This window comes from Oryzias latipes, chromosome 24 (genome assembly GCF_053564925.1).
Source record: "Oryzias latipes strain Hd-rR chromosome 24, Olatipes_Hd-rR_3.1".
Classification (NCBI taxonomy): domain Eukaryota; kingdom Metazoa; phylum Chordata; class Actinopteri; order Beloniformes; family Adrianichthyidae; genus Oryzias; species Oryzias latipes.
This window is the reverse complement of record NC_136260.1, coordinates 5,339,843-5,411,931: the sequence shown is the minus strand read 5'-3', so window position 1 is coordinate 5,411,931 and position 72,089 is coordinate 5,339,843. Positions and strand designations below refer to the sequence as shown.

Here is a 72,089-nt window from a genome sequence, read left to right as displayed (position 1 = left end):
TTACTGTTATGATTATTATTATGGGCCTGCTCGCACATAATTTTTTTAATCCGTGCGGTCAGTGCTCAGGTCCGCGCAAGGCGGAAATGCTGCTACACAGTCCTGAGAACGTCTACGTTTGATAGTTTCAGCATTGTATAGTGTAAATGCAAATATCGGATACGGGTCACTTTTAAAAGATGATGTAAGCGGGTCGTCAAAAAAATCGGTTATCTTCAGAAAATCGGATTTGGGCATCAAGACCCGCAGTGTAAATGCGGCCTATTTGTCAAACTTAAAAAAGACCAAACTTTCATCAAAACATGGCAGTTTGGGTATTTAAGAGGGAATTAAGCATCCACTGTTCCCATGCAGTTTGTTAGTTTTTAACTAAAAGATCACTCCGGCAGGAAGTTGGTTGTTCCTCAACCAGTCTGAAAGAATGTTACCAAACCACGAGGAGGTTGAGGTTTGGTGCACAGTTTTAATAATATACAGTGCACAGTGAGATGAACTAGATCTTAAATAAACCAAAAGCTCCAGGATTTGTGGGCATGTGTGATTGCAGTTCACTTAGACTCTGATCATCCCCAATTTAAACCAGGATCTGCAATAGGAACAAAGATCTGGCCCTAATCAGGCAGAACACCATTCCTGCAGTCATTACGGAAGGAATTGGTGATTATTTGACTGTTAAAGCTATCAAAAGGAAACGGGTTCCCAAACAATCATAAACCCTTCATCTTTGAGTTTATGTTTGGCTTCCAAGTTCAATCTCACAAAATCTCAATGTCAAAATCACAAACAGGATGCCTGATTAAACTAGCAGAGTTTCTGCGGTAGTCTTAAAGATTTTTTCTACCAAAGCACGTGGGACAGAGAAAGACGGAAAAGCAGAAGGAAAGATCTTGAGCATCAGGGTAAAGAAGAGCTGCAATAAACCTACATTTGCTGTAAATCTACCAAAATTCTCATGATGTAGTCTCATGACCTTTTAAAAGTGTTTTGTTGAAACGCGACTTTTCCTCCTTCTTAGAGATACGCTGCTTTGGGGACTTTGTACCAGGAAGCACTTGCTTTAGGGAACGTCTGGGGCCTCTTTTATGGAGTTTTTGTACATTGAAGCAAAAATGCGCACCTGCATTCTTGTCAGACTAAAGCAGGCCACACATGCCTTTTTGGTCATAAATCATTTTTATATGAGTGTCTGCACATGCAAAGAACAGATTTCCCCTTATTTGTAAACAGGAATTGTTGCCGACACTCCTTTACCCAGTTACAAAAAAGAAACCCTAGAAAATAACACATTTTTACATCTCCAGTTTTCTGTCCATGCAATGACTGACAAACAGAACAAAAACTGTGTTATCAACATTTTGAGATTTGAAAAAAATGACATTTAGTTTTTGCCTTGGAGTTTCACCTTGTAAACTTCTGAAACAAGGCAATCCAATTAATGGATCTGTGTTTCATCTTCACCTTTATGCTGTTTTTGTACGAAAGGGAAAATTTTAACTGAATAAAATTATTTAACCACATGTGGTGAAATATAGTTTTGAAGTCCTTGTTAACCCCACAGATCCGATTGAGATAGCCAGGTTTACATTTTGGAGGCAGACGATAGAAACAGAGGATGGAAAGAACCATGACTGTAGAAAATAAATCTCAGAAAATGTGACAAACATTTAGCATTTTGTCTTCATTTTACTTCATTTATAGAGCACCTTCCACCACCATTCCAGGAGGCCCAAAGTGCCGTACACCATATTGTCTTAAATGACATCCAGAACTCAGAGGCCAAACAGGTCCAGTGAAACCGTAGTGCGGCATACTGGAAGCTCTTCAAGTCGCTTCATTCAGCATTTATTAATCTAACATAAAAAGGCAAACATAAGATTATAGCCTTCTACGCAAATTTTCATCTTTACTCCCAAGATTAGAAAGGTTGATGTTTGTTTTTGTTTATTAACATATATAATGGCATCGTCAACATACACTATAGTACCAAAAGTATTTGCTCACCTGCATTGACTCAAATATGAACTGAAGCGCCATCCCATTTCCATCCCATACAATGTCCTTAGAGTCCTGGACCACAGTGTTTTTGATCTGCAAGTCTTTGAGTTCTGTTTGTGGTGCTGTTACTTGTCTATTTTAAAAAATAGATAATTTAGTTAATGTTTGTCCAGGTCAGGAACTAATACCTGTGGGACCCCAAAAGAAAGACAAACAAAGCACAATGGGCTGAAGCATTTTTTAATATTATTTTGGCAGTATTTTTTCTTTAAAATTATATTTTCCAATTTTGCAGAATAACACACAGTTGTTTTATATTAGCGGTAAAGATTTGAACATTTCTGAGAAGAATATGGTGTCATTCTGCCATTTGCATGACTCAACTTCAAACGCATCCAGTTATTTGGAGGATGGAGTCCACATGTTATTCCTTAGCTATATGCTTTATCTGAAAAGACAGGCTGGTAAAAGGTCTGACACAATTTTTAGAAGAGTTGCAACTGTTTCTACCTTTATTTAGAAAAATCTGCTCTGTTATGCACCGGCATCCATTTTCCAAACCTCCTCAATCCCTGTTGGGGTCACTGGGTTGCTGGAGCCTATCCCAGTAAGTGTTGGTCAAAGGCAGTTTCAGCCTGGAGAGGTTGCCAGTCCATCACAGGGCCACGCAGCAACACACTCCCACATTCACACAAAGGGACAGCTTACTGTAGATTCACTATTTGTCCTTCGATGCATGCTTTTGGACAGTGAGAAAAAGTTGGAGTGGCCAGAGAAAATGTTCCAGTTTTTCATCTGATTGACCCTGATTGACAGATATAAAGCCCCAGAAAGTTCAAAACGGGTTGTAGCGTGAAGACATAAGAATTAGGAAGCATACTTTTTTTTGCTTGCTATTGGATTTGTTAAGGAAGTTGTTTTGGGTACTTGTATAAATGATGGAAAGAAGTGGCCATAGAAGTGAAAACCAAATTTGCTTAGTGCTCATGCCTGAACAGATGTCTTCACAGCAGACAGACAGAAGAAATTGTCCTCAAATATTGACAAAGTTCCGTTTTTTTTTAGGGTCAGTCCTCCTAACACTCTCAAAGACACCACCTTTCTGTCTTACTCCTAAAACACAAAAATGTAGACACAACAGAGGCTTAGCTGTTCTGAGAAAAAGACCTGACATGTCTTTTTGTCATGTCTTTCTTTAGAATGATGTGACCAGGTGCAACCATTACACTGTTTCAATAAACGAGCAACACTGAGAAAATATTTGATGTGATAAAACCAGTTCTCTTTTATGTTCTCTGTGTCGTCTGTTATGTTACCAAAGGGGAATCCCATGTACATTACATGGGATTTCTTAAATTGTGTTTTTCTTCTGCCTAAACCAACAGAAATCTGTCAACAAGACAAAAACAAGGAAATGCATTGTGATCCAAAATCCCCATATTTTCCTCTTTTAGTCACTTGAAACAACAGATTTTAAAGACAGGGGAGATAACAAATACCCATTGTTCATTATTGTTATAAATACAAAATGCACTAGCAGTGACTTTTTTGAAAAAACGTGTGCTGATGGTTTGACTGCAGCAATCGTAAAACATTTGACCATGCCGTAGTCACACGCACTCATAGGGGGGTTGATCCATTCTGGTGCTGCATGTTTTTGGGTTGTCTGGGTCATAGAGAGGGTCATACAGTGGTGGTCAAAATTGTTGGTACCCCTCAGTTAAAGACAGAAAGTCCACAATGCTCACTGAAATGACTTGAAACGTTCAAAAGTAACAATGAATAAAAATGTATTGAAAATTTACTAATCAAAAACAGCCATTACTTTTGAGTTGCTGATGAACGGAATTATTTAAAAAAACAAACTAATGAAATAGGGCTGGAAAAAAAAAAGGTACCTCCATAAAAGACTGAGAACTAATTGCCCAGAGGGTCATGATGAACTTTAAATGACATCACTGCATCAACCCATAATCAGTCAGTCTGCCTATTTAAAGGGAGACAAATAGTCACGTTGCTGTTTGGTGAAAAGGTGTGAACCACACTGAACATGGACAACAGAGAGCGAAGGAGAGAATTGTCCCAGGACATGAGAAACAAAATTATATACACACATCATAAAGGTAAAGGCTATAAAACCATCTCTAAGTAGCTTGAAGTTCCTGTGATGACAGTGGCACATATTATTCAGAAGTTTAAGACCCACGGGACAGTAGCCAACCTCCCTGGACGTGGCCGGAAGAGGAAAATTGATGACAAATTGAGGAGACGGATAGTTGGAACTGTATCCAAAGAGCCCAGAACAACCTCCAAAGACATTAAAGGTGAATCAGTGTCAGATCGCACCATTCGTGGTTGTTTGAGCCAGAGTGGACTTCATGGGAGACAACCAAGGAGGACACCACTGTTGAAAGGAAATCATAAAAAAGCCAGACTGGAATATGCAGAAATGTATGTTGACAAGTGTTACATGCAGGGGGTTTTTCATGTGTCTTTCTTTTGTTTTCTTACTCTGCATGTGCTTAAAGAGCTGAGTGAAGACACCTGGTGGAGACCTGACCAGCTGCACAATCAGGCCCAGAGCCAGCCACCAGGCCTGCATATAAGCTCCTGTGAATCCCTGGAGAAGAGGGCTCCTTCTAGATCACAGACCCAGATGAATTTGAACAGCTCTTTGTGTTGGAGATTGGGGGAGGTTTGTGAACAGGTAAGACAGGGTACCCTGTACACCTCATGCAGCTTACTATCTTTTAGACACACCAGGTAAGTTGGTTGGTTCCACCTAGGGATGGGAATCGAAGCCCCATGAAGCTCTCATGGGGCTTCGTGTAAATGTGCCAGAAAAATGAATGAAGCATTTGGGGCTTCGAAACCACACAGAACAGCGGCATCTGGTGGCAGACAGGACATATATCATCTACTCCACTAAGTCCCTTGCCCTTGTAACACTTCAGTGTGGAAATAAAACAAAGACAATGTTTGAAGATTTGTGAGGAAGTGCTTGTGTTACATTGTGAATGCCATGTGTAAAGTGAGAATGAGTGATTGTGAACCAGGGTCTAACATGACTGGGTGGGATACATGTTATAGATTTTTATTTAAAAACAGAATTTTCTCCACTGTGCTGGGCTTCAGCCTGTTTCGTCTTTGGCTGACGATTTCGCCAGCCTTGGAGAAGATCCTCTCACAAGGCACAGATGAAGCTGGTGTGCATAAAAACTTCATTGCCAGCTTGTAGAGATGTGGGTATAAAACCTTGTGGGTAACCCAGTATCTCAGTGGGTCCTGAGTCCTTGGGATGTGAGGTTCCTTTAAGTACCTAGAAGGACATTAATAGCCTATTGTCATGCACCAGTCTAAAATGAGCAGAAGTTATGATGAGGATTCTAATCTTTACTGTACCTCTGAACCTCCACTGTTGCACTGGCAGTTGTGCTGGTCACCTGCTGTTGAACCCCCACATGCCTGTCCAGCAGGGCCCAGAGACCACCATCTTCCTGCTGACTTGAAGGACCTTCTCTAGGTGGCGACTGTGGCTGTGCCTCTGGAAGTAGCGCCTGCATTGTTGCAGCACACTCTTTAGTGAGTCGCTCTATGGCCGTGTGGGCAGAGCCTTGGCTGCAGAACCCCAGCTCTTTAAACCTTGGGTCCAACAAGGTTGCCATTGACAGAGCAGTGACCTTCTCCAGAGCTGAAAACCTCTCATGGAGATTGTTCTTCAAGTTAGTGGCCAGTTTTTCACCAAGTGGGTGTGTGATCTGACCACACCTGCTTGAGATGTAATGTTTCAGCATTTTGACCATGGGAATGACTTTGGATGCTGACACTTGTTTTTCTGTCGAAAGCTCAACTGTGGCCTCTTGAAACGGTGAAAGAATGCTCAAGCAGTGGTGTATGGCCTGGTAGTCCTCTGAGGTGAGTGGATGAGGGTCCGTATGGAGGGTGGCCAGAGCTGCCCCCAGTGGCTCTCTCTTTCCAACATATTAAATGTGCTGTTCCATCTTGTTTCCACCTAAGATAAGACAGCAAGCACGTTTTAAAGGAGAGAAGAAAGTAACACAATAAACAACTGCAAAAACATGTGAAATCTTAGATAAAAAAAAAAGAAAATGTTTCACCTCTTGTATTAATTTGTGCTCTGGCCTGGCCAGCTGTCTCTGCATCTCTGACAGCTTCTCCTTTGCTGTGGTGCTGGATTTAAAAAGACCGACAATCCTACGCCCCTTACTTCGGATATCCTCTAGTTCAGGGGTTTGGGCAAGGGACTTTTTCACCACCAAATTAAGCATATGTGCAAAACACATTATGTGCCAAAGCAGTAATGTATTAGCATATGCAACCATGTTGGGAGCACAGTCTGTAACCAGGCCTGTCACCTGGAAGAAAGATTACAACATGTTCACAAATCATGTATATTAGGTAGTGGGAGGCCATATTGATGAATGAAACTTCAGAACCCCCAAGACCACAGAGGCCAGCTCCACTTAGAATGAACAAAATCAAACTAAGATACATAAACCAAAGCATTGCACAAAGCAGGGGATACCTACCTCCTCGGTGATAAAATGGCATGTTACAGCCAAGTAAGCGTCCATGTTAATGGATGTCCACATGTCTGCTGTAAGGCTGACAGCAGAGGCCCTGGTAACTACATCTAAAGCCTTCTCCTTTTTGGCTTTGTACTTCTCCTCCACCATTGTCCTCAAGGCCTTCCTATTAGGAATTATGTAGGATGGGTCCAAAAGGTTGACAAAAGCCTAATAGTGACAAATAAAATACAGCTTATTATGTACACAAAAACATAAATAATGTAAATGCTATATAATATTAGCCACCTTACCTTGAAGCCTTTCTCTTCAACAATTGAAAATGGTTGTGCATCCATTACAATCATATCCACCAATGCAGAATCAAGTTCTTGCTTTCTTGACACTGCAAAATATACATATGAAGAAAAAAAAATATTAATTGTAGAAGCTGAGCCTCGAACCCAGAACCTCAGCATTCTCATGTCACTGATCTTTCCACTGAGCTATCTGTTTTAGTTCTTATTTACAGTGCCATTAGTTGGATATATTCATATTACCAATATGAGGTGGATTGAAGGCTTGATTTGCCGACTGCGGAGTTTCAACATGATGAACGGAGCTGAGATGTCGCATCATGGAGGATGTACTATCATTAAATGCAAATTCATGTTTGCAAATCAAACATTGCACCTAAAAAAGGAATGGAAAGAATAAAAATGATTCTTTTCAACTGACAGACATACCTATAAAACTGACATAATCAGCAATGGCTACTAATAAAATAACGTTAATAGTGTATTACCTTATTTGGAGAAATCAAGTTGAAATGATCCCAAGCCACAGAACGTTTTTTACCGGGTGCCATGACGTTGATTCTTACGATACACGGGAAACAACAGAACTGGTCGGGAAACGTTGTTTGGGATTCATCTGTATTTATAGACAACAGCGCGCCCTTCTGATCAAACACACCTGAGATCTGAAACCTGGTTCAGGTGAGTGATGCATTTGGCGCGTCATACGTCATCAATCACGTGATCTGCGCTGGTTGACACACGCTTCGAAACATTGTGCCGAAACACTCTGTTTTATGAAGGTGAACCGCGCGCCGAAGCCCCGTGTCAAACGGGCCATCCTTAGTTCCACCCCTTGTATGTTTTATCACCACTTTCTAGATAAGACAGTGAGTCTTTTGTTTTCGTTCTAGAGCTTCGATAGCCAGGCTGGGTTCTGTTATATTTTTTCATTCATTTGGTCCAACTTTAGTCCCTACCTCCCCTCCTCCTTGTTCAATAAAACTCTTAAGCATTCATTGTGTGTGTTTGTTACGTACACCTCCGCCCTAGACCTGTACGTTTGTGGACGTAACAACAAGCCACAAAGCTTCTGGGAAAATGTCCTTTGGACAGATGAGCCAAAACTGGAGCTGTTTGGTAAGGCAAATCAGCTCTATGTTGGTAGACTCAACAATGAAGCATCCAACCAAAAGAACACTGTCCCTATTGTGAAACATGGAGGAGGCTCAGTTCTGTTTTGGGGCTGCTTTACTGCATCTGCCACAGGGTGTCTTGAAGTTGTGCAAGGTAAAATGAAATCTCCAGATTATCAAGGCATTCTGGGTAGAAATGTGCTGCCTAGTGTCAGAAATGCTTTGTCTCAGTCGCAGGTCAGGGGTCTTTCAACAGGACAACGATCCAAAACACACAGCCAAAAACCCCCAAGAATGGCTGAGAGAAAAGCGTTGGACTATTCTGAAGTGGCCTTCTATGAGCCCAGATCTGAATCCCATTGAACGTCAGTGGAAGGAGCTGAAACATGCCATTTGGAGAAGACACCCGTCAAACCTGAGACAACTGGAGCAGTTTGCTCATGAGGAGTGGACCAAAATACCTGTGGACAGGTGGAGAAGGCTCATTGACAAATACAGAAACCGTTTCATTGCAGTGATTGCCTCAAACGGTTGTGCAACAAAATGTGAAGTCATGGGTATCATTTTTGTCCAGCCCTTTTTTCTTTTTCTTTTTCTTTTTTCTTTTTTTATAAATTTTAATGTTAATTTGGAACGTTTAAAGTCATTTCAGTGAACATTGTGGACTTTCTTTTTTTTAACTTCAATTAAATTAAATGCAAAACCCCCATTGGAACAGTAAAATATGTCCAACACAAGAGGCCTTCAATTCTCACCTTACAACTATCTCAACAGATCTAATCAATCATCATGCGTAAAAATATGTATTTATTTGAAATTTGGTATTCAGATGTGCTTTTTGCACCAAACTGTAGTTTCTAAAGGTATTAAAAGCATTTTTTAAGTTTTTTTTCATCATTTGTTTGACAGCTATGATAAACTCAGTCAATGTGGCGTAACAAAACCTTAGCATAAAAGCTGCAAAAGTTGCTCCCCATGTCATAACACAAATGTTTATACAAACAATGTTAGATCTGTGCAATATAGAATCAAAAAACAGCTTGGAGAGATGAATACTGCTAAAGAGGGGATTACAGAGAAAAATTGATGTGCAAACATTCTTTTTGTTTGATAATTAACAAGCCTGTCAACACTTTATTATTTCCCAATCAGCTAATCAGAGCATGGCAATAATCCAAAGAGGGAAAATCATTAGTCAAAGAGATAAAAGAGCTGCAGGGATTTGGAGCTGCTTGTGTGCGAGCTGAGGACTGAGGTTCAGCTTGTCAGATCCTGTTCTCACTGTGCTTTGCTCTCTTGCATGAAGCACTCAATAACAAAAATCCTCAGAATTGTTTTCACCCAAAATCATTAGCAGACGTGTCCTGCCTTTGCATGTCTCCCTCTTGAGTTTGCCATGTGTTGGGCTTCCCACACTGTGATTGTCGTCAAGGAGAGCACTACCAAAGTATCTACCTACGCCTGCAGGGTAACATACCTCTCAGTTTTAATATCTGTGTCTGCATCCATTAGATAAGAGGCGATAATGACAGGTGAAACAGCTGGAAGATAATCTCTCCAACATCCTCACTTTGCTGAAGGCATCAACCTTCGACTGTTGTTGAACATGCTGTACCAATTTGCATCCACAGAAATGCTGGGTAAGACACATTATACACCTCAATCCTTTAACTTTTGTGATACTCTGATGTTTTTACACAGTGTTCTGAACATTTCCAATCAACCCTAAGCATCAAACCCTGCAGCCTCTTTTTTCCTGGTATTTTTAGGAGTGCAGGAAGCTGGAAACTATTCACTGCTGTGTCCAGAGACCAGGACTTTCAACTGTTCACATCTCTAAAGAGACACAATTAAACTTTCTTCTCCTTTGGAATTTTACTCATTACTTTATTTACATTTGATCTACTTCCTCAACAATTTACAACCCTGACTTCTGAAAGCTTTTGCCTTCTTTTCTTAAGCTTTCGCAGCTCACTGAGAAGCTGCTAGTAAATACCTGTTGACACATTCATAAGTCTCACTGACAGTTACGGATGTTTGATTGCAATAACTGCCTTCATGTAAACTTCTACAACACAAAATGTTTTAGGTGTGAGAAATGACATTTAAAGTAAACAGAGATCAAAGAAAAACTAAGAGAATGGATTAAAATACTATAATAAAAATACTTTAGCAAGGAATACTTTTTTGGAAATAAAAAAATATTGCTATATGTGTACGGTAAAAATAATAATTAAAAAACAAAAATAAAAAAGATTTAAATGATAATGAAGATCAAAGGTAAAAGAATATCTGAAAGTTAGATGTTAGTAACCTTAATGTTACTAGAAGGCCCAAAGTGCTTTAGAGTATTCTGATATATGAAAGACTTGGTGTCACGTAGTTCCAGCCAGGCACAAATAGCAATAATTAATTTCTCTTCCATGATGCATTTTCAAATGTATCATGTATCAGCCCCTGTTTTAAATTGACACTTCTATGAATTACAAAAGGATAGTAACCAAAAGTCACTACCAAACTTGAGTCCCTGATTTGTCAAAGTTCAACTGGTTAAACCTTCAACGCTTGTTCAGTTGCTGCGCATTATGTACCTAAAGCCAGAAAATAGACTTTAAAACTTGCGTAGTGATGCAATAACGTGATTTGAATGGGAAAGCCCAAAACATGGTCTTTAGCACTCATAAGCGCTCTTCCCTCACAGCAAGCAGGCCCCCGGTTCAAATCCCGGCTGGGGGACCTGAACCAGAACACCAATGCGGGACCTTTCTGTGTGGAGTTTGCATGTTCTCCTTGTGCATGCATGGGTTTTCTCTGGGGTCTCCGGCTTCCTCCAACCATCCAAAAAACATGCTTCATAGGTTAATTGGTTACTCCAAATTGTCCATAGGTGTGAATGTGAGAAATGGTTGATTGAACATACGTTGCTGAGGGCAGTGTGAGCGCAGCTTCAGGAGACAAAAGCTCCGACTGGCAGGTCTTATATTTATATTTTTAGGCTATATTTTTATTTTTTTATTTTATTTTTTTTTTTTTAACTTGTCCTGTCCAACAGCTAGGCAAACAGATGAGAGCTGAGGGCCTCTTGTGTTGGACATATTTTATTTTAACAAGAGGGGTTATTCATCTTCAGACAAACCAAAGGTATGTCTGAATAAACCCCTTTTGTAATTGAGGCCAAAATTTATTAATTTCAATCATGTTTGAAAATCTTTGGTGTTGGACCGGACGGAAAAGGAAAGAGGGGAAGAAGAGAGAGGGACGTTAGAGAGAGGGGGGGGTAGGAGGGTGATAATAGGAGGGGAAGGGGGGTAAGACCATGAAGCAGCATAGAGCAGACAGGTTTACTGGTTGTTTATCGTTACGGTACGGTTCAAATGTAGTACAAAAAGGGCGGGGCCTGTTCACACACACTCAAATATTATCAACACACCTGCTAGCCGCAAAAATGTCCACATGTCAACATGCACACAAAACAGATAGTGTTCACGAACGCATACCTATGCCTTTAAACCAACTAGTGTGAAATCTTTCATTCATTCAATCATGCAAACTATTAGTGCAAAGGTGAGCTAACACCTGTGTTCAGGTGAGTGTTTATGTTCTTCTAAAATGGATGGTGGAATGTGAAAAGAAGGAGGAGGAGCGCCCAGCCACCCCCACACCCATACCCCCGCCGCAGCAGCAGCGGCAGCCGGAATTCCCCCAACGCCACACGGGAACAGGCAGGGAACAACCGCCCCCCGGGCGACCAAGACCGCCACCCAGGCCAGGGCCAGCCGGACCGCCGCGAGGCCCCCAGAGCCAGAGAGCAGGGAGGCGCAGAGGGAAAGAGAGCGCCGCCCCAGCCCAGCCAGGAAAGCAGCCCCCCGCCGCGCCGGAAGAGCCCAACGCAGGGCCCCACTGGAGAGGGACGCCCACAGCCCCAGACGAGCACCCCACCACCACCCAGGAGTTCCGGGCATCCCCCCGCCCCGACCCCAGGTACGAGCCAGGACCCCCCAAGGGAGACCCGCTCCGCACTCCAGGCAGCCACCCACCCGGCCCACGGTTGGTCCAGGTAGGAGCAAGGCAGGGGCCCGCCGCCCCCGCCCAGGAGGGGGGAACCCCGGGGAAAAAAGGGCGGCCCACAAGGGATGTTATAAATATGGCCCGACCAGGCTCGGCCATGTTGGAAGTTTGGCGGGGCCCAGCGCCCAGGGGCAAGGACCAGGACCCACCCCCGGCTCAGGTGTAATATGAACCCCCCCACCGTGCGGAGAGAGCACCGCCGGGCCCAGGGAGCCGGCACCCAAGGGACACGGCCGCCATCGCCAAGGGGCCCGCACCCCCCACCAGGGAAGGGGTAGGGGACAGATGGACCCAGGTCCCACCTTCCTTGTAAAATGTGTGTGCGTGTATGGGTGTTTGAGAGGGTGTTTGTGTGCATGTGTGTGTGTTTATGTTTGAATGTATATATTGAAGGGGGAGGGGTGTGTGTACTAAGGGGGGTGCAGTTAAAATTGGCGAGTAGGGCACTAAGGGTACATCTCCTGATTACTCACAGTGATGTCCCCTCACCCTCCACACCAAGGGGCCCTAAATGTCTAAGGTGCGGTTAAAATTGGCGGGTAGGGTGCCAGGAGGACATCTGCTGCTTGCTTGCAGTGATGTCCAAGCACCCCCCCTACCAAGGACCCTACATGTCTAAGGTGCAAATAAAACCGAGAGAGGGGGGGCCCACTCCATACGGCAACCATAGGAGGGGGGCCACTCCCAAGTAGCCCCCCCCCAAGGCGCATCGCAGGCTAGACCCCCCACCCCCTCACCCTAATATGAGGTTATATAAGGAAGGGGGTAAGTTGGGGACAGCTGGTAGACTGTCCCCCGGTGGTCAAACAGCCGTCCCCCAGCCCACCCCCAGCAAAGGGGCCAGGGCCACCCAGCCCAGGGGCCCACCCCCGGAGGCGCCGACACCCCAGGCCCGGCACCACCCACCCCACACAGAGAGAGAGGAGCCAGAAAGCGTCGCCCCCCCCCGGAGCAAGCCCAGGCCCCCACCCCCAGACGCCGGCCCTAGAAGAGCTCTGGTCAGGCCTCGACGGGACCGAGGAGGCCAACCGGCCGAGGCAACCACTGATTGCCTCAGCGGAGACCCCGACCCGCTAGCCCCCCCGACCCGTACTAATAATGGGCCCCCCCTTCCCCCCAGAACGCCCCCCCACAGGACAGGGCCGACAAGCCCCCCACCCCACCCCACCCCAGACCCCGCAGCCGAAGCGGGTGACACCCAGAGCGACCGGGGGCCCCGAGAGGGTTGCCCCGTCCCGCCCCAGAGCCAGGGAAGGGCCGATCCCAGCCCCAGGTGCAGATGGGCAGCCCATCCGGCGCCGCTGGGCCCCCCCCACCCGAGCAGGGCCCCCCGCCAACCCCCCCCAGCACAGGCAAAGGGACCACCCCCCCAAGCCAAGCCAGACCACCACCCCACCCCCCCACCACGCACCCCCACACCCAAGCCCAGAGGACCACGCAGCGCCCCAGCCCGCCCCACCCAGGCACCGGACCCGACCCCCCGACCAACGGAGCCCCCCACCGCCCCCGCCAGGCACCGGAAGCCCCGACCCCCACCCCAAACCACGGCAGAAGGGCAAGGAGCAGCGACGACCAAGCCCCCCACCCCCTAAGTCATGGAGTCAACCACAGGAGACCAGAGAGACTGAATTCTTTCAAAGTTACTTGAGCTTTGGGCTGACATTTTTTCCAAGCTGATATGATCAAACAGCAGATTTCTGTGTTGACTTATGTTTATATTTTTCTTGTTTTTCCAATTTATTAAAATAGTTTTTTTGGCAATACAAAGAGTTATGAAAATGATAGAAGCTAATCCTTCTTCTATATCGATGGCACTCATGTCACCAAGCACACAAAGTGACGGTGAGGCAGTGATTGAAACCTTAAGCCAGACTGATAAATCGGCACATACCTGCTGCCAGAGAGCCTGGACAGGAGTGCAGAACCACAGTGCGTGCATGTAGCTGTCGGGTAGATTATTATCACAGTGCTCGCAAATGTCTGAGTTACTGAGACCCATCTTGAACATCCTCTGTCCAGTGTAGTAAATTCTGTGAAGAGTTTTGAGATGGATTAGCTGCAGATTTGGACTTTTTGTCAGTTTAAAGGTGTTTAGACAAAGTTCTGACCAGAAGCTTTCATCTGTGTTGATGCTCAAATCTGCATCCCATTTTTTTGTTGGAAGGGCAATATTGTTATCTAAATTACATAAAAGTTTGTATATTTTGGAGAGAGTTCTATTCATTGAAAAATTAATCAGAGTGGTAACTACATCTGGTAGCTTTAAATCGTTGTCTTTAATTTTATACTTTTTAGTAATACTTGATTTAAGTTGCTGATATTCCAAGAAGTTATTTATTCCATGTTTGTCTTGAAGTTCCTGGGGGGTTATGAATCTTCTATCAATAATTACGTGCTCTAGTTGTTTTATGCCCCCTGCTTGCCAAGCTGGGAAGTGAATCATTTTTTTGTTAATAAGGATGTCCGGGTTGTTCCAGAATTTAGGCTATATTTTTAGACTATAATGTATTTTTAGGAAGGAACCCGGAGAAAAACTCACCATGCATGAGGAGAACGAGCAAACTTCACACAGAAAGTTCCCAGCTGGGATTTGAATTAGAGCTGTACAGCTGTGAGGCTAACCACTACACCACAGGCCACAAGGACATATCTTTCTACACATTTAAAATAAAACTTCTTTGACAAATCATTACTTTTTACTTTTAAAAGACTAGACAGCTTAATTGTATTTTTTTTTTCTTAAAGGTTTTGGATCATTTGCCTCCAGCTGCATGGTTTCTCACAATTCCTGTTGCCACATTCTCAGCTGTTTGTAACGCTTCAAGTGACTTTACTTTTGGTCTGCTGAGAAAGGTCGTGGGCATGCAATGATTATTTGTGTCTGTCAGTGATCTAGAGCATTCCTACCAACATTATTAAAACAGCTTTGTTTGTTAATACCTTTGAGTATGGGAGCACTGCCTCAGTGCTGAATATCAGTCAGATTCAAGTATTTTCATCCTGACTTCTGTACTTTTCTCTAGCTCAGCTGTCAGCCTTAACCAGACACAGGATTTTCCTTTGAGATGTTTGTCACAAAAACCGTTTGGTAAGTTTAGAAAGAGCTAAAGACGTAAACGGCAGGACCACAACGCCTATCTTTCTGATTCAACTGGACAGAAAAGCCTGGAAAAGCTGCAGAATGAAAGTAATCACATATCAGGATCAACGAGCATCCTTCCCTAAATAATATAACATAATATAATATAATACAATACAATACAATACAATACAATACAATACAATACAATACAATACAATATAATATAATACGTTTGAGAAGCACTCTAGCGAATCTGATGCTGTCAGTAAGTCTCTTGGAAATAACGCAGATGGACATTATCTTCACAAATGTTTTTTGAGAATTTAGGAACCCTAAACAAAGCAGAAATGACAGGAAAACATGTCAGTGACCCCATAGGGTACTCCACAGTCACTCATTAAAACAATAGAAAGAATTTTTTTAATTGTCTGCTTTGTGGGTTACTAAAATATAAAAACAAAGAAATCTACATGTGAACATGTCAAACTAAGAATATACAGTACAGTATATTATTTGTTATTTATGCAAAATCTAAAGCTACATGCCTCTGGTTTTCAAAATGATACCAAAGAGTCCAATTATGGAAGGTTCTGTTTTTTTATGCAACTAATGAAATCTTTAGATTTTTGTTTTGCTTTAAACAGAACAGATTAATACATTTTTACAAGTAAACTGGAACTGTAACATTTCGTCAAATAACCATCAGGAGGTTTTTATTTCAAACCACGTCAGTCTCCAAAGGCTCTTTGATAAAACATTCCTTATTCACAAAAGGCGCCAATAACTTTTTATAAACCTTTTATTAGAGATTTATACATTCTTTGATATTTTCCCATCTATGCTGGATCAGTTCTCTTCTCCACCTTTAAAATGGATTTCAATTTAAATGTGGAAATGATTGATTGATGAGTGACTTGCTGTGAGTTGCTGGTTTTGTGTAGTGGGCCTGTTCCAAAAGCAGAGCAATTCAAACTGTGAGTATTTCTGGAAAGGTCAGGATTCATGTTCAGTCAAGATAGTGGGAAGACAAAACCATATGACACTTGACAGGTTTCTTATTTGAGTTTTCTTATTTGGATGTTTCTGAGGATTTTCTTAAAAATAGTGGACAATCCCTTTAAACGATACTTTAAAAAAAAAACTCATTTAGTTTGTTAGTGGTTAACAGAACAATTCAATAACATAACTGGACTACACCAGGGGGGTATTCCAGAAAGCAGATTATGCTAGCTCCCACGGTAAGTTTGAGGCTAAGGAAGTTGATAACCTCAGCTTTCGGTTCCAGAAATGGAGATATGTTTCAGTGTATGTCAAGTTACCATAGCAACTCATGCTCTGAACATAACCTGGTCTGGACCAGGTTTAGTTGAAGGTTAGTTTGTTTTCAGAGAGGTGAAGCAGCATGGCGTGTCCATTTGAAGATGATTTAGTGCAGGGGTCGGGAACCTTTTTGGCCAAGAGAGCCATAAACGCCACATATTTTTAATTGTAATTTTGAAAGAGCCATACAATAATGTAGTGTCCTTTTCCCACACTGAGGCACGGAGACTTAACCTCTTTTAAGGTTCTTTATTCTGGTTACTGAAGACCGCAACAAACGCCGTAAAATTAATTCAGCAACTCCTGAATCTCTCCCGCTGAGACGAAAGCACTTCTCCCAACTTTATATTCCCTCACTGCCGCGTCAGCCCTCCCATTTCCCTTATTCGGCCCATAGCTGAACTCCATTGGTCCAAACTACCGAACAACAGGCTGAGCGACAGAACTGAGAGCCAATCAGATCGCTGCATGATGCGTTCATTGAACTCCAGAACTTATAAAGTGGCCCAACACCCACCCAGCCCAACTCAGTCCGCGATGTGTTTAAAACTAAATGTGCAATATGTTTAAAACTAAATATACAAATGAATGTGTGAATTTGATGTAATTTCAACATTTTTAAAGTACAATAAGTCTGTGGATTCTTTTTAATAACATTGTTATGCTGTTGCTAATAAATGATGAGTATTTCTCGTGGTGGTTTTGCTGATGGTCTAGTCTGGTTGATACGTGGTGAGTTTCTGCTTCATGCAGGCGTTGAGACTTTAAACGTGATCTTAGGTTAGTATGAATGTACTTTAGATGTGAGACAGACTGCTCACGTGCAGACGTGGAGCCAAACACACACTCACACGCTGCAGTGAGTGACGGGTAGCGGGTTTTACGTTTTTATAATCCCTGCGCGATTCACCTGCTGTCCCCACAACCCCTCACCCCCACCCTCTGCTTTCTTCTTCACACCTCCCGTCCCCGCAACTGAAAGAGCGCGCAGTATTAGTATTAGGCACGGCAATTCACAGGTTTCCAGCTGGTACAAACTCTGAGAAAAATTAGATAATAATAAACTGATATGCGGTGCAGATTTTTCTCCCCAAGCACCGATACTACTGCGCGCCTCTGGCATCGCATCGCGCACGAGAAGGACTGGTCTAATGAAAAAAAAAAAAAAGTATAATTAAAGATTTGTCTGCGAGCCACATGTGACCATCAAAAGAGCCATATATGGCTCGCGAGCCATAGGTTCCCGACCCCTGGTCTAGTGGATGAAGAAGCTCAGATAATACTTTTTCCACCGTGAGAGGGTGATAAAACCACGTATGGATGTTGGAAAGATAAACTTTTTTACTTTGATCTAACTTAATTGTTTGCTTCAGTTAAGATAAATCTTTCTTTTTTTGTTATGTCAGCTTAAAAATTACACGTAGTTTTCAGACATTTATTTTACTTTCATTCAAATTAATTCAATCAAGTAGGTGTAACTTTGGTGCTGCTGTTAGATCGGCATCGCAGGGAATTGTGGGAAACCATTCCCTTTGCCTGTCTGGACGGTTTGGGTTTAAGTGTGGGTTTTTGACCAAATGTGTTTAGTTGTTTAGCTGTTTTACTGTGTTTTGTCTAGTTATTTGTCCTGTTGTGTTTAATTCTTTCTGCCCCATGAGTGAGAGGGAGGGAGAGGAGGATGAGATTATTTAGCACCATTACTGTGCAGTGGTGTAATGATAAAGTTGGTAAATGGTGCATGACAATATGTGACAAGTGATGAAGTTGTTATGAAAATAAGAATATCTGCCGGCTCAAACTTAGACATATGAGAGTTCAAGAATTATAATAAATTAAGATGGAAAAACTTTAATTGAATTGGAGTAATATGACATTTAGTTAGAGAATTGAATTAATTCATTTAAGTTGGATAAGTTATGTATATAAATATATGCGTCACAATGAAAATAGAAATGAGATAGAAACTCGTGCGTTTACTTTGTTCTTTTTCTCCAAGCTGAAACTCTTTCTTTTGCTGATGATGCAGCCGTATTACTTATGGGATGGACGTATAATCTTCATACGCCGTCATTAAAATCTCAGACTCCGTCTCACTGAAGTATAGCGCTTTCTTTTTTTTTCTCCACGTGTTTCCATGGTGACTCCGGAAATCGGCGATCCATTGAGAATGTCTTTATGTACTTGCTGTGCACGTGCATTAACCCAGGATTACCAAGTAGAGGGTTATTACGCCAACTCATATCCGGTCTTTTGGAACCGACATACCCAGAGTAAGCAAGTTCAGGCGGATTCAGCCAGAGTTCAGGCTTAAAGTCAGGGTAGTTTAAACATGCTTCCTGGAATACCCCCCAGTGGGATTTGTCTGTCAATATTTCTACTTTCAGAGAAAGGTAAACAACACTTTAAAATAACTTTTTTTTGGTTAGTAAAAGATTTTCAACTTAAACTTTATGTGGTGTCATAGTATGCATTATTATTCAAACATTTGCGCATTCATTAATTCAAAACCAAATCAAGTGCTTTATTATTACAATTTCAAGCAAGTTTATTTATTTTGTGTGTGTGTTCTAAATGTTTGCTTTTTGAGGAAAGTTGAGATAAAAGGTTCAGAAGAAGAAAAAACTTTTATTGAACTTTAAAAAAAAACAGCTGGTGATGCCATGTACTGGCTTTAACAGCTGTCTATCCTATTTTCATTTAAACATGTAAATATGCAGATGTTACTGATAAATTATGACCGAATAAAAATAAGAAACCCTCAAGTAGAAGCGCTGTAATATAGTCCGTTTAGTGGAGGAGGGCTGGGACTTGTGTTCTGCACAGAAGCTCATTATCTTTTCTTCCCATCACTGTTTTTTAGGAGTCCCAGCTCCTGAAAAACAGCTCCTGGTAACATGAGTCAGCGCTCGTGTGCCAGACAAAGACGCCGTGGATTACAGGCGGCTGCAGAGAGGAAGTCAACAGACTTCCTGAGGTGGAAGAAGCCGAGAAGAAGTGAGGCACGTGGCTGATGAAGGCCTGAGGAATGGACATCTGTGACATGAAGCCGAGTGGGAACTCTTTTCTAAAGACCTGAGCTTTTCCGGTGGTGAAGAGTTAACTTTTTGGTTTTATTTAGAGTTTCTTGTGTGTTTTCCGGGACATTATTTATAGAAACAACCTTATACTTCTTGGTTTAGTGTTTTATGGGCTCTGTCCTCGAACTGGAACCAGAGCATGATTGATTCACTGTGAGATCAGCTCATCATCCTGGTGGGGTTGTGGGTTTTAATCCCCAGCTGGGTCATACATCTTTAGAAATGGAATCTAAGCCTCTCTATATGACATGCTAAAGTCAGTAAGGTGTGAATGCTGGCTCCTAAATGACCTCGCGCAAATGACACCTATGGAAGTCCACACAAACTACACATTTCTTATTTTTAGGCTAAACACAAGAAATGCAAACTTATGACCTAAAACATCCAATGAGGTTTAAACGAAGAAAAAAAAACACCATGAAGTATTTTCATGGTTTCTATAGTTTGAGTAAAGATTAACCTCGGAAGACTTGGCGTCTTCATTTGTGGACATCACGTTTTGATATATATATTACCACAGTGGTTAACTCAGCTTAAACAAAGCCCTGTGACTACATGTTTAGATGGTTAGCTCTGCGATGGAATAGAGAGCACTTCAGGCTCAACCCCACCCTCACCCCACAGTAGTTGGTCATGCTCCAGCAACCATTGGACCCTGCAAGAGATTACGTGGGTATGGATGGATGGATGGATGGATGTAGGCCTGCAAAATTAATCGCAAATTTATCGTTATTGCGATTTTAAGCTGTGCAATGTCCATGTCGAAAAAGTCAGCGAAAATCGCAATAAATAGAAAACTTTAAATGTGCTAAAACAATCTTATGGCAACTTGAACTATTTAATGAATTGAATAAATCTCTTTGTGCATTTGAGCAATCAGATGGAGCCATTCACGTTGTTGACCAATCGGATGGAGCTTTTAGATGTTGCCCTCCTAAGTAGACGAGGGTCATTTGGAGAATAATTTAAGGTATTTTGACTCTTATTTAAAATAAACTTTTGCAGTGAAATGGAAATGTTTTTTTTTTTTTTTTGCTATTTGTTCATTTATTACAAGTTGTATCGTCATCGCAATATTGATCACTAATATCGGATATCGCGAGTTTTCCTCATATCGTGCAACCCTAGATGGATGGATGGATTACACACTCTTTAGTGATCCTGAAGCTTGTTATGAGCCCCATCTATGTAAAAAAAAAAAAAAAACGGATCTCTACGGTTTGTTCAAATAGCCTAGGTCCAACTTTTTCAGTAAAAAACGTTTCCAGAAACAAAATATTCAATGTTATTAAAATATTTCCCATTCGTTTTTTTGTGTCTTTGTCTTTAGTAAAAGTTAATCTGCCAGTAAATTAGACAAATATTTTTGGTAAAATTGAATGTTTTGCCTTTATATCGACGACACCATGTTTTTCTGTAACATTATCACGAGATAACCTCACAGATTTGATGTTTTTTTCAAGGAAAAATCTTTGGAAAAATACTGTTTCTGTTTATATTTTTTTGCTTTGGCAAACTTTTCACAAACCGATGACAGCGAATACAAAAATCAATCAAATGCTGATCCAGCTTCTGCTGCGGCACTTTGATAAGAAATCATTTGTGGGAAACCTTCACGAACTGGACTCAACATGAACCAGACGTGTTGGGAAGCGTTTATCATGACCTCCTTCACTGGGGGGGAAATGTTTCCACCTTTTTCATGAGCTTGTTTGGCTTCATTTACTGCTTCCTGTTCCAGTGGTCTGAGTTGCTTTCTGTCTTTAAACTGGACGCTTTGTGGTCTCTTAGTGAAAGCCTCTGTGCTGAGCAGAACCTTGATGCTTTTTCTTCTCTTTTCCAGTTTTCATCCAGACCTCCGTGCTCGTCAGTGCCTGTCAGGGAGGGAGGGAACATGTTTTTGACCAAATGTGGTCTTAGTTTACCGTCAGAGGAATTTTCTCACAAACTTTGATGATTTCAGGGAGGAGCTGGGATTGAGGAAGAATCTGCTATCAAAGCGACGGTTCTCGCCAGGAGGAGAGCGGAAACCGAGGCATCTCTGGGAGGGCATGGTTAGATTGAGCAGCACTCGTCATTTTAGTAAACAGAATTCACTTCTGTAACCGGAAAGGAAACTTCTCCTCAGACCACAGCTGTGTGATGAGAGACGGTGAAGAAATGAGAAACTATTTCTGTGTAAACCAGCGACCTTCCTTCTGTCAAAGGATGCAGATGAAACAGCTCACGTTTGTTTAAGGAAATTATTATTCACCTGAATGATGACAGATTTGTTGCTTTAATTTTATTTTTTATTTTATAAAATTAGCACAAAAATCAATGTTGAAATCCCAACCTTTTCATGTTTTTGCAAAGAACTTACTGGACTGAAAACAGCTGTCCTTGTGCTTTCAGAAGATAGAGGTTTTGAGTTAAAATTCCTCCTCTTTAAAGTTCTACTGAAATCTAATTGAATTTAAAAGTCTTTCATTTTGTCGATGTGTCTAAATCTACAATTCCAAATTCCAGTGTCCTTGGAAATTTCACAGGAGTCTCTACAAAACTGGCGTGCATCATTGCTCTCTAGATTAGTGATTATGGACCATAACTCATTGCATTTGAACAATTTGTCATTTGAAATGAAAGTAAATGCATTCTTTATAAACCATCCAAGTTTTCATCATCACAACACAGTGGATTCATAAACAGTATTTGTACAGTTTTCATGTAGAAAAGGTTCCTGAATTGAAAAAATTGGGTGGCTGACATGGTGCCTCTGTCAGACTCCTCCCCCCTTCCTCCTCTGCTCCATTCCTGACGGTGACCAGCTGACTTCACTCATCTCATCAAGCCACTTCTACTTAAGGAGATCCACTGCCTCTCTTCTACGCCAGTTCGTTGTTCCTCAACGGTGCTTAGTCTGGTCAAATCTAGTATCATGTTCCATGTTAATCTGCCTCTCGATAATCTTGCTACGCCTCACTTACAGGATTACACATCCACGGGTGCTCACCTGGTCACCGAAGTTTTCCCTGGTTCCACGTCCCGCCGTCCGCAACTGCCTTGCTGTTCTGGAAACGTCCTGCCGAAACCCTCCGGCCACGCCGCACCTTCAAGCCAAGGACTCTAGCTCATTCCTCCATATTTCGAACTTTCAAGCTATATTCCTTACCAATTATAAAATACCTCTCTCTTACCTCTCGCCTCCTCGGTTTTCTTCCGGGTTCCAGCATCTGGGTCCATCAAGTTAAGACATACCATGACGGAACGAACTGGCCAGACGCCCGACCCAGCTGATCCGGAAGGACTCCGCTTCGCCATATCGCAGCAAGGAATGATTCTTAGTCATGAAGCGGATGCTCTCGCCCAGATGTCCTCGGCTCAACAGGACCTTCTTCATCGCCTAGACGGTATTACACAAACCTTTTTGGAACTAACCGAAAAAGTCTCTACCCCCGCAGCGCTTACTCAGCCGCCGTCTTCCGGCAACACTCCTACTTCCGCCACGTCATCAGAAAACTTCCGCCTCCAACCAGAACCCTTCTACGGGGATGTCAAAGCCTGCGGCGGATTTTTACTACAGTGTAATCTCATTTTTCAACAAGCACCAAGGTATTACCAAACTGACCATAGCAAAATCACCCTGATAGTCACTGCATTACGGAATAAAGCTCTCCAGTGGGCTCAAGCATTTCTGGCCAGCCATCCCATCACTCACCTGCCTTTTGACCGTTTTATTGAGGAGTTCCGTCTTGTGTTTGATCAACCTCGTAAACAGGAGGAAGCTATCCGACGGTTGCTTAGCCTCCAACAACGCAACCGCTTGGTTTGTGATCATGTCGTTGATTTTAGGATCCTGGCAGTGGAGGCAGGCTGGCCCGACACTGCACTCAAAGGGATCTTTTACCAATCACTGAACGAAACTATAAAAGACCATCTTTGCTCACAGCCTGAAACAAATAGTTTCGAAGAACTCGTCTCTGCAGCCCTCCGGTCTGACATTCGGCTCAGAGCCCGTCGAAATGAAAGAAATCAACAGAACTGTAAGCAAACTTACAACACACCCATCCATACCCCTATGGGGAATGTTTCCTCTCGTTCTAGTCCCGAACCTTGTGTAAACGTCACTGAGGAACCCATGCAAGTGGGTCATTCCAAGTTGACAGCAGAAGAGAGACAAAAACGCAAGTACGAGGGTTTATGTTTTTATTGTGGACATTCAAATCACATGGTCTCGCAGTGCCCGCTCCGTAAACCTCTGAGTACCCCATTAGGCGACAGGTCACAGGGGAAGGACTCTTTTAACACTAAAGAAAACGTCTTTCTGTTTGTGCCTGTCAAAATATCCCATAATGGGCTAGTTCATGATTGCAGGGCCCTCATTGACTCTGGCGCTGAGCACAGTCTAATTGACCAGCACCTTGTCAAACAATTTTCTTTGCCCACTGAACCACTTAGCAATCCCATTACTGCGGCCGGGTTGGGCGGCAAACAGCTTTCCCGTATCACTCACCGAACTAAACCCATTTTAGCTCTTACTTCCGGTAACCATCGTGAATACATAAGATTTTTTGTTACCCAATCGCCACAAACTCCTATCATTCTGGGGTTTTCATGGTTACATCTGCACAACCCCCACATCGATTGGTCTACCCTCCGCATTACTAACTGGAGCACTTACTGTATGGCCAATTGTTTACACTCTGCTATTCCGCCGACTACCACCACCTCCTCTGGCGAGATAAATAATGTCGACCTGTCCAAAGTCCCCTCTTGCTATCATGATCTCAAGCCCGTGTTTTGTAAAGCTAAAGCTAGCGCGTTACCTCCCCACAGGCCGTATGATTGCTCCATTGAGCTCCTTAGTGGTGCCACCCTCCCTAAGGGAAGACTGTTTAACCTGTCCGGTCCTGAAAAAACAGCCATGGAGCAATATATTCAAGAAGCCCTCTCCTCTGGTCACATCCGCCCCTCGTCTTCTCCTGCCGGTGCAGGGTTTTTCTTTGTTGAAAAAAAAGACAAGTCTCTGCGGCCCTGCATCGACTATCGAGAACTTAACCAAATCACGGTCAAGGATAAATACTCCCTTCCCTTAATTAACTCCGTTTTTGACTCTGTCCGGGAGGCTCGTATCTTCACTAAACTAGACCTCCGCAATGCTTACCACCTGGTCCGCATCAGAGAAGGCGACGAGTGGAAAACTGCCTTTAAAACACCGCTAGGCCATTATGAGTACCTCGTCATGCCGTTCGGCCTCACCAATGCCCCTGCGGTATTCCAAAGACTTGTAAATGACGTTTTACGTGATTTTCTCAACCGCTTTGTCTTTGTCTACCTAGACGATATCCTCATTTACTCCACCAACCCTACCGAACACGAACATCATGTCCGCCTCGTCCTGGAAAGACTGCTGGAAAATCAACTGTATGTTAAGTCCGAAAAATGTGAATTTCATGTACCTACTGTCACCTTTCTGGGATACATTATTGAGGCCGGTAGCATTAGGCCGGACCCATCCAAAATCGAGGCCGTCGCCAAATGGGAGATTCCCGAGACACGCAAAAAACTGCAACAATTTTTGGGTTTCGCTAACTTTTACAGACGCTTTATTCGAAACTACAGTAGCATTGCTTCACCCCTCACCCAACTCACATCTGTCAATAAGCCCTATGTTTGGAGTCCTGCCGCTGACAAAGCTTTCGCCAAGCTCAAGGAACTTTTCGTCTCAGCTCCCATCCTAATTCAACCCGACGTTAAGAAACAATTCATTGTCGAAGTTGACGCATCAGATTCTGGGGTAGGGGCAGTCCTCTCCCAACGTGAGGATCACTCCGGCAAACTCAAGCCTTGTGCATTTTACTCCCGAAAGCTATCTCCCGCTGAGCAAAATTATGATGTCGGAAATCGTGAACTTTTGGCAATTAAACTGGCATTAGAAGAATGGCGTCATTGGCTGGAGGGTGCAGAATTACCGTTTATCGTCTGGACGGACCATAAGAACCTGGCATACCTTCGATCCGCTAAACGACTCAACTCCCGTCAGGCCCGTTGGTGTCTGTTTTTTGACCGGTTCAACTTTACAATCACCTACCGTCCAGGCAGTCGTAACATCAAACCGGACGCTCTCTCCAGGAAGTATAGCTCCATCGAAACCACTACTGACTCTCCCATTATTCCCACCAGCTGTTTTGTGGGTAACCTCACCTGGGATATTGAAACAAAGGTCCAGCAGGCCCAAGGTGAGAAACCTGATCATGTAACTTGCCCCCCTGGAACTCTCTTTGTACCCTGTTCTCTTAGATCCGACGTACTCACATGGGGACATGCTTCTCGCATTGCCTGCCATGGAGGGGTTCACAGAACCTTTAACCTCCTCAAGAAACGTTTTTTCTGGCCTTCCATGATGAAGGATGTTCGCGAGTATGTGGCTGCCTGCACAACCTGCGCTCGTTCCAAGACCTCAAACTGGTCATCTGCTACCTCTCCACACTCCCAGCCGACCCTGGTCCCACATCGCCGTGGACTTCGTAACTGGACTACCACCGTCTCAAGGCAATACCGTCATCTTTACCGTTATTGATCGCTTCTCTAAGGCTGTTCAATTTATTCCCCTTCCTCAGCTACCCACCGCCTCCGAAACAGCTGACATCCTTGTCAACCAAGTATTCCGCCATCACGGCATCCCCACCGACATCGTCTCTGACCGGGGTCCCCAGTTCACGTCCCACGTTTGGAAATCATTCTGCTCCGCCCTCGGAGCCTCTGTAAGCCTCACTTCTGGATACCACTCACAGTCCAATGGGCAGGCTGAGAGGGCCAACCAGGAGCTGGAGGCGGCTCTTAGGTGTCTGGTCGCCCAGAACAGTGCTGACTGGTCCAAGTTCCTGATATGGGTGGAGTATGCCCACAATACGCACCCTTCTTCGGCTACGGGTATGTCCCCCTTCAAAGCCTCCTTAGGGTACTCACCACCTCTGTTTCCATCACAGGAACTCGATCTGGCAGTGCCCTCGGTTCAACTACACCTCCAGCGGTGCCAAAGTATTTGGCACCAGGCCAGGGCAGCTCTCCTCCGCACCAAGTAGAGCAACTGCCAGATCGCCAATCGTCACAGGGTGGTGGGGCCCAACTACCAACCTGGCCAGAAGGTATGGCTGTCATCTCAGAACATTCCCATCCAGGCTACATCCCGTAAGTTGGCACCTCGCTATATTGGTCCCTATGTCATAGACCGTGTCATCAACCCCTCTTGTGTCCGATTACGCCTGCCAGCAGCACTCAAGGTCCACCCTTCTTTTCACATTTCCCAAATTAAACCTGTTCATGAAAGCCCTTTGTGCCCGCCGTCCACTTCCCCGCCGCCCGCCCGTATCATCGACGGCGCTCCTGCCTTCACGGTTAGTCGGGTGTTGGATGTTCGGCGCCGTGGCCGTGGCTGGCAGTTCCTGGTGGACTGGGAGGGTTATGGTCCGGAGGAACGCTCGTGGGTCTCCCGTTCCCTCATCCTGGACCATACCCTCATTGATGACTTCTACCGTGCCCACCCGGATCGGCGTCCTGGACCGCCAGGTGGCGGTCGTTGAGGGGGGGGTACTGACATGGTGCCTCTGTCAGACTCCTCCCCCCTTCCTCCTCTGCTCCATTCCTGACGGTGACCAGCTGACTTCACTCATCTCATCAAGCCACTTCTACTTAAGGAGATCCACTGCCTCTCTTCTACGCCAGTTCGTTGTTCCTCAACGGTGCTTAGTCTGGTCAAATCTAGTATCATGTTCCATGTTAATCTGCCTCTCGATAATCTTGCTACGCCTCACTTACAGGATTACACATCCACGGGTGCTCACCTGGTCACCGAAGTTTTCCCTGGTTCCACGTCCCGCCGTCCGCAACTGCCTTGCTGTTCTGGAAACGTCCTGCCGAATCCCTCCGGCCACGCCGCACCTTCAAGCCAAGGACTCTAGCTCATTCCTCCATATTTCGAACTTTCAAGCTATATTCCTTACCAATTATAAAATACCTCTCTCTTACCTCTCGCCTCCTCGGTTTTCTTCCGGGTTCCAGCATCTGGGTCCATCAAGTTAAGACATACCATGACAGTGGCATCACATTTATCCCACTTTGATCATAGTTGATCATAGTAGGTCTTCTCAGTATTTTTATGCTTTTTTTTGCCTAAATCAAAATCTATTTTTTTTTGTCTTAGACATAGTTTCTGCAGAGTCACGGTGGACAAGTCTGTTAGTGCGGAGTAAGCCCCCTCCCATCACCCATCTCTTTACACTCTCTCCCACTAGCTTACAGCCCCTAACAACCCAACTGAACATTAGCGGTGCAACAAAAATAGTGAGCAATATCAGAGCTATCTAGCCTTCCAGTCCTAATCCAGATTCCAGCTCAGATGAGGAAAACAAAGACGTACATGGATCTATTTTTCTGAAAGTGGACGCATCAGAATGGAGCAGAGCATGGATCTTTTTGCCTGCTGCTTGTAGGTTGAACCTACAAACTGCAAGGTTTTTTAAACAGCGTTTTTTCGTCTTGATTCACAATGATGATTCACATTGAATGACTAAAAGTGAAGCACTTTCACATCACTTTTTAAAAGTTAAATTTCTTGGGGACATGTGCCTTAAATGTCTTTAATTGAAGGAATTTTTTTAACTGGCAGGAGGGTAGACAACAATAAAAGCCTGAAACTTCAAATTGTCCGTCCTAAGTCACGATTGTTAAGGTGGGCGGAGTAAAACGTTCAGGTAAACCCTTTAACACCAGAACTTTAAGCTCCAGTTTTGACCTTTGAATTAACAGAACTCATCAGCTGTGTGTGCAATTAACATCAATCCAGTGGATTCTAAAGCAGAGAAAAGCAGCTCTGCGCTAATATGCAACACTTTACTATATTAAAGTGCTCACACAATCAATGTAAATCAACTGACTCTGATGCAGAAGTTCACGTTGCTTCAGTACACAGATGCTTTTCTCCTCTTTAGGATCCGATGGTAGTTACAATGGTTCAAAGAACGTGTTATTTCCGTTTGGCGGTGACAGCTCTGGTATTAAAGGGATGCAGAAAAAAATTGAATCATTTTTAAGCAAAATACATTTAATCTGGATCGCTGTCATGGAATATGTTGCATGTACAAAAAAGGAAAGGATTAACTATCGGCCCAAACAGACACTTTGGGTTTTGTAGTTCCCATCAACATTTGTTTTCCTTATTCCACTTATGTAACTGACGTAATTAATTTAAAATGCCTTCAAGTGAGCAGTTTATCGGTGCATGCTAATCTTTATCTGGATCTCAAAACACGGTTCACACCAGCTTTTGTTGCCCATTTGACAGGAAGAGATCTGGATCCAATATGATTTTATGGCTGTTGGCATAGTAACTGGTGTATTTGTTCCTAACTTTGCGCTGTTTCAATCATTTCTCTGCTGCCAGAAACTAATGAGCACTAAAGACTGTTTGACTTCAAATCAAATGCAGAAACCATTTGGCAGGGATTGTCCTCTGCAGCCCAAACGTCCAAACCTTCAATCCTTTTGAGGAGCGTTCAGTCATTATCTCAGCTTTATCTCCTGACTCCCTGACATGGTGTTTGCCGTGTGTGTAATGCCATATAATATTTCTGTGTAAAAAACCCAGAAACAGGAAACTGGCTTCCTGCTAAATAGAGAAGATAGACACAGGAAGTCGTCACTCACGCTGGCAGGAGCTGCTAACCAAACTGTTTTTCTCCGCTGTTTGATTATCTGCTTTGTTTTTTTTTTGGATCAAATGTGTTTGTTTTGCGTTTGATCTGAAAATTAGAAGTGCCCTGAACCGAAGGAAACATGGCTGATGTTCCATACGCAGCTACTGAATTGCAGTCATTCACGTTCAAATCTGACTACAACTGGACCCGTGCCATCATAAACCAGACTACAGCTCACTGACAGACAGAGAGACAGACAAACAGGTAAACAAACAAACATGCAGGCAGGCAGAGTGACTGATATTTATTCTATCTTCTTTAGTCCTCAGTGGATGCAATCAAACAGCTGGTTTTTCTGCCCTTTACTTATCAAGAAGTGTTTTAAAGTTAATCCTGGAGAAGAACCACTTTGTTCCCAACGTAATATTAATAAAACATTTTCCAAAGAAAGCTTATAGGCTTTTTTGCCCAATTTTTTATCCCAATTTCCGAATGAAATGACATACAGATTTTTGGTGCAGTGGTTAACACTCTTGCCTCACAGCAAGAAGGCCCCCGGTTCAAATCCTGGACCTGAAACAGAACACCAATGACCTTTCTGTGTGGAGTTAGCATGTTCTCCCCGTGCATGCGGGGGTTTTCTTGGGGGACTCCAACCATCCAATCACACGCTTCATAGGTTAATTGGTTAATCTAAATTGTCCCTAGGTGTGAATGTGAGTGTGTATGGGCGTGTGACTGCGACAGACTGGCGACCTGTCCAGGATCCTCCTGGTAGCTTTGCTAAGGCCAGAACATTCCTCACTGATGGATGCTGTGGGTTTCATCTCTTATGTGTTTTATGTTGAAGTGCACCATCGTTTCTTCATGTCAGTAAAGGCTGATGTCAAAAATCTGTCGTCTATTGTGATGCAGCAGCCTAGACCACACAACTGGATGAGTTTTCTGAAGCCAAGGCAAAGAAAAGACAAGAAGGAGGATGTGCAGAGAATTTACATTTTCATCACTCACCTCAGCTGAAAAAAAAAAACTAACTTGTAGGTTCTAGGGCTTTTTTTAGGCGGGTCACTCAGACCCAGAAATTTGCATCTATAGACCTCATAAATAAAACAGGAGTTCAGTAGTGACTTTTCCAATTTTCACACTAAAATGTATCAATATGAACACTTTCGGTTTTGTACTGTGAGTGTCTCCATCATCATATGACATTGTTTTTTTTTTTTCTGTCAGTCATTTCTGATCTTTTATGTATTTGTGGTCTGTTCCCATGTTAATTCTGGTGCTCGATGTTGTCAGATTTGGAACCTTTCCCCTATCAGTCAGTTTTCTGCGGTGCTTGAGGCGTTCCACACCTCCTCTGCTCCCCCTCTGCATCCCCCACTGTGTCCTCTCTGTGTTCCATCTGCCTCCCCTCTGCGTTTGCTGCTGGTATAAAGGTTTGGTTCTTGCTGCTTTGATACCTGGGAGATTCCGGTCCATTATAGTTTAGTTTTCTCACTCTGGTTGCCATTCTTTTTTGTTTTTGGTCTCAGCTGCCCTTTGTTATTGAACTTTTTTTTTTGATCTGCTCATCCTAAAGTCTTTGTCAGCTCCTCTCTTGGTTTGTTTTCTTTTAGATTTTAGAAGTTGATCTTAGTCATGCAAATCTAGATGATTGAGTCACGTCTGAGTACATTAAGTCTATTTTTTGGGGGTGTTAGTTTTTCATTTCGTGCACTTGTCCTCCACCAGCATCATTTCTGACAACACTCTGGATTCTGGGGCTCCTTAAAAAGTCGCAACTCCAGTGCAAACCAGAGCTGTGTTTGAAGGAGAGAAGGTGGGGGGGGTTCTCAAAGCCGGACACAGGTGGATGAACGACACGCTGCAGATTTCTTTTCCATGGCATCAAAGACTTTAAAGAATACTTTTAAAATGTGACAAATTACTACAACCCACATTCTTATAAACTTTTATAAATGAAATGATCTGAGCTGCTCCCTCTGGACATGAGTGTCCGGCCAGTCTTTCTATCATCCTTACAGGATTTCAGAAATGTTTCCAACAGAGAAGTTTGAAGTTCTCCTTCTCTCTGACTGAAAAACATCCACTTTAACAGCAGTTTCAAAAAACAGTCTTCAGGTAAACTCGTTAATTGCTTTGAATCCAGTCAAAATGTTTCTTTACCTTTTTTAAAATTCAGAAAATCCCCCTCCTAATTTTGTACACCTGGTGACACAGACACATAATCCGTGTAAACACCAGTTATGCCCCTGCTGTCACTCTCAAACTAACAAATGTTGGGTAAATTCCAGAAATTGTACAGTCTTCCTGACTAATGCTTGTGGACTTTGGTGATAAATAAATAAACGCTGACTTTAATGGCAGGCGTGATGCGACTTGTTCAGCTCAAGCGGAGAGCAGACTTCCCGAGCATCTGCAGCAGAAGATGTTCATCAGATCGACAGGATTCAACCAAGATGCAATTCCTCTTGACCTTGTTTAGAAACTGAGTTTGCCTTAAAGTTTGAACTAATCACAGCAAACAATTCCTACTTTCTTATGCTACGTTGGCTTTAAGACTGAACAACAGAGAGCATAAAACAAAGAAACTCCTCGTGCGAATTAGGACTGAAACCCAAAATGAAGACACATTTTGGAAATCTGAAAATGTTCAAAGCTAGCAGAAAAATCTGGAATAGATGTAATGTTCTCATAGCCTTATTTCAGATTTTTTGGTTTTGCTCTCATATAGTTTTGTCAGTTTGTTTATGCAACATTAAAGCAGAACCAATCAGAAACACATTTGGGCCTGATCTGGGTCACGTTTAGTAGGTTTTTGTTTTAAGAATGTGAGCTGCAGATGTGCATCACAGGTCAAAACTGGGTCAAAATGTCCTATGAAATATTCTGAACTTAAATACAGCTGAAGTTCATCTTAATTTTCACCAAAGTCTAGAAAAAAAAGTACATTCTTGGTGTGAGGTGTCAGTAAAGGCTAAAGTGTTTATACTTTTTTAAAGTTTACTTCTCAGGTCAACAGTTCTTTTTTTATGTTACACCAAAAATAAATCTAAGCAATAAATATATTGCAAGTAATCCTGTTTGTTGACAACTTACTTCAAAAGTTACAACTAAAAAATACAATCAGTTGTTTCTGCTGTTTTTTTAAGCCCAGAACAAACTGAAAAGAGTTGTGTTGTCTGCGACTGCTGTGTGTCAGCCTGCTTTGGAAATCACCAGATTGGCCACAGCTCTAATGGACAGATGTAAGCAGTAAACCTCTTTCAGAAATGTGGTTAACATATTATTGACTTGTTATGGTGTCAGTCAACAATTATATTTTGGTAAATGGTAAAGTACACTTGTATGGCGCTTAAGGCCCCAAAGCGTTACAGTCACATATTCACACACTGATGACAGCTCCACACTGGCACATACCTTTAACCATCAGGAGCAATGTGGGGTTCAGTAAATTGCCTAATGACACTTCAACAAATTGGCAGGGAAGGTGGAAACTGAACCTGCAATCCTCCAATCAGAGGTCAACCGCTCTACGTCTACATCACAGCTGCCGTTTTCTATGGTTCACTTACTTCTTTCCATTTTATACTGCTCAATTGAAGGACTTAAACGGAGTGATGGTTACTAAACAGTCAGGGTCAGTCCATTTGAGACCGGCTTGGATCAGAACCAGACATCAGACTGTTATAAGAAGGGAAAAGCCGCCAACGACGACAAAACAAGATGCTAAGAAAAAATTCTGAGAGGAAATTAATATTTTGTGAACTAATTAATATTTTGTGGTGTTATTCAATAATCCATCCATTTTTTTACTTGACCAGTAATGTGTAGCAAAGATCAATGTGATGATGTATTTTGATGATCAGTGTGTATAACATATCTGACATGATTTGTAATCAAATATTAATGTTTATTAAAATGATGTGCAATTGTTTTCTGATGACAATATTTGAAATATTAATTTTTCTTTATTAGATCAGAAATGTGTAGCGATAATTTTTGGATTCACACGCATTCTGATGTACTCTGATGATAATCAATGATTATTGCATACATGTTATTCAAAGCCTGATTCATATTATTGCTTACTGAACTGACATTAAAACTGTTTTTATCAATAATTGACAGTAATCTGCAGGATTTACTTAGAAAATTATCAATAAAGATTATATAAATGAATCTGTATTAGGCAACAAACCAGACTCTTTTGACTTTAAGTGCTGTATTTAGTTATTTTATAATGGTTAAAATAAATGAATAAATCAAATTTAGGACAAGAGGCAGATTGAGGTAGATGAAAGCACTGAAAAACCTAAAGTGATACAAAAAACAAGTTAGTGACAGCAACCATGACCCACACAGTGCATTTATAGATGACATTTGTCCTTTACATTAGAATGTAAAGGAATCAATAGTCTTATTTTGGACCATAAGGTGTGCTTAAAAACCTTAAAAATCAATAGCGCTGTTTTGTTTGGCTTAAAGCACCTTGTAGTCCAAAAAAAAGTATCATTACGATTCTAAATGTCCTGAACATTATCATACAGGTGCAGTTTTATGCTTCGATTCTGTTACTTCAATACATTTAAATAAAGATTAATGCTTTGTTGTTGCTCAACTTTGTTTTTGGTTTGCTGCAAAGTCATAAATCTTCTTCCTCTGACCTAGTTTGGGAAATGTTTCTGTGAAAAAGCTGATCTGTTTTCATTTATTTGCAGAAAGATTGAGGCTCACTACATTGTTGTCGCACCTCCTTCCAGATGGGTTGGATTTTATAAAAGTCTTTGGACCTGAAACCTCTGTGACTTTCAGTCCATTGTTTTCCTCTGTTTTCTCGTGGATGACGGATTTGTGACCGCTGCATTGTGGGATTCCTTCACTCCACCACTGTTTCTATTTCAGGGACGATATATTTAGTTCTTTTCTCTGCAGAGTTGTGATCTTACAGCCCTGGCTGACGCTCCACGTAAAAAGCTTGTGTCATTGTGCTCCTCAGAGTGTCCTCTTATAGAGAAATCAAAGTCCAGGATTGTGTTTTACTCAGGCTTTGAGAGAGGTTTCAGATTCCAGACTGACTAAACTGATGATCAAACTTAAACCTGTTCAGGACTCACTCCATCTTTATCTGAAGAAACCTCTTTAAGGGCAGTTATTTTAATCAAACCATTAAAAAAACAATGAAAAATTCTGTTTTGTGATGGTTGAAGTCTTCTGCTGTGTCCGTGGTCACTGGTAAAAACAATGAATCACCTGACAGAGAGCACTCCCTTCAGAACACTCACTTTGCCAAAACAACTCTGGGAGTGAAAAGGCAGCAGCCAGAAGCAACAATAGCCTCTTTGTGTTTGGGTCCAGCCAGCCTCACCGTGTTGCCATGGTCACCTCTGCGGACATTCCTGGCATTCTGCAAGTCTCCAGCTGATGAAATTCTCTGACGGTGTTTTCACATCAGGAAAGTCCGTTAATCCACTTATTTGATCCGGATCGCGTGTGGACTCTATGATGTAAGAATTGCCAAAGAGGAGGTTTATGGATGAAGTGAAGGGTGGATGGTGTGAGTGAGGAGGATGCAGAGGAGAGGGTTACATGTAGACTGTGGTGACCCTAAAGGGAGCAGCTGCAAAATCCTGAAAGAGAAAATGTGGACAATTTGTACAATAATTTATATAATGCTTCTGAACCTTCATTTAAGGCCCCAAGCGCTTTACAGTCTCATACACCCATGAACATACTGGTGTCAAGGTGACCACCAGAAGCAATGTGGGGTTGAGTCCCTTGCCCTAGGACTTTTCAACACATGGGTGGACAGAAGGGGAACCGAACCGGCTGCTGTCCATCCAGCAGTTGGCCACTCCACCTCTACACCACATCCGTGTGTGATCATTGCTGCACCCACAGTCCAGAAATCCTAAGGGTTAAAGGCTATTTCCTGCTCCCTTTGTCACTGATGAGGTTTCCCTGGAACTAATGAACAACTAAAGGATTTGAGAAACCAGAACATCGAGCAAAGTGAGGTTTGTCTCTATTCCAGGTTTTGTTGTGTTGATGCTCCATGTCACGCTGCACACCGAAGCCCTTTTGGAGCATTAGAATTGTTAATTAAAGAAGATTATTTTTTTTGTAATCATGACCATCTAATTTCTAAAAGGTAAAGAGGGAATAAAAGTAATTGAAACAGTAAGCTGTCTGCATGGTGATGTAGCGGTTAGCACTCTTGCCTCACATTGAGTAGGCCCTGGTTCAAATCCAAAATCAGAAATCAGTCGTGGCCAAAATGGATTTTATTGGAGTTAAAGCATCAACACAACATGAAAGACATCAAGGGACAAGCATTACATATTAAAGAAAGCAGTAAAGATATTTAATCTTAAAATTTCATTTCTATGTGTTTCTTTACTGAAATCGATATGAATCAGGAGCAGATGAAAAAATGCAGATTGAAAAGGCTTGCACAGTATTCCCCCCTATTTGCAGGGTTAAGGGACCAGGGACACTCGCGAAAACGTGAATAGAGAGAACCACCCTCCACCCCGTGGTGGAAGAATGTCCGTCACTGATCCTTACTCATCAGAAACACTTTTGAAACGTTTCTGATGCTTTGTGACATTGTAATATTGTTCAACATCAAGAGTTTTTTAATTCAGAGCAATAGACTGTACCGTAGCGTACTTTATTACACACATTAGGAGTGTCACTGAGTCTTTCTGTGCTTTAAAACCTGGAGCCTGTACTTCCTCCTTCATCAGTTAAGTGTGAGAGGTCATCTTCTTCCAGTTTATTTGTCAGCAATTCGTCCTGATGTTAACTATTATCTGCGATTATCTTGCTCTGGGTTTCAGGATATTTTTCAGCCACTTCTGAGTCAGCTAGTGTAACTAGCACAAACTTTGGTTATAGCGATTCAGGAAACCGGTGGAAAGAGCTGAGAAGTATTCCTTAGCAGCCGGCAAGGAAGCAGACGGGTCAGCGTGTTTTTCTCCACTTCCCTCGTCCCCTGCAGCACCACCTTTGGACGCAAAAGTCTCATACTCGCGTCTTGACCTGAGCTTTTGTGATGAACTGGAGGAGTCATATGCCCCAAAAAAAAATCATTGAATACGTGAAACCGTGAATATTGGAACGTAAATACGCGTTCACAAACTACAGTTAGCGAGTTACAAGCCCCCTGCTCTGCTTCATTCTGATGGGTCCACTCAGAGACAAATAGATCCATGCATGTCTTTGTTTTCCTCATCTGAGCTGGAATGTGGATCCAAGATGTACGGCGGGATAGATCCAAAATTTCCAAAATTCTTCACCATTTTTGTTGCAAAGCTAATGTTAGCTTGAAGTTGTGAGGAGCTGTAAGCTGGTGGGAAAGAGTTTAAACAAAGGCATTATTTTAATCTTAATTTTATTTTCGCAACGGCTAAACCTACAATTTGGTAAACGAGAAAAAAATAAAATAAAATCGGTTAATCTCTGTTGGTTTTAAGCTCATTTTAAGTTGATTGGTAACCTTCAAAAGTTTAAAAGCATGTGGGCTCTGGGGGGTTCGGTGTGATATCGGGGATGATAATAATATTGTTGTCATGGCTACAGAACACTTTTCGACCCAGGCGCTGGAACCCGGAAGAAACAGAGGTGGACGAGTGTGGCAGGTAAGATGTTATAATAGTCAGGTAGTTGAGAGATCGAGAGCAGGATCCTGGATTCCCAAACATGCGAAGAACAGACTTCGGTGGCGTCACTGGTGGATTCTTCCGCAGGCCTTCGGCAGGAGTCGTCGTCGTCGGTGGGGGTCCGAGAGATGAGAGGAGATGGCAGAGGCTGGAGGTGTAACCAGCAGGAGAAGACAGAGAAGGTTCCGGACTGAGGCTGATTCTGGCGACCACGTGTGGCTATGGATTCCTGGAGGTAAGTAGAGACAGAAGTTAGGGGCAGGCTTGACGTAACAAGGTAACATGAACGAGACGTGATGACCAACTATGCAGCATCAGGGGCAACGGACTGGCGAAGAATGATGATCCTGGAGCTCCTTAAGAAGGCAGGTGAGGCGATGAGGTAAGTGGTCGCAGCTGGGATGAATCAGGAGCCAAGCGGAGAGGAAAGGGGGAGGAGTCTGACAGAGGCACCACATCAATTGTGTTTCTATTTTGATAGATTACTGGCTTACATACTGTTTTTGCTCTGCTTTGTTTTAAATTTTCCTCGTTTTTCTCTCCGCAATGGAGTATCCCTTTCTTTTTTCTTTTTTAATGTACAGTGTTTCCTTGTTTTAACGTGATTTATTAAAGGACTGTGTAAATCAAAATAATTGTTGTTACCATTATTGCCGTCTTTCTGCACACAACAGTTTTAGCATCTGAGTAAGATTTTATGTGGAATTTCTTTTTTACTTTGTTAACTTTCTGCTCGATAAAACTGTTGGGGATGATGGTCATTGATATCTTCTTCTGGACTAGGAGCAATTCTGCTGGTGAAGGGACTTGTATGATGCAGAATGAAACTTTTAACGATTTATTAAGAGTGCCCATGTATCCTTGGACAGCCCACTCAATGGTCTGGTTAGCGTCTTGTATGACAATTCTGTCGCTGTCAGTGTGTGCATATGTGTGAACAGAAACATTAGAAAAAAATGGAGATTTCTGTGTGCCCAGTTGTGAAAAGAATGGTGACAAATTCTTCCAGGGAGGAGCTGCTGCATCTGAAAGAAACAACATGGAGAAACGTGATAAAGAATGGAGTCATCATCCTGAAGCTGAAGGTCCTTTTCAAAGCACACATCTGTGACACAAATGAAGGCTTCCTGACAGTCTCATCCAACACCATCCTGACAATCAGCAAATGACGTGTTTGACAAACTGACAGAAATACGGACATCTTACAGACAACAGCACTCACAGTTATGGGTTCCTTCTTCCAACTGTAACACAATTTAGAGCTTCATGAATCCTGTAAAGGAATATAGAAGGGAAATTTGTCATTCTATATTATTCTATATAAAATTTAATGTTCACACGCTTATGTTTTTGTATTTAAACTGAATTATTCAAAAAAATTAAAAGACCCACTCCAAAGAAACTTGTGTTTTTAGGATTTTTAATATGTTCTTGTAGTATATTTCTGATGATGGAGGACATAAAGAAATTTAAGATTAAAATTGCACTTTTAAGTATTTCTTTAGTCAAATTATTGTAAATCAGGAGAAGACCAAAAATGCAGTTTGAAAAAGCTCAAAGTTACTGCGTACAAACTACAATCCACATGCCACAAGCTCCCTGCTCCTCCCTACATTCATGCATTCTGCAGACAAATAGATCCATGAAAGTCTTTGTTTTCCTCGTCTGAGCTGGAATCTGGATCTAAACTGTACAGCTGGATGGCTCCAATATTGCTCATCATTTTTGTTGCACCACTAATGTTAGGTTTGGGTTGTGAGGGGCTGTAAGCTAGTAGGAGGGTGTGTAAACAAAGGGATGATGGGAAATAAGCACGGGTTTACTCCATGCCAATGGTCCCGCCCACAAGTTCTAATGAACTGCTATCGCTCTGCAAAAACTATGTCCTAGCCAATTACACAGCCTAAAAACAGCAAAATTATAATCAAAAGAACTCTGGAATTGTTTGGTCAATAGATCTAAATATGATTGGAGTGGGACTTTAAACCAAATTAAATAAAATCTCTAGAGGCTTTTGGTTTTGGAGTTTGTGGATTTTTTTTAAACTTCCAAAATGTTATATATATATATATTTTTTATTTCTTTTACTTTTTAATGGTCATTGTGATCTAAATAGATTTTTGCATTGAGTGATCTGTTGGGGTGATTTGCCCCTTCAGGGTCTTCGTATTTCTGTCACACAAATGTCACTATCTTTACAAACGAATGAAGTCAAATTATATAAATCTGCATAAAAGAGGAAGAAAAATGTGAAAATATGAGTAAATTGTGGCCAGAAGCCCCTTTCAGGAATCAGCCTCCTTAGTCTATAACTTAAAAAACGTTTAAAGAGTTTTTAAATCTCATCCAGGAAAAGAAACATGAAATGGAACATCTTATTAGCAGCACTGTATTTTCTCCCTGAAATGCAAACCATACGATACAAGGCCCGTACACACCGGGACGAATATTCGCCAGGCGTTATTCGCCAGCGTTTTTCGCCACGTCTTTTGTGTTCACACCCAGGCGATTTTCGCTGACGATGAGCCGAGCGAACATGCAATTTCCTTCCCTGACATTAGATGGCGCTTAATGTAAACAGAAATACTCCTGTACACAAGGTGGCGCTGCGCAACTTTACGCTTCTTAAACTTGCTTTTCACTCAGGAGAAGAGAGCAAGTATTTACGCGCTTGTCAGAATCATACAAAGAAAACATGAATATTTCAAGCATCAGTAGCTCCAACTGGTACTTGGTAAGGGGATATTTTAGAATGTCCGTCATTATTTCTTCACGGCAGTGTAGACGCTACTTGGCGTCTAACTTCTTCGCTGGTATGTGTGCTCAGCAAGGCAGTTTTGTGTTTGAGAGCCCCCAAGTTGTGTTTTACTGTAACTTCAGAAGCTCCAGACACGTGTGCAAAAGCGCCATTCTCATTGGTCGAATAGATTTCGACGCGATGCGTCGAATAGATATTGTATTCTAGGCGTTTTTTAAAAAGTGACGCTTTGACGCGTGGCGTTTTTTTGCGTCGGTGTGCACACTCTCATTGGTGCCCTTTGTTTAGTCACGAGGCGTTAAACGTCGGCGAAAATCGCGGGCGAAATTCGTCCCGGTGTGAACAGGCCTATAGGTTACAGAAAACATTGTGTAATCCTGCGTCTGTTCTGCACTCAAACGTTTTATTCTAAATAAGGAAAAGGGCTTCCAGCTCAGAGGAATGACGCAGCTTGATGGTCCCTGAATGTGTTTATTCATCGCAGGCCCATGTCTTCCCTTCAAACAGCGTCAGTCTCCTCTGGCAGCTCTCGGGTCACCGGGTTTCTGCTGAGCGCAGATAAAGTTTAACAAAACCCAGAGTGTCGGCGGCGGCGCCTGCAGCGGCTGACCCCACGCAGCGTTTGACCATCATGTCCCATACCGCCTCAGCAGGGGTTCACATTCCACGTGCTGCTATGCAGAACATGCAACTCTGTCCTTGTGACGTCATGCTCCTGCAGGGCCCAACTTAGGAAATGATAACACTCATGAGCAGTTTTTATGTAGAAAGTTTTGTTTTTGAAAAATACCAGAAAATAAACAGGGCTAATCTGCAAACTTCAAAACAGAAAAAATCATCAGAAATCCTGGATTTCACTTTTAATTATCAGTTTTATTATTATTATCACAGTTGATTTCTATTTATTCCATTTATTTCCTGGAACGGAATGTAAATGCTTTTCAGGGAAAATGACTTTCATCATTCGCTGCCCCTGTGTGTCAAATGAAAACAGAGAGAAGAACTGTGGAAAATCTGGCCGTACCACAGTTTACTGGCTCTTCTCTGAGCTGCCTGAAGCTTTGCTGCTTTCTTTCACTTCATTCCCTCTTCTGTAAAGTCTCAGTTAGGCTTTTGGGAGAAACTGGGGAGCTTTTGAGGATATTCTGCAACTTTTATTTTGTCCTGGAATATCCGCACGCTGTCCATCATCTGTTAAAAGTTACAGTAAAGAATTGTCCCTTCATAGTAAAACTATTTCTGGCTGCAAGTTGTACTCGTGTTTATGGGGTCAAGTTGTGGTGCCTTCAGGGTTTATGGGAAAAATTCACACATAAGTGCATCAATTTGACTGTTTTTTTAAGAAGTAACCACATTTTTTAAGGGCAATGTCTTCAGACCAGCTCAGTCATAACTTATATTTAGTAAAAATATGTGCAGCTCCACCCTGCACCTCCCCACCAGGGCTCCCCCCTAGTGCATGGTGGGCACCAACATTACATCCTGTGTTCTATTCGCTTTGAAGGCCTGCTTAAAGGAGGAACGGTGCTCTCAGTGTGTCAAACAGTAAAACTGTGCATGAGCTTGATGAAAGCCAGTCTGTGTGGCTTTGAGACTCCGCCTCCTGGAGCTCAGAGGAAGCAGCGGCGGTTGGTTTGGGAGCAGCCTGATCCGGCATTGATGAGAACGCTGCGGTGACACCTTTTGGCCCAGCCGCCGCCATTTGAAAGTAAAGTCGGAGCTTTCCTGGGGAATCTGCCGCTGCAGTGCACTCCGTCCTCGTCTTTGAACGCACAGCGGGTTCACATTAAATAGACTGGAGTGGAAATGGCTGCGGGGGATGTACCCTTCCCTTTATGAGGTCCACATCATCCTCTTGTTTTAAGTTGAGGATGATGAGCAGCAGGGCATTATCCAGGACGGATGAAACAGATGCAGGAAAATCTTGAGGAATGCTCACTGTTGAACAACAGAGGATGGTTCCTATTTAGGTCTGTTTTCTAGCAATTTTAAGGATGTCCGTCAGGGTTTTTGTGCTTTTTATCTGGATGCTTTGCTGTTTAGTTATGCATAGAATAAAATAAAAAAAATCAGAGCAGCAGAGCAAATCTGGTGCTTAATGAATAATATGAACTCTGGTAAAGACTTTAGGTCTGGGTCCCAACTGCTGTACAAAAAACCTGTTTGTTGGTGCAAAAAAAACCCACATTAAAAAAAGGGCAAACCTGTTCAGGGGATGTGGGTGCCCTAAAAAAATGTTTAGAACAGAGATTAATCTGTGACCCTGTAGAGAGAATTTGCTAATGCGTTTTTTTTCCACGGGCACGCTATTTCCAACAGGTCATGGCGAACACTTAAGCAACTCATGTAGCAAGTTGTACACATTTTTCATTTCAACATTTGCGTAAAGCTTTTTGTGCACATTTCCACCTGCTTAACACCGTTTATTTATGAAGAATGTATGTAAGATTTTAATCAACGCTGCCCAATAGAGAAAAAAAGGCAAAACTGTGAGGATTCTGTGGTTTAGTTAGGTTTTTCAGCGGTGTTTTTGGTCATGTGCTGAGTTTCTTCTTCTAATAGTTACTGGCAAACTGGTCACTACTGTGTCTAACGCTGCCCCCATAGGTGTTGGTTAGAATTCAATCAAATCTTTTGATATAAACCAGTTTGACGGAGGAAATGAATGTCTACTCATCTAAATAAAAGATCAGAAACCCGTACTGGCATATGGGACCGAGATAAAAAGGTGGAAATATTCAAATCACTGAACCGTCCATATGAATGTCTCCTTTCTTCCCTATACTTATTGCAATTGAAAATGACATGAGTAATGGACTTCCGCTCCCCACAAAGCCCACTGTCATGCTTGATGATTGTAAAGCAAACAGTCAGCCAGACCACAGTGTCCCACCACCCTTAAACATCAAACTTTATTGGTTTGTATAACGCCTTTCATTTTGGGTAAAAACACAAAGCGCTTAACATAAAATCAGATCAAATAGTCATAAAATATGAAAATTATTTATCTTTACGGCAGGAGAAGGGTGCAGGCTGGCTCTATCTTCTGACATGACTTTTGACTTCTGACGCGAATAGAACAGTCACCCCTCTGCTCCATTCCTTCATTAGCTGCCTGTGTGTTTTAGAATCATTTTAAACATTTTACTTCTGGTTTTTTAAATGTTTGAATGGTCTGGCACCTCAGTATCTTTCAAAGCTTTTACACTTTTCTCAGATCTGAAGTTTAAATGCTTTTAATGGTTCCCAGGACTCAGCTTGTGACTCGGAGAGTCAGAGCCTTTTCAGTTGCAGATCCTAAAACACTTTTAAAAACTCATCTTTTTACCCAGGCTTTTAACTACAGTATGCATATCTGGTGTGTCAGCTTTTTGATTGTATTAATTTAATTCCTTTATTGTTTTCATTGCGTTTCGTTTTATTGCTTTTATTGTTTGATTGATTTTATTGTTTTATTATGTTTGTTTCTTTATTGTATCATATTGTTTACATTTACATTATGTTCAGGACTTTGGTTGCCTCTGCTTTTATTGGTCCTCTACAAATAATGAATTGATTGACTGACTGACTGACTAGTTGATTGATTGATTGATTGATTGATTTTGTTGATTGATTGATTGATTGATTCCTTCTGCCACTGACTTTCTAGAATTTAGATGTTCTTTGCATATACTAAAGCATTCATGTTTAAAGATATCAGCACATCAACAGGGACTGCTTAACCCAAGCATCAGCACTCTCATTCCCCTCAATCCCAACATGTCCCGGAAAGCAGACAAACAAAACGCTGCACCCCAAACTCTCCACCTTATAAAGACACAGCAAAATTCTCAAAATCAGGTCAGGACAGACTTCAGATTCCCTATTACGAATGGCCAACAGTGAATGATGATTTGGAGCCCATAATATAGCCAAATGTTCAATAGAGCAGTGTTTTTCAACCAGTGTGCCGCGGCACACTAGTGTGCCGCGGGAGATGGTCAAGTGCGCCGTGGAGAAATTGCCCTCATTAACTGATTTAAAAACATTTTCCATCTACAGGAAATCACCTCTTTGTTCATCCAAACAGGCCCTGATAAAACACTAAGGAGTTAGGAATATAAAAGATCTTAAAATTACTTTTTCTTTGTGTTTATTTAATTCTATTAAAGACATTTTGATAAGAATCACGGTACCGCGATTTAGCTGCAGCTATGACTGTGTAAGGAAAAGTCTTTAACTGTCTCCGCCAATCATTCTTGAAGAGTTAAACACATGTCATCAGTCTGACCAATCAGAAGTGGTTAAAGTCTTCACTTCCTTGTTCTTAATTCTGCTGATAAAGTCGCTCAGTTCTAACAAAAATACCAGCTAGAGCTCGTCTTTAGCTGGTGGTTCATCTCTTAGAAAAAAACAGCCGCAACTTCCTGCTTTTTCTGCCACAATTATCACAAAAATCCACGTGAGATTGCACGCGCGGGGGGGGGGGGGGGGGCGCTGTTGATCAATACAGACCTTGAATTTCTGCTTTTTTTTTTTTTTGGATGCTGGTGTGCCGCGGGATTTTTGTCAGGGTTAAAGTGTGCCGTGGCTCAAAAAAGGTTGAAAAACACTGCAATAGAGGACACAGAAAGACAGTTTGTCACTCTGACACATGCTGTCTTCCATCCCATCAATAAACACCCAAACCCAGTGTTTTGTGACCCACTTTCCCTTGACCCATCAGTACATATTTTCACCACCTCCCCTTGCGCTCTAAGATTTAAGCCCAACTCATGTTCTGAGTTGTCACCTGTCAGTAACTCAAGGTTCATGTTAATCATCCACAGCAGTTTTCATTCCTGTCAATTGTCCTCAGTGTGTAGAACTGTCTGGTCTTCACTTCCTCGTTGGCAGGTCATCTGCTCTGCCTTGTCACCTTTTTTTGTTGCTCCCTGGCTTTTTATCATGTTTGATTTATAAAATAATTACGTTTTTGTCACCAAGCCCAGTCTCCTACATATTGGGTCCTACACCACCAGATCCTGACTAAAACTCACATAGGAGTACTCACACGTTCACACATTGTTCCACCCATAGCATTGAGACTGATAAATAAACACCAGATGTAGAATATACAGTCCTCTTTTATAGTTTTGCTCACATGCATGGCATTAATTTTGCAGCTTTCCCATGGCGGTCTGTGGCATCAGTAAACTTGGTTCTTGGGATTTCGTGTAATCGTGTGATCAATTCAACATTTTAACATGCAAAACTATACTATGACTTCATTTTAAAATGTAGAGCTATCCATATCAACTTTATAAAGGTCTTAAAAGAAGACAATTCAACATATTTTATTTAAGTCTAAATAGAGAAAGGAAGTGTTTACATCTTTACGTGCAGACAACAATTTGAGCCCACAACCTCCACTTTTTCTTTGGCTGAACTCTTCTTCTAATCAAAGCATTTCAGTAGATTTTATAAAGGCTGTCAAAAATCGACATAGTTTCCTGCCTAAAAATGTCAAAAGGCTTCTTTCATAAATAATTTTAAATCATTTATAAATTTGAAGACTATTTTTTTCCATCTCTCCAGCAGTCAACGACTTCTTTTTAATAGTTTCAATGAAGATGTTGTCCTCCACAAAGTTGGAACCACTGTCCTTAATTACTTTCACAGACTTGTATTTATAGCAGGCCATGAACTCAATGAGGCATTTGACAGCAAGCATGCTGTGTACAGCGTGGGTCCACTCTGCTGACTCACTCAGGGAAATGTGTGGCGTTTCTGCCAGCCATGCATCCAGTCGATAAGAACGACACTGTCAGCTGTGGATACGCTTTTTATTCATTCCTGGAAACAAATGTTGACTTTAAAAAAAATGGCTTCAGCTTAGATAAACACTCATCTGAGAGGCTCAGAGGACGGCTTGTTGGAGACGGTGTGTGACCATCCAAGGTCAAAAAGTCAAATGTCTGTAGTGGATAAAACATAAAAGATAGACTCCAGAGGCGTTTATGAGTCTATTATGAAGTGATGACACTTCCTGACATCTAATAAAGATATATGTATGTTTTACATATTGTGGTCACTTCAAGTTTTAAAGTTCCACTCCATGATATTTTGATCTGTCGTAAAATGTTCTGAGTGGTTTTTTAATGATGTTTATGCCGGTTTTAGCCAAAATCAAAAAAACTGTTTTTTTTGTCTTTGTTTTACTTGTCCTGTCCAGCAGCTGAGCAAAAGGTCTCTTGTGTCGGACATATTTTACTGTTACAATAGGAGTTATGAATCTTTTGACACACAAGGTGTGAATTTGAACAAACCCCTTTTATAATTTAAACTAAACTTTATTCATATTATTTATGTGTGTAACAGTAATTGTGCAACTTTTTTGTTGGACCGCACGGAAGAGAAAAGGAGGGAAGAAGAGAGAGGGATGCTTGGGGGGCAGGAGGGTGATAATGGATGGGGGTGGGGGTTAAAATCATTAATCATCATAAAGCAAGAAGTTGCTGCATGTTTACAAACATTACTGTCAGGTGTAAATGTATAACACATCTGAGAGAGGCGGGGCCTGTCTACACAAACTCAAATGTTACAAACATACCTGTTGGGTCCATAAATGTTCACATACAAACATGTCAACATGTACACAATGCAACACATGTAAAACATTTCATTCTGTCACGCAAACTATTTGTGCAAAGGTGAGAAAGCACCTGTGCTCGAGTGAGTGTTTATGTTCTTCTGGGTGGAGCCGGGACCCCCCCCAACACCCACTCGGTATGGCAGATAGAGGAAAACCGCCCGTCGGGCAATCATGCCTGCCACCCAGGCCAGGGCCAGCAGGGACCCCCACAGGGACCCCCAATGCCAGAGAGCAGGCAGGCACTTTCCTTAAGATGTCAGAGGGGGAAAAAGATCATTGAGAGAAGAGATTGTCACTCAAACCACATCCCTGCTTTGGAACTTGGTGCTCTTTGAGTAAATGCTCTCCATAAAACTCTGCCTCCAGTGTTCTTTTGAGGAACTGCAAAGTTGTGTCTTTCATGGTTTGCTTCAAATGTGAGAACGTCAAGTTTAGGTTTGGTCTTGACTCTAACATGATTGTGGTTATTGTTGGCCCCAGCACCCCAACCCCCGTGCTTCCCTTCACAACTGTGGACAAACCTATTGGCTTTGTGATCAAATGCATTTGGACAACTAAAGTCACACGACCTTGTCAGATCAACGTGAGAGCTTCTGATATGGACAGCATAGGGGACCAGGAGAGACTTTTGACTTTGATATACAGGGTCTTTTAGGCATTTTTCCCACCAAATCAATATTTTTTTATTCACTGGATATTGTGTGATGTCATCGTGTGTTGGTTTTTCACAATTAAATATAAAAGTGGGCCAACTCTTTCCATGTAGAGACTATGATGCTGAAGCTGATCAGACTGGAATCACTCAGTTCACCTTGGTGCACCTGAACGCTCTGCTCCTGACCTGGTCCCCCTCCCCACCGCAGGTGTCCGTCGGCCTCATAAAGAGACATCTGTGCACTCCATGTTTGGCCTCGGCCGGTTTAATCATTTTTGTTCCGGGAGGGGAAAATGAAGGTGGCGGGGGGTGGAAAAGCAGCCCTTCTCGGTTTCCCCGTGTCTGAAACAGCTTTCATGAGTTCCTGCTAAACCTGCGGCTGTGTGTTTGTGAAGGGCGCGCTCGCGGTTGGACCATCCTGGCACTTCGCCCTCTCAGACACTATCTACTCCAGTTTTTTTTTTAATCCACTCTTAAATTCTCCCTCTTCAGCCCACCTTCACCCTGGCCTGGAATGTTTTCACATTAAGAAGAAAATAAACGAATGCCCTGCTCTCAGGCCCTAGTCCCCTCTTCAGAGAACAGACACATATGTACATCAGTGCCATACTTTCCTGGGGTGCTGCTGCTTACAGAATGGTGTCTTTGTGAGTTCACTCTCTGGTAACCTTTATCATAAACCTAACCCAGGGAGGGACTACTTGCCCCCAAATTCTTGCAATCATCCCTGTCCTTATTATCTCTAAACTGGACGGCGTCATGTTTCCTTCATGTACGGCCATTCTCTATGCATTCAGAGGATATTTACTCTAGTACCTAAGTGTGTTTTCTCTCCTGTAAAGGGGTCAAAAATGAAAATCAAGAAGATTACATGATGGCCAAAATTTTTTTTCCACTGGCCTGCTGTCACAAACCTTTTTATTTTTTTCTCCTTTTTTTCTCCTTGTTTTTTTTTTAGAAGGTTAAAACAAATGCAAATTAATGCAATTACATGTTTTTTCCCCAACAAAACCCTAACAAATTTGTCAGATTGTTTACATTCAGAGCTTTTACCAACAGTAAATGGTGTCTTTTTTTGTCATTCAGTATTAAAAAACTTTGGTCCAGTTTTTGTAGACATTCCTCCTATACCTGGGCCCTCTCCTTTGTGACGGACTGACCTGCATCCCATTCAGAATGAAAGCAGAAGACTAGTATTATATATTTATTGGAAACCAACAATCGTCTGCTTAACAATAATCCCAAGAACTAGTTTCTTTTTTGTTGGGGGGGGGGGGGGGGGTTGCTAGCTAGAATTTAGCCTTAAATTGGTACCTACACAACTAAAATAGTCATTTTAGGTTAAGTTTAGAAACAACAAAGAACAAAATACAGACAACTTGGTTTCAAAAACTTTACTTTTTTGTTGCTAGATCTAGTGTAACAGTGTCACCTGCATTTAAAAGGCAGAACACCCCGTCAGATAACAGGCCGCGAGCGGGTGATTCTGTGCTATCCACAGAAAATAATATTTTATTCATTCCAGTCAAACTTTGCCTTCAATATGAAGTTTACAGTTTTCAAGCCCTGATTGACTCTGGTGCCGAACAAAAGTTCATTGACCATCAACTTGTCACCCAACTAGCTCTACCCACAGAAGCTCTGGATCCCCATGTCAAGGCAGCAGGACTGGAAGGACAGCATCTTTAATGCATCACGCATCGCACCAAACCTATTCTGGCAATGACTTCTACTTCTTATGACTTCTGGCAATCACAGAGAATGTAACGGTTTCAGTTCCTTTGTGTTTTGTTTCCTTGGTTTCCTGTTTTATTTTGTAGTATTTCCTGTTTGGCTGTTGTTTCATGTTTTACCTTTCCCCATCAGTCCGGAGTGTTTCCACATGTGTCTCGTTTGTCTGCATGTATTTAAGTCTTGTCTTTCCCTTCCTCCTGTGCTGGTCCATATTGTATTCTGGTCTTCCCCTGTTTTGAGCGTTTCTAGTGTTTCGAGTTTTGCCTGCCTGTTGCAGTGGTTTTGTTTTTGTAGTTTCGAGTTTATCTTATTAAACCCTATTCCCTGCATCCTCCTGCCTCCTCTCCTCTCTGCGCCTGGGTACTTCCCTTTCCCCCCGTGACATTATGGACCAGCCATACCAGTACCCAGCAGAGGGGACCTGTCTCTGGTGGACCCCTGGCTCTTCCCAGGTCTACAGGGACTTCAAGGGGAGTCGCCTGGCCGTAAGGGGGTGTCGACCGCGTCACCGCCGCCCTCACCGTAAGCCCTCCCTTGACTCCTGGATTGAGCTGGACGTTCTCCAGCCACGGGCCTTCCTGGACCCTCTGGACCAGGACCTGTGGCTGTGGGAAGATCCTTACCTGGAGGAGGAGGGGGTCGAGTCCCAGTGGACTTTGGAGGGTCAGCTCCCCGCCCCTTTCTTCAATGAGAGTCGACTGGCTGGAAGAGGGGGCCGCCGTTGTCGCCGCCGCCCTACTCGACGACCCGTCGTGGTTCCGGAGGTGGACCTGGAAGCTCCCCAACCCGGTCCTGCGTCCAGGAGGGCGCCTGATGCACCCCAACCCGTTCCGGCTCCAAGGACGGTGCCTGTCCCACCACGTCCCCTTCCGGCTCCGAGGAGGTTGCTGGACGCAACCCCACCCGTTCCTGCTCCTAGGAGGGTCCCGGACGCACCACGACCCGTTCCGGCTCCGAGGAGGTTGCTGGACGCAAGCCCCTCCCGTTCCTGCCGCGGACCCCGAACCAGGGCCGCCAGCCGCGAACCCCGAACCCGGGCCGCCAGCCGCGGACCCCGAACCCGAGCCGCGGACCCCGAACCCGAGCCGCGGACCCCGAACCCGAGCCGCCAGCCGCGGACCCCGAACCCGAGCCGCCAGCCGCGGACCCCGAACCCCAGCCGCCAGCCGCGGACCCCGAGCCCCAGCCGCCAGCCGCGGACCCCGAGCCCCAGCCGCCAGCCGCGGACCCCGAGCCCCAGCCGCCAGCCGCGGACCCCGAGCCCCAGCCGCCTGCCGCGGACCCCGAGCCGCCAGCCGTTTGCTGGTTAGACTGTCGAAACCGGACGGCGCTGCCTCCCGGCCGCCCTCCGGATCCGCCTCGCCGGATAGAGCGGTCTCCGGGCCGTCCTCCGGACCCGCTTCGCCGGACAGAGCGGCCTCCCGGTCGTCCTCCGGAGCCGACTCACCGGACTGCTATTGGCCCTTGGATTGGCCTTTCGGGCCCCCTCCTCCTGGACTCTTGGAGGAACCTCGGTGCGGTTCCTTGAGGGGGAGGGGTTATGTAATGGTTTCAGTTCATTTGTGTTTTGTTGCTGGATTTCCTGTTTTATTTTGTAGTATTTCCTGTTTCGTTGTTGTTTTGAGTTTTACCTTGACCCATTCAGTCCTGAGTGTTTCCACCTGTGTCTTGTTGCCTTGTATGTATTTAAGTCCTGTCTTTCCCGTCCTCCTGTGCTGGTCCATAGTTTGTAATTGTCTCGCTCCCCCGTTTTCAGAGTTTTTCGAGTCTCGAGTTTTGCCTGCCTGTTGCAGTGGTTTTGTTTTGTAGTTTCCAGTTTTGTTATTAAACCTCCATTCCCTGCATCCTCCTGCCTCCTCTCCTCTCTGCGCCTGGGTACCTCCCATTCCCCCCGTGACAGAACTCAATCAATTCTTCGTCACGCAAAACTCTGAGACACCAATAATTTTGGGCTTCCTCTGGCTCCGTCTACACAATTCGCAGTCTGACTGGGGTCGTCAGCGCATTACTAATTGGAGCACCTTTTGTACGGCTAATTACCTCCAGTCTGCTATTACACCTGTTATTCCACTCATTTCTAATACTTCTGAAGAAGTGGACCTTTCCCAAGTTCCTTCCTGTTACCATGATTTAAAAATGGTTTTCAGTTAAGTTAAAGCTGGCGCGCTATCACCTGAAAGGTCATATGACTGCTCCATAGAACTCCTCAATGGTGCTACCTTACCCAAGGGTAGGCTATTTAATCTATCCGGTCCTGAGAAAGCAGCTATGAAGAGTTACATCTAGGAGGCACTTTTTTCGGGACACATTCATCTGTCCTCTTTTCCGGTCAGGGTTTTTTTTGTCCAGAAGAAGTCCCTACGACCTTGTATTGATTATCGTGAATTGAACCAAATAACAGTCAAAGACAACTACTCTCTCGCCCTCATTAGCTCAGCTTTTGACTCAGTCCAAGAATCCCGTATTTTTTCTAAATTAGATCTCCGCAATGCTTATCACCTCGTTCGAATTAAGGAGGGGGACGAATGGAAGACTGCTTTCAATACACCTCTAGGGCATTACGAATATTTAGTGATGCCTTTCGGACTTACCAACGCCCCCGCAGCTTTTCAAAGACTTGTAAATGACGTACTTAGAGACTTCCTCAACTGCTTTGTGTTCATTTATCTTGACGACATTCTTATATACTCCAAAAACCCCGCTCAACATGAAACCCATGTACGTCTCGTCCTGGAAAGACTATTGGAAAACAAACTGTACGTTAAAGCTGAAAAGTGTGAATTCCATGTCTCCATTCCTGGGGTACATCTTTTAAAGCCGGTAGCATCCGACCTGATCCTGCCAAGATTGAAGCGGTCACCAAATGGCAAATCCCTGAGACTAGGAAGAAACTACAGCAATTCTTGGGCTTTGCCAATTTCTACCGTCGCTTTATTAGCAATTATAGCAGTATTGTGTCTCCTTTAACCAAACTCACGTCAACTTTCAGACCCTATCAATGGAACCCTGAGGCTCAAGCTGCTTTTGAAAGACTCAAGAAACTCTTCGTTACAGTTATCGTGGGAGTGGACGCCTCCTATTCTGCAGTGGGAGCTGTACTATCCCAGAAAGAGGAATCTTCTGGTAAGCTCAAGCCATGTGCCTTCTTCTCCCGTAAACTCTCACCTGCAGAACAGAATAATGACGTGGGAAATCGTGAGTTGCTGGTGCCTCTTCTTTGACAGGTACAACTTTACTATAAGCTATAGGCCAGGCAGTCGTGACATAAAACCCGATGCCCTATCACGACAATTCAACTCTTCTGAAAATCCTCCCAACACCACCATCATAACTCCCACCTGCATTGTGGGGAATCTCACCTGGGAGACTAAGGTTCTGCAAGCTCAAGGTGAGGAACCCAACCATGCACCATGCCCCAATGGAAATTTGTGTGTGCCTTCCTCTCTTAGGTCCAATGTACTCACACTTGTGTATGTGTATTTATGTATGTATATATGCATATGTATATATGCATATGGGCTGCACGGTTGCGCAGTGGTTAGCGCTCTTGCCTCACAGCAGGAAGCCCCCCGGTTCAAGTCCCGGCTGGGGGACATGAAAAACACAACACAACACAATCAATGGGGACCTTTCTGTGTGGAGTTAGCATGTTCTCCCCGTGCATGTGTGGATTCTCTCCAGGATCTTCGGCTTCCTCCCACCATCCAAAAACATGCTTCATAGGTTAATTGGCAACTCTAAATTGTCCATGGGTGTGAGAGTGAATGGGTATGTGTTTGTGGACATTCTTCCCTGCGACAGACTGGCAACCTGACCAGGGCATCCGCTGCCTTCGCCCACAAGTGGCCGGGATAGGCTCCGGCAGCCCCGTGACCGAGGATATTTTGATCTATTGTAAACATGTCCCCAGTGGTCTTTTAATGATGTTTATGCAGTTGTTAGCCATTTTTAGCCCTCCTGCGAGCGGCTCCGGAAGCGAGGGGCCCTCTGACGCCAAGGTCGATGAGGTTGGGGTGCTGGTCTGTCTAGGTGGCATCGGTGGAAGTCACTGATCAGGGAGGGGTCTAAGATGTCGGCAGCGGCGACCCAGTAGCGTTACTCTGGGCCGTACCCCTCCCAATTCACCAGATATTAAGCCGACCCCTCCGGCGCTGGGAATCTAGAATCTCCCTGACATGATAGGCCGCCTCGCCATCCACCATCAAGGAGGGCATGCCCACGTCAGAGGAGATCTGTTTGTTTACCTGGAACGGAGGACTACGTTTCTTGCAGGGGAGCCATAGCCGGAGATCTTGGGTGGAAAGCCAGACCCACTGAACGGGAACCAGTTTTCGACCAGGTAAAGAACGGGGGTTGAACCTGTCGATGACCAGAGGGAGGCACAGAGCTCACACTCCTGACAGCATATAACCTTTAGGGAGGATTTTTACTACAAGCTTAGGAAAACCCTGACTAGTTTTTGGAGCAAAGATATGTGAGAAGTTCAAGTATTTTTTGTTGTTTTATGAAGACGTGATAAACTTAATAGTCTGTTACAGATTTTTAAACATCAAACCGCTCTTTAAGGGTTTCACAAGGACATTTGCTTTTATTTGACCTGACTTAAATTCATGAACAGTAAAAACGGAAAAACAATTTCCACTTTTGATCATGATAACAAGTTGTACCAGAACCCCTGGTATTTGATCATTTGTGAGGGGGTTTTCCTATTCCTTTTCCTTTATACTCTTTTTCTTTTCTGATTATTGTTAATGTTTGAGAAAAGAAATTGGGGGGGCATATGTGAGCTGTTGTTTGTGCTTCAGCAGTTAATAAAGGTTTCTATTTAATCACTGATTAACTTTTTGGCAAGTTTAAAAAAGGTCTGGCAGTTTTTAGACGACTTTTGGGCTGAAAAACCATGACAATCTGGCAACACTGGCTACACACACAGGAACGCAAAAACAACTTCACAGCTTGGTCGCGCTGCTAATTTTAAGAAGCGTAGCAACCACAATGTTTCCTGGGGGACTATTTTTAGTGACACACTTAATATGTGTACATTAAGCAACATGTTAGGTCAAAAAAAAAAAAACAAGCTTAAGGTTATTGTGCTCTCTGTAAGGGATGGTGTGCTGGTGAGCTACTGGAAAAGATTATTAAAGATCTTGTAAAAAACTTTTTTTTCTATTGTCTGTTTTTACTCTTCAAATGTATAGAAAGTAATAGTTAAACTAGTTCACCATGACCCATGGAATCTGTAAGTCTGTTCAAAAGGGCTGCTTAAGAATTTGTAATTGTTACTTTGGATAAAAAAGTTTTTTTACATGTCAGACATTTTCCTTTTGAACCTAAACAAAAAGATTTTGTTGCTGCAGGTCGTCTGCCAAAATCTAGACATATAAAAAATACAAAATATTTCAAACTGTTCAGTGGTTCAGGAATCCGTGTTCTTGGGGTTTCTAGACGTTCATTTCATTTGAGTTTCTGTTGGGTCAAGGCGTGTGGTCTCATCTCTGAAGCGCAGCCACTCACATTAGCAGAACATGAATGAGATTCTGCTGATATAAAGACTGTTTCAGAACCAGGACAGCGGTGATGTTTGTGTGGCTCATGTGTCCCTGTTTGCTGATTGGTACAGGTCCAGAACACAAGGTCAAAAACTCCTCAATAAGGACTTCCTTCATAACCCAGCTCACGACACGCCCACATCAACGCCGCTGCACACCTTTTGCTCCAGCTTCAAACCCTGTCCTGCTGTTTTAGATTCAGCTGCTCCACCACCTGACTCTGCCAGTAAGGTGTTGGCTTTTCCTGTTTCTTGTGTTTCACTTGACCTGATGGATTTTTGGAATCTGTTTTGTCTCTGACCCCATTTTGGATTACCCCGTCCGTAGCTCTGATTTATCTTCAAACATTCTGGGGTAAGAAATCTGGACCAGCCTTCAGATTCCCCCTATTGAATCTCCTCCCCTCTCCTGAGTTTGGATTTTCAAATTGAATTATAATCTCTCTTGCTTTAAGCCCCATGTCAGATCTTCCTCTGGACCTCTCCAACCACTGAAGCCTTCCAGTTTCCTCACCTCTTCAAAAACCCACTACACCGAACACTGTCCCTTTGACATGACGTCCCCCCTCATCTCTAGCACAGACACCCTCTTAACATTTGAAGATAAATTCTTTTTAATTCAGTCTCTGCTTCCTGCGGTCCAGTTTTGCTGCCGCGTAATTCCTGAAATAACATCATTATTTTCAGTGTTGTATTTTGCATATGCTCCAAGTTTCTTTTAAATTACTCATAAGAAACATATAGTGTTGTGAAACTTTTTGCGCATTCATGTACACCCTAGATCATTCTGTGCCTGCAGAGAACCATGCTTTCATTTACTGTGTGTGACAGGTGGAGTGCCACTTGGTAGTTTGGTTCCACCTGTGTGTACCAGCTGTTCAACTGCGGAGGGCTTATGGGGGTAGCTTCCCTTTGTCAGCATGTGGGTCGGTGTCAGCCCGCTGCTCCTGGGTTGGTCCCGCTGAGCGCAGCCTCAGGCTGCTTGGCGTTGTGACTGTTTTTGGCTGAGTATAGCCTCATATCAGCGAGTGATGTTTGGCCTAATGTGATACTGGCTGTTTTCTTTTATACGGCTCCTTCATTGTCAAAATAATTCAGAATAAAATATTGAATCATTTTGGATCATTTTAACATAACAACAATTTAACATAAATTAACTTGATATTATAAAAAAGATTAGTTTAAATTAATGCGTTACATTCTGTTGTCTAATTGGTTAGAGAATTGTTGATTGGCGGCTAACAGGAGAGAGGTGTTGTTTGGTTAATTGTCAGGTTTTGAATAAGCTGGACCCAAATGCAGACTGAAAACAGAGTTATTGAAAAGGGGGTGGAAACTGGCAGAAGATCCGGAAGGCGAGGCTTGACAGCTTAGTTTTAGAGTCTGAATAGGCTTGGGAAGGCTGAGGAAGGTCTTGATTTGGTTGGCTTGGAGTGGCTAAGCTTGGCTTGGGTTTGAGCTGCTTGGCTTGGCTAGACTTGGTGTGGTGCTGCTTAGCTTGACCTGGCTTAGCTTGGTTTTGAGCTGCTTGGCTCGGCTCGGCTTTGCTTTGTCTTGAGCTGCTTGGCTTGGCTTGGCTTTAACCAGCAGGGATTAGTGGTCTTTTCCATAGAAGAGAACAGACGAACCGACAATGGGCGGAGGGAGTGAAGGACTTATAGGCAAGGCAAGTTTATTTGTATAGCACAATTCATACACAAAGTAATTCAAGGTGCTTCACAAAACAGAAGAATGCATTAAAATCACAATATATCATAGAAATAATCAACATAAAATTTACTTTAAAAGAAAATAAAAAAAAAAAAAAAAAAAAAAATTGAAAACTGATTTAAAAATAAAGGAAGGAAAGGAAAGAAAAGTGCAGATAGGACCTTTCAGTCATATACACGGCTAAACAGAAATGTTTTAAGTCTAGATTTGAACATGAACACAGAAGAGGCCTGTCTTACGAATTCAGGGAGGCTGTTCCAGATTTTAGCTGCAGAATATTGAAACGCTGATTCCCCTTGTTTAGTTCTGACTCTGGGAATCAACAGGAGGCCGGCCCCTGAGGTCCTCAGAGTACGAGATGGTTCATATGGCACTAACATGTCAGAGATGTACTTTGGTGCTCGGCCATGGAGAGACTTGTACACAAGCAGAGCTGCTTTGAAGTCTATTCTTTGAGGTATAGGGAGCCAGTGCAGAGACCTGAGCACAGGACTAATGTGATCATACTTCCTGGTTCTGGTCAGGACTCGAGCAGCAGCATTCTGGATGTACTGAAGCTGTTTTACAGCTCGTTTGGACAGGCCGGTGAGCAGGCCGTTACAGTAGTCTAACCTGCTGGAGACAAATGCATGAATAAGTATCTCCAGGTCTGGCTTTGACACTATGTTTTTGATTTTGGCAATGTTTTTCAGATGGTAAAATGCCGCTGATGTTACTGACTTGATATGGCTGTTAAAGTTCAGGTCAGAGTCCATGATTACCCCTAGATTTCTGACTTGATTTGAGGGTTTAAGAGACAGAGAATGAAGGTAGCTGCTGAGACTTTCTCTTTGTTTCTGTGGGCCAAAAATAATAACTTCGGTCTTGTTTGAGTTTAGCTGGAGAAAGTTGTTCTGCATCCACGCACTGATCTGTTGGAGGCAGTGGCTGAGTGAATCCACCGGCCCATATTCACCTGTTGTCAGTGACACATAGATCTGAGTATCATCTGCATAGTTGTGATAAGATATGTTATTACTGCGTATTAATTGCCCTAGTGGCAGCATGTAGAGGTTGAACAGAAGGGGTCCCAGGATCGATCCCTGGGGCACACCACAAGTCAAGGCCATGTAGTCTGAGACACAACTCCCAATTTCAACAAAATATTTCCTGTCTTCTAGATAAGACTTGAGCCAACTTAGGGCAGATCCAGAGATGCCAACCCAGTCTTATAAAGGCAGACTAATTAGATGTAGAACAGGTGCGGGAACCTAAGACAGGTGTGCAAGGGCGGCCTCGACACCTGACATTAATAGACCATTTACGCAAAAACCGGAAACATGTTAACGAAGCGTAAACCTAGTTCCGGTGTGAGCTTTGTTGGCGGAGAAATGGCAGCTAGAGTGTTTTCGACGAGCCTGAGTTGTCTTCCAAAGTTCACCAGCGCAGATGTGGTGAAGAGTGTGGAGATGCATTCGTCCACTAAAGGAAACAAATTGGACAAGGGATATGAATTCTTCCATGAAGAGTTTATCCACAATTACCAAGGTAAGCTTTAGCTAGCTTTGGCCATAGCTGCTTCACAGGTTATAACTCTGTTTACGTTAACTGTAAATCTCAGGTGTTGTGAATTTGTAATATAAGGTATATCACATCGCAGTGAATATGTTTTGTGTATGTTTAAGTGAGAAGGCATGAGATTAACATAACAACCAGTTATTTGGTGAAGCTGTACTATAAGAAATGTTACTGACATTGTCTTGTAAAGTTGTGTATTTCTATATGAGATAACACTTAATGTTTTGTTGTTGCATGCGGTTATAGTATCAAATATACTCCAGGGACAGGTAGTAGTGAGAGGTAGCTGCCTCAGGTCAATGAGAAAGATCGAGGAGCCTCACAAACTGGAGGTTTGACTATAGACAGAATGCCGGTTGGCAAAATTGGCCGTTCTTGCGTGTTCATTCTTCTTGCAGTGGTTGCGGCACTTTCTTCACTTACTATTATTTTACTGAAAGTAGGGTGACCAGACGTCCTCATTTTCCTGGACATGTCTTCTTTTTTTATACCTATGTAATAAAATAACATTGAATGTAGATGAAATTTAATCATTTTTGCTTTATGTAGCACAGCTCTGCACACCAATTACTCTCGATGAAATATTTCACAAACTCACCCTACTGAAAGTTATAGTTTCATGTCATTCGGAACATTGATGTAGCAACACAAGTATGACTTAATTATAACCTATTTAATTTATTGTGTCCAGATATCACTGGATGCAGAAAGTGCCAACCTGAAGGCTTTCTCCTGCAGGTGTGCGGCTGGTAAAGGATTCTGCAATCACATACTTGCCATCCTGTTCCAGACCGCACATTATTCACAGCTGGGTCTGCAGGCTGTTCCACCCCCCCTGGTCTGCACAAGTGGCTTGCAAAGATGGCACAGACCAAGAACACAGGTGGGTTTGTGATAAAATTGTCATTATGATTTAAGAACCGATGTGTATCCATAACAACTGTAAATTATTATAAAAAACACCCCCAGTAGTGACTACAGACTGTAATTGCTTTTTGCCTTTTACTTGTATGGGAATCCATCATGAACCGGTTAGTGAGCTGGTGGTGCACAAGCCCAAAACAGTTGGCAGGGACGTCCACACTGTACAAGGCATATACAGATGATTAGTTTAACTTTTTGTGGCTTTTTAGAGCAAGTTAAGTTTTTTTTAATGTTATGACTTACCAAATTATGGTTAACATAGATATAATGAATAAAATTGAAATGTAGTTATGCACTTATGTCTAACTTTTCTTTTGTGTGACCAATAATCTTGTGTTTGTCTTGTGTAGGACCATTGCCAGATCCATATATGATGGCATCTGGAAGCAAATTAAGCCATATGCAGCCCCAACCTCTCATGGCTGTTGTATTGGATGGGGTTTCTGAGATTGAGCTGACGCTGACGCTCTAAATTTGGGTCTGTCCCTCGTGGATCCCCCATGTCCTATCACTGTCCACCCAAGAAGTCCAATGGGCTCCTCCTACACCTCATGGCTCCAGAATTTCCATCCCTCCCTGTGATGCAGCGCACTTTTCCTAGGTTGCATTTCGTCCCGACCTTGCATCAGTTAATGCAGGGGTCGGCAACCCAAAATGTTGAAAGAGCCATTTTGGACGAAAAAAACAAAAAACAAATATGTCTGGAGCCACAAAATATTAAAAGCCCTATTTAAGCATTACAATGAAGGCAATACATGCAATATGTATCTATATTAGCCTACTATCAAAATGACTAAGTTGTTACAAATACATAATGAGCATTATTAACGATTACATTTTTATTTGCCCTGCAGTGCATTCTGCGGGGAACGACGCGTCACGTGACTGCTCTGTTGTGCAAGTTCAACTTCATTATAATATCAATGAATTATGTTTCATTGCTTTGATAAAATAAAATAAATGTAATAAAGAAATCCCATTTTTAAGGCAATTTTTTTTTGAGGATTCGAACAAAAAACAATAAAATGGAACGTGCATGCCCCATGACAGCCAGCCTGCGCTTGAATGACAGAACAGCTTCAAGCATTTGCGGCGCCTGGCGACTTTCATTCAGCTCGTTTAGGTGGCTTGTCACGGTCATATCCACCAAAAAGTGCAGCTTTTCGAGCCACTCAGTATCTTCCAGTTGCGGGTAGTTTGCTTTTCAGGAATGTTTTCACGTGTTCTAAACAGACGACAAAGTGACGCAAAACGTCACCCCTGGACAGACATCGGACTTTGTTGTGTAGCAGGAAATCAAAATATTTCCTTTCAACTTCATCAAGCAATGCACGAAACTGATGGTGGTTCGATTTACATCAGCCACCTGCTTAGCGGTCCGCTAAAAGTAAAAATTTTTTTAGAAAGTCCTGCTGGTAGAAATTAATGTCACAGGCTATGACGCAAGTTTTCGTTGACAGAAATGTTGAAATGTAATATTGTAGTGGCGGTCATGTGCATTTTAGGTCTGTTAGCAGCAGGGGATTGTGGGTTGCGGTCTCCTGACTAATTAGGGCTCAGCATGAGCGTTTCTGTTTGCCCACGTTTATTTTCATATGGCAGTTTTGTTGTTCCACCTTAGTTTATTCTTCCGGTTATGTTGGTTCTTTATGTTGCACCATGAGTGTGGAAGGGAGAGAGGTTGATGACCCCTGTGCAATGTTCAATGTGGTGTGTGTTCAAAACAAATGGGCTTGATATGTTGGAAGAGACTGTGCTCTCAGCTTGTCTTTTTGTCTCCTACACTCTGTGACTGGGCCGTGCGGTGTGTGGGACACGAACAGTTCTCCAGCGCAGCCAGTTGATTGACAGCTAAACTTTTTTGACAACTTGGCTCCCATTCTGCCCGCTGCAAGTGATGTACTTGCTGGGCATTACAATATTTTTTCTACACAATCTTACAGCATTGGAAAACGTTAAGAATGTTTGTGTCTTGTTTTTCCTCCTACAGAAACCATATTAAAACAAAAAATATATTTCTCTCCCCCATCTTTTTACATTTTCAAACATTTTTGAAAATGCTCCAGGGAGCCACTGGGGCAGCGCTAAAGAGCCGCTTTAGCTCCTGAGCCGCAGGTTGCCGACCCCCGGGTTAATGCATCGCAGTCTCTTGAAGTGTCACCGCAGCTGTCCTGCAAGATAGCAAAAGAAAATCAGCAGCAATCCAAATGTCCTGCGTGGACACAGCTACGGCGACCAAGGCTGACTGCTAGTCGTTTTTGGGATGCAGAGCTGGAGTCTGCAGCTGTTCAGATGATCAGATGCTCCAAAAGAAAACAGCTGCAATGAAGCGTGGTCTATTAGTGGAGTCTGAAGTGCTGGTAAACTATGCTGAACTGTTGCGAGTTAATGTGTTACCAAAAGGATTCGTCATTCACCCTGACGCACCACATCTCTGGGCCAGTCCAGACGGTCGGGTGTATGACCCTTCAGAGTCGCTTCCTTTTGGCCTGGTTAAGGGGAAGAGCAGCACAAAAACCGATCCATCTCAGGTTGCTCACCTCAAGGTGCAGGAAGGCCACGCCAGTCTGATGCGTTCATATAAGTACTACTGGCAGGTTCAGGGCCAGCTGGCAATCACAGGACTGACAAGGTGTCACTTTGTTAACGATACCCTATCAACTTTAACTTTGGGAAGAATTTGGCATGATGACTTATTCATAGCGGAAATGAAAGAGAAATTGGATATATATTATTATGGCACATACATGAATGCATACCTTGAGTTACACTCATCTTATCTTTAACGATCAGTTCAGCCTTCTGTCTTACTGTTGATGATCTGTAATGTTATTTTTTATTGTAAATGTTTGATGTTATTTGAGTTGTTATTAATCAGTTGATGTTATACATACCAAAAGTTTAAATGATGCACAATTTTGACAAAAATTGTTTTATTTGTTCATCTATTTTTTGTGTGAAGTCAAAGTCACATTTCCATAGAAAAATATTAAGAACATAACAATTATATTTAATTAGATTTTTAAGAATATGTGGGAACACTAATTTTTTTGACATACTATTTACACACTATACATTATTTACATACCAAACATTAATTCACTCTTCAAAACAAAAAGGTCCTTGAGAATTTGCCAAAACACAGCAGTTAAGCCAGATCTGATTCACGCTGCCAATCGGTGTGAGCGGCACAGGAGAGTCCCAGATGTGAAATGACTTTATCCTACTGATCACTCTTTCTACTATAATTCTAAAGTGGGCCATGGCTGGGTTTTTTCTGTTTCCTCATTGCTGAATTGAGCTGAAAGCTTAAAAGGTGGAATGATGAGCTTAGATCCAATGTCAGTAAGGAGGTCTTGAATGAGGAAACCTTTTTCCGCCATGACATCGTCTCCTGGCTCCAGCAAGGGAAGGACTCCACTGATCCTGGTGATCTCCTTATCTGATTTGTACCCAGTGTAAAGGGGTGAGATGAATGTCACCAAACCATTGGGAGCAACTCCAATTAGCCCTTTCAATGTCGTCCTGTTTTTGTAACTTGAAAATGTTTCTGACTGGAAGGTCAAGGATGAGGCTGTCTCCAGGGCAATTTCTGTGCAGTCCAGTATCACTCTGACATTGGGACAGTAACTCTGGAATTTAAGGGGCATAGTGGACTTAACCTTTTCTCTGCTCATCCAGATGGGAAGTGAGCTTATCAAAAAGATAATTGGCCCAGGTGATGGTAACCCTGCTAACCCTGGCAATGCTCACACTAAACATGTCAGCATTGAGCTGCTCCTTCATGCCAACAGCAACCCGCATAGAGTACATCAAGAACTCATCTATTAATTAAATTGATGCGTGGTGGGCTGGGATCTTTGCAGTCTTCCTCACCTGCCCTCTGTGCTTTGGTCCAGTACACCAGTCTGTGTGAAGATGGTGCAATCGACTCTCAAAAAATAGTAAAAACACTCTCGGATGGAAATGTGGTGTAGAAATGTATTTGGTCGTCTGACGAACAGTATCGGCTGCAGAGAGTAGGGGGTGGTAGACCAGTGTTTTGCAACTTGGCTTCTAAATCATGGATGTAATCCAAAGCCTCATCCAGAGCACCTGTAAAGATAAAGAAATGAAAAACTAGTCTCAACATATTTATGCTACCTTTCAACACAACACAGTAATCATGTTTCAAAAAGTATTTTAAGTATTTAATTACAAATTACATTTCTTTTATTTTGTTAAGGAAAATACAAATGACAAAATACTCAAAAGTAATTAAATACATCTAATTAAAATAGGGGAGAGCAGGGCACAACCAAACACAGGGCCAGTTGTAACACACTTGTTTTAAATACTTCCACACATGGTAGTATGATGAAACTTAGTGTATTTACTAGCTGCCACATCATTAAATTGTTTAATTATTTTTTTAAATTACATTATTTTATATGTAAAGTTAATAATTGTATTTTATTGAGAAAATATTTAAAGATTTCTTGCATTTTTTTAATTAGATCATATTCCATTTTAAACTGTTATATGGTCGTGTTATAAAATTAATTTGGGGAAAAATTAAGTACTCTAAACCCAAAGTGGTTTTAGAAAAATGGAGAAAGTCAAAAAGCGTTAGGTTGTGCCCCGCTCTCCCCTACTGCCCATCTCTGGCCCCCTTACAGCTAGACAGCATGAGACTATGTTACAAATTTAGCCTAACGTTAGTTGAATTTCGTGAACAGCTTCTATTATAAACATTAATTCGTTCAGGTAGAAACGCTTTATCCAATAATGGTACACACAGTTGACTAGCGTTAACTTAACACATTATGAACAATCTTACCTGCAGGTGGGTGTGTCACGTGATCGTGATCCATCTTTACTGCCTAAGCCACCATGTCGCTATCTTCACAGCATAGCTGTAAAGACTGACGTTTGAAGGTTCTGTCATTTACTGACTCCTTTCTCAAAGAAGCAGTAAAGTTTTCCAAGGGAATAGGCTCGGGACAACCCCACTCTTCAGGCGACGAACCACTGTAATCATCCGGAGCGAAGTGCCAGCTGCAGACATAGGTGCTACCTGTTTTTACATTAAAACGATGCCCCTTCGGGTCACCTTTATCCATTTGGGTTTCATGTTTGGATCCACAGGAAAAGAATGAAATGAAAGGTAGGACTGTTTTTGGTTGGAAGATGAACAGCCTGGAACACAACAGAAACTGCGACTCTTCGACTCTGCCATTTCTCGTATCTGCCGCAATGATAACAGGAAGTTCTAATACACTTGATTGACGCATTTCCGTTCGAAAAATGCAGAAGTCTATTAGCTCAGACAACTTTCCTGTCAAAATTTTGAGGCTTTAACTTGAGTTTGTGTCTGTGTGCCGTGTTTATGGGCTCTTGTGGGGACGTAAAAATTTCGCTTATTTTTGCAATAATGCAAACATTTTGGCAGCTGTAAATTCTTCACACAAGGACAAATCAGTATTGTAAAAGCAGAAAAAGTTTCTGTACCTGCAGTTTCTTTATAGATGCGCACATTCTGTTTAGCAGATGAAAAACTTGTTTACATAATCAGTTTTTAACTGCAAGATATCTATGTAAGGAATATCACGCCATACTTTATGTTAAAGCATGACAAATGTGTAACTCCTAAATCCTGCAGCCTGCTCTTTTCCCTTCTTTTCTTCTTTTTATGTGCCAGAACTGGGGATGCATCCCAAACACTTCCCATTTCCAGGATTTAAAGAAAAAAAAGGAATAAATCTGGTCACTTGTTCTTCAGAAGAACAACTGCAGCGACAGTCCCGGCTCTAGGTACAGTTTTCTTTCTAGCTTCTTCTGCTCGTGAACACTCTTGATATTTCCTGTACACTCATTTACTTATTCACACTCTATACCTCTGGCAAACAGTCATCGCCCTGCTGACAGATGCAGGCCTGTCGTAGAGCTCTCCCTATCAACCTCCCCTTTCTTTTCCCTCTGGAAATGTTGACTTTACCCTCTTCGTTTGGGCAGAAGGTGAGGAGAGCAGTTGGCCAGGAAGCCTCCTGAGACTGCAGTAAGAACCAGCCAAAGGCTTCATTGAGACGGACTGAAGGAAGCCTTCTGTTCCCCGAACCTTCGGCATGCAAGCAGGGAAAACGGCAGTGATGGGAAAAGAAAAAAATGGAAAAAGTTTCTGAAGTTACTGTGATGTAACATTGGAGGACAGTTTGAACCCAAATATGCACTTGTTTCTTCTCCCTTCAGGTTCAAAGTGTTGATTCTGAAACAACCTGATCATTCTATCAGCCTGAACCAGTCTGGTCATTCTATGTGACCTCTGGCACCAACAAGGCATTCCTTCCGACAGAACTGCTGCTTACTGTACATTTTATCTTCTTTGGACCATTTTCTGTAAACCCTAAAGATGGTTGTGGGTGAAAATCCCAGTAGATTTTTTCTCCTGGGTGCCCTCCTCCTGGGCGGGGACGGCTGGCCCAACGGCATGACCAACTGTGGGCTGGTGGGTGGCTGCCTGGAGCGCGGAGCGGGTCTCCCTTGGAGGGTCCTGGCTCGTACCTGGGGTTGGGGCGGGGTGATGCCCAGGCCTCCTGGGTGGTGATGAGGTGCTCGTCTGGGGCTGTGGGCACTCTTCTCGAGTGGGGCACTGCGTTGGGCCCTCCCGGTGCGGTGGGGGGCTGCTCTCCTGGTTGGGCCGGGGCTGCACTCTCTGTCCCCCCATGCCTCCCTGCTGTCTGGCTCTGGGGGCCCCCGTGGTGGTCCTGCTGGCCCTGGCCTGGGGGGCGATTGTTTTCTGCCTGCTGCCGTGTGGCGTTGGGGGGTTCTGGCTGCCGCAGCTGCTGTGGCGGGTCTTGGTGTTGGGATGGCTGGGCACTCTCCCTCCTTCTTTTCACATGCCACCATCCATTTTAGAAGAACATAAACACTCACTTAAGCATAGGTGTTAGCTCACCTTTGCACTAATAGTTTGTGTGATAGAATGAAATATCTCACACTTGTTGGTTTGAAGGCATAAGTGTGCGTGTGTGAACACTATCTGTATTGGGTACATGTTGACATGTGGAAATTTATGCAGCCAAAAGGTGTGTTGATAACATTCATTTGAGTGTGTGTGTGGACAGGCCCTGCCCCTTCTAGATTTGTATTACATCTGAACCTCACTGTAATGATAAACATCCAGAAACTTGTTGTCTTATGCTGCTTCATGGTTTACCCCCCCCCCCCCCCCCCCCCCCCCCCCCCCCACTATAATCACCTTCCTACCCCCCCTCTCTAATATCCCTCTTTCTTCCTCCCTCCTTTCCTTTTCCGTCCGGTCCAAAACAAAACATTTTCAAATATGATTAAAATGAATAAAGTTTGGCCTCGATTACAAAAGGGGTTTATTCAGACATACCTCTGGTTTGTCAGAAGATTCATAACCCCTGTTGTTAAAGTAAAATATGTCCAACACAAGAGGCCTTCAGCTCTCATCTGTTTGCCCAGCTGTTGGACAGGACAAGTTAAAAAAAGAAAAGAAAATCCCAGTAGATAAGCAGTTTCTGAAATCCTGGCACTAACAACCATGCCATGTTCAAAGTCACTTCAATCACCTTTCTTACTTATTCTGATGCTCAGTTTGAACTGCAGCAGATCGTCTGGACCATGTCTACATACCTAAATGCATTGAGTTGCTGCCATGTGATTGGCTGATCAGACATTTGTGGTAACGAGCAGTTGCACAGGTGTGCATAATGAAGTGGCCAGTGAGTGCACATCCAGAGGGCGCGATCATATTGGATTAAGGCTAAACAGGATTGGAGGAGAGAAATGACTTTACCCTGATGGGTAGAAACTTCTAACAGGGTTCAGTCAAAAATTCCATTTCCTGAGGCTCATAATAACATTTTTCATGGAAGCATCAGCTAGAAATTAAACTACAAACTTATTTTGGTTTAGTGTTTCAGGTCTAGCTCATCCAGGAGAAGAACACATGGCCCAGCTGGTTTTACTTGCGGACGCATTTTTCTGCATTCTCCAGGACTTTTCCAGCCCGTTGTTTCTTGGAATATAAAGAGTGATCTGCACACCAGCCTAGCACAGCACAGCACAGCACACAGTCTGTGTGTCCTGCCAAGCAAGCACACCAGTGCTGAGTGTGACTTACTGTTTCCTAATGTTTGCAACAGGTCCTCACAGACGTGTGGCACATTTTACACGTCAGCGAGAGCTTCGACCCGTCTCTTGAGAAAACATTTTAGCAGCAGTCCTGGACAGAGCTGACCAGAGCAATTAAAAAAGATGATACCATGGTCTGGGTGAATACTCAATTCTGATTGGACGATCAGCATAGATATCACTTTCCTTTGCCGCTGAAGTCAAGGTCGGAGGTTGGAGTGGCACGTTGTCAAAGCGCCACACCACATAACAAATAGTCCGCTTTTGTGAAAAAAGTGATCCAAACCCAAATCATAACAAGAATAAAGTACTAAAAATTTGTTGAATATTTATTTCTTTTGTAAGTCACCATAGTAAAAGGGGGATAATGGCCTTTGAAATGTGCATTAAATTCTGATAATGCACACTTCATCGGCCATTAATCCTTACTTACTTAACACCCAGATCAAATTAGGGCTGGATTCAAACATGGATTATTTGTGTCCAAAATAATATACACCAACAATGCTAACTCATAAAGCCTAGGCATTGACTTTAATTTGCCTGGAGATTAGTAATTCTAGATAGCACTGAGATTGGACTTCAATTCTAGGGGCCAAAGTAGTTTTCTATAGATTATGTCACAGTCACTTACTCCAGTTCTCTCAGACAGTTAATACTGTCTGCTGCCCTTGAGGAAAGCTTATCTGTTATCTGATGTGAATTAACTAAATTTCTTAGGTAAATTGACTAGCAAGTTAGCAAACTATCTTACTATTCTATCGTAGTTTGCTAACTTAAAAGACCCACCCTGGTAAAAATCATGTTCTTAGTGTTCTTGTAGCATTTTTTCTCATGATGGAGGACATCTGTAAAAGATTTTAAGATAAAAATGGTATCTCTGAAGATTTTTTTAATCTAATCGTGGGGAATCAGGAGCAGATGAAAAAATGACAATGTAAAATGAAAAGCTTATAGTTGTTACGTCCAACTACAACTGGAAGGCCAAAAGCGCTCTGTTACACTGTTACTATAGATCAAAAGATGATCGGAATGGGAATCTAAGTCTTTGATCAAGCTAAGACATGTTAACATGGCGCATGTTAGCATATAGCTAAGAATGACTGACGGAATGGTCTCCAGATTCTATTCCATATCAGTCAAAGCTGCAATGTCTCCAGTGCTATAGCTAATTAGGTTTAGCTCACTGCAAAGGCTAAATAATCACATTTAGCTAAGAACAGAAAAATAAGTGTTCAATGGAGCCACCCCGATTCTCTTTTTTTACTTCCATAGAGGACACAGAATCTTTTGCAGAACATCTGACAAGAGTCAGTGGTGTTCCAGCTTTCTCAGCTCATAAAATGTCTCTTTTATGTCTGTTTTAGGTTGACCCATTGTCAAAAGCTGGTTTAGATCACCTCCCATGAAAACGGTTCCCATGCGTCTTCTGTTATTTTCATTGGCCATCAGTTGAAGTGCTGTTGGTGGAATTTTATTTCATTTTTTTATCAGTGTTAATTCTCAGGGGCAGCTGAACCAGTTTTTTTAAGGAGTTAGAAGTCTTTGCGCTACAGTCAACGTTGAGCTTTGCAGCCTCACCAAAGGAACTTGCAAACAATAGAAAATAATCATCTTTAGTTCCTCACATGTTTTTTAGCAAAAAAAAAAAAACAACAAGTTAATAATTACTCTTAGTTAGCTGAACTCCAAGCTGGCACCTCATAGTGGTGAGAAACAAATATCACATTTGGCAACAACAAAGGAACTTTCAACTTAGGTGCAAAAACTAATACCTGGACCTGCCATGAATCTCGATGGTTCATTGATGCAAGCCTCTCTGCCCACTTAATCTCCCTAACTCCCTCGCATTTGTGCCGCACGTCGTCTTTTCAATCTGATGGACGTATGACAAAGAGGGATTTTTGTCCCTGTTGGGCCACCTATATTTTGCTATGTGCATTATTCCCCACGGTATTCGTTCGATCGTTTGATCATTTTGGCTCGTTCAGTCCCGGACCTCTGTGTTCCTGTTCTGAATGTTTCTCTATCTTGCGTTTCTGGTCTCTACTTCTCGTTGCTTGGAGTGGTGTTTCAAGTCTTCAGACTCCCTCCACTTGATTTCTGATGCTGCGCCCTCCGGTGGTTTTGGGGTGATTTTATGAGGAGTGGTTTATGTATGTCCAGCCGCCAGAAGTTTAAGATGTTGAACCCAAATCCACAGCTCTATTTTAGCTTTTTCCTTAGTGGTAGCATGCTCACTGGAGATCATGGTGTTCTAAGAGAATACAGCCATGGAGATTAACAAAGGTTGTTAAGAAGTGCGATGATCAATAGTTTAGTGTGTCAGTTGACATGTTTTTTTTTAACTTGTCCTGTCCAACGGCTGGGCAAACAGATGAGAGCTGAGGGCCTCTTGTGTTGGACATATTTTAATTTAACAACAGGGGTTCTGAATTTTTTGACAAACCAAAGGTATGTCTGAATAAATCCCTTTTGTAATCGAGGCCAAACTTTATTCATTTTAATCGTATTCGAAGATTTTTTGTGTTGGACCGGACGGAAAAGGAAAGGAGGTAAGAAGAGAGAGAGATTTTAGAGAGGGGGGGGGTAGAAGGGTGATTATAAGGGGGGGGGGGGGGGTAAAACCATGAAGCAGCATAAAGCAACAAGTTGCTGGATGTTCATCAATACGGTCAGGTTCAGATGTAATACAAATCTAGAAGGGGCGGGGCCTGCCCACACACACACTCAAATGTTATAAACACACCTGTTGGCTGCAAAAATGTCCCCATGTCAACATGTACACAAAACAGATAGTGTTCACACACGCACACTTATGCCTTCAAACCAACTAGTGTGAAATAGAGAGAGTTCCCAGCCATCCCCACACCAAGACCCCCGCCGCAGCAGGTGCGGCACCCAGAACCCCCCAATGCCACTCGGCAGTAAGCAGAGAACATCCTCCAGAGCTGTGCTTCTGATGGCTTTCTGAGGTGTGGTAATACACAAATAGAACACTCTCTTTAACTCACTACTTGTTCTCACTTTCTCCGGATTGTCATTTAAGAGCAAATTTATTCCCTTTATCTCAAACATTCTAAAACTGACCAGTTCTGCTAATATACATATATTCATTGCCAAGACTAATATTGCTTTTGTCTTTTATCCATGCATCGTTTCCTGAGCCTGGGACCCGTACTCCCTAGTCAACACTTCCAATTCTGGTGGATGGCGTAAAACCCTTCACTAGAAGTTAGCTGGCTTCCAAGTTCCACAGTCTCTGCTCGTCCCGCAGCTTCCCTGGAGATCGCGCCCCTGCACTCCTTGAGAATTGGTGCCACAACGACTGCACTCCACATACCTATTTCTGCAATGAAAGTGATGGGGCGTTGGCCCTCCTCCACGTTCCAAAGAGACATCAGACTTAAATTTGCCAACATGTAAGCAGCACAAAGGAAAATAATTTCTTGTATTATGGATGCTTGAATACTATATTACGCCAGGTGGAAGCCTCTAATTTAGGATTTTCCTTAAGCTTGTATTAGTATGCCAGATGGAAGCTCGAATTTGGATGTTACTTAAGCTCGTATCATAGTATGCCACATGGAAGCGTTGAAATTATGGATGTTAAGCTTGTGTCGTCTTACAGGTCTTACAGGTTCATGGCAGTTTCAATTTTTAGTTCCCCTGCGGCGTCTTTTCGAATGGATTGGCTTCTTGTTCAATTTGCCTGGCTCTCTTTCTCTTCTATCTAGATATCTTCTATCTAGAACATTCACATTCTCTTTAATCTCTTGCTGATCTCCTTTTGGTTTGGGGGGTAGTTGAATACCCAAAGTTTTCTATGGAGATCTTTGTTTTATGAATCTGAACGGAGCCTTATGCAGAACTAAAAGAAATAAGGAAATAAATCTTCTCTACTGCATGAGTTGTCTGACTGGAAAGATGTACCGAGCACTTTGGGAAGAACCATTCAGCTAAGAGCACCAAACCCTTCTTTAAGTTTTACAGGAAAATAAAGTCTTTCAAACAGTGTCTCCTAAGTACCATGGAAGAAGTTATTTAAAGGATTTTCTCAAACATCAGTGTCATCTTACACACAGTCAGATGGTTGGATGTTAGTAAATCTGAGATCTTTACTCATTCTGACACAGGTGAACCGGGCTTGTGATCTGCCTTCAGTACAGTACGGGTCTGTCTGAGACCCCAAACCCCACCTCATTAAACCTTACGTAACAGTCCAACAGATGCTCACTGTGAGACGTCCTTACTCTGATGTTCTTCATGATGGATGATTCTGCATTCATCAGCTCCCATGACCGTTTAGTCAAACACGTGTGTTGATGTAGAAATGGTTTCATCAGTTCAAAATAACCATGAAAACTAACCTCCATCTTTACATGTCTTAGACTTACAGTATCTTTACTGTGCACTTAAAATCACTCTGTGGACTGGAAGAGAAATTAAGGTGAAATAAATAGATCAACGTTACAAAGGATTAGCACTAATACTAAAAAAGTATAAATAATATATATTGAAATTGATATAATTATAAAGTGTGATGGCAGCATACCCTGCCACACCCACAAACAACATGGCGGTAACCTCCCTTCAGCATTGCACACTTTCTTTTTAATTTTATTATTTCAGATTCTCTATTCTTGAATAAATGCACACATTTCTTTTAGTTAAAATATACATTCATTATCTATTTTCAATCATTTCTAGCACATGTACACTTGTTTTACTTATTTTGGTTTGTTTAATTAATGTCACCTGTTTTTGAGTTGCCAGTGCTGAGGGTGCTACTGGTCTCTACGGGTGTGGCTGAGGTTCTACTGCTGGAGCTGTGCTGTGAGGACTGGCAAAGGAGGAGCTCAAGTCTTCACAGCCTTTAAATACTCCAGCCAGGCAATTAGGAAGGCACCATCTACTGAAGCCTTCAGGGGAGAAACTAATGGACTTATTTAATGTTTATTTGCTTTGCATCTGTTGGTCATTATTTATTTTGTTCCACTTTTGATGATTTTCTCTTCCACTAAGAGACCAAGTTTTGTGTTTAGTCTTGTCTTTATAGTCTTTGTTAAATGTTTGTGTAGTCATGTTAGTTCCCCCCCATGTTTCTCAAGTGGTCTGATCAGCCACTATATATGTTCCCCTGTTGTGTCTTTGGTTAGGTCAGTTTTGTTTCTGTTACTTGGTCTGTTCAGTTGGTTAAGTTAAAGTTATTGCCTGAGTTAATTATGTTTCTGTTGACCTCTTTTAAGGGCCCAGTTTGTTAATCTTTTTCAGTTTTTGAGAAAAATTAAAACTCATTTTTGATAAACTTCTGTTGTCCTCATTGGCCGCTCGATCCCTCACATGTGGTGTCATAAGTGGGATCAGACACAGAATTTTTTTTTCTCCCCTTTTTTGACACCTGCAGTTTATTGTGGAGTATACCATGCATCGTGGAGGAAGAGTTGTGAGACCTCGGACAGAGAACAAGGACATTAATAGTGGACTTGGAGACCGTGAAGAGGAAGAACATGAGGCTGGAGCTACAGGGGTTGCACCAGGTACTGAGGGTGAAGACACACATGAGCCAACATTGAAAAATCTGACTGATATTCTCCAAGCTTTCATGGGAAA

The 72,089-nt window shown here is 42.8% G+C and overlaps 2 long non-coding RNA genes across 2 annotated transcripts; both read right to left on the bottom strand.

Annotated features, from left to right (window-relative positions):
- Positions 1-5,073: 5,073 nt before the first annotated feature.
- LOC111947108 (uncharacterized) lies at positions 5,074-5,613 on the bottom strand. The gene is made up of 2 exons (XR_013654141.1): positions 5,398-5,613; positions 5,074-5,314 (listed from the first exon to the last, which is right to left on the bottom strand). It is a non-coding gene; the product is annotated as an uncharacterized LOC111947108 (long non-coding RNA).
- A 29,827-nt stretch (positions 5,614-35,440) lies between these two features.
- Positions 35,441-38,191, bottom strand: LOC144990132 (uncharacterized). Its single transcript, XR_013654089.1, has 3 exons — positions 38,061-38,191; positions 37,144-37,863; positions 35,441-37,067 (listed from the first exon to the last, which is right to left on the bottom strand). It is a non-coding gene; the product is annotated as an uncharacterized LOC144990132 (long non-coding RNA).
- Positions 38,192-72,089: the final 33,898 nt, after the last annotated feature.